Source organism: Lytechinus pictus, chromosome 9 (genome assembly GCF_037042905.1).
Source record: "Lytechinus pictus isolate F3 Inbred chromosome 9, Lp3.0, whole genome shotgun sequence".
NCBI classification, from domain to species: domain Eukaryota; kingdom Metazoa; phylum Echinodermata; class Echinoidea; order Temnopleuroida; family Toxopneustidae; genus Lytechinus; species Lytechinus pictus.
In genome coordinates, this window is record NC_087253.1 from 15118602 (window position 1) to 15190690 (window position 72089).

General features: G+C 36.9%; 1 protein-coding gene across 4 annotated transcripts; it reads left to right on the plus strand.

Annotated features, from left to right (window-relative positions):
- The first annotated feature begins 18538 nt into the window (after positions 1-18538).
- On the plus strand, positions 18539-45120 carry LOC129268223 (peroxisomal membrane protein PEX16-like). Of its 4 annotated transcripts, none has more exons than XR_010294657.1 (12): positions 18539-18849; positions 25945-25980; positions 26545-26624; positions 27232-27365; positions 28568-28800; positions 31430-31570; positions 32459-32531; positions 33279-33404; positions 35059-35123; positions 38449-38523; positions 40317-40468; positions 40925-45120. XR_010294657.1 is itself a non-coding variant. In XM_064104770.1 (11 exons), exons 1-10 carry the CDS (start codon positions 18672-18674, stop codon positions 38508-38510), a joined length of 1128 nt encoding a protein of 375 aa, XP_063960840.1. In that variant the 5' UTR covers positions 18539-18671; the 3' UTR covers positions 38511-38523; positions 40925-45120. The 4 variants fall into 4 exon arrangements, 2 of the variants coding, with proteins under 2 accessions (XP_063960840.1, XP_063960841.1); XR_010294656.1 differs by lacking the exon at positions 40317-40468 and having other exon boundaries at positions 40925-41693; positions 42125-45120; XM_064104770.1 differs by lacking the exon at positions 40317-40468.
- Positions 45121-72089: the final 26969 nt, after the last annotated feature.

Genomic DNA, 72089 nt, shown 5'->3' on the forward strand with positions numbered 1-72089 from the left:
ACATTTTCAGATTTCCCCCTTAATTTTACATATTTCTGACCTTGTATGTACATGTACATGTATGTGGTGCAAATGAAATTTTTTTCCATGACACATGTTGTGATCAGGCCAGGAGGCAAGATGCAATTTCAAAGGTAATGGGAAATTCTGAGCATTTGTGTACAAAATAAATGGAGAATTTCCCACAAAATCAAGACTTTTCAAACTTCTACAACTCTCTTATTTTGTTTATAACTGGAAACCCCCCCCCCCCCCCCCCTTTCCCCAGCCAATTTCATTTGTTTTCCTGCAAATGGGTCCATTATGGCATTCTTTGCAAGATACAGCTTGTGTAATAAAAATTTACTTTACACACAGATATCCAGATTTCAAATCTAGTAGGGTGTTTAAAAAAATTTTTTTTACTGGAATTGCAGATGAGTTCAAAAAGCAATTGTTTTCTAAAATACATTTATAGATCCTGCAACAAGGGTTGTAAAAATGATTGGTCTATTTTGATTGATTGTAAAATTGCAACAGCAGTTTGCAATTGTACATGTATATCAAAACTTGCAACACCACCTTACTTTTAATATGTAGAGTAAGACTGCAAATTTGCTATGTAAGGGATCTCTATGTGATTAACAATACTGTTGAACCCCCCCCCCCCATAAAGGGAAGCGCAAAAATAGTTGCATTCATTCAGCTAACCCCCCTGTTTGGACACAGCTGTTAAATCATCAATCACTTCATATTGAACTTGAGTGTATGTGTAGTCTGCTTCATCCAGACCCTTTCATTGTAGTAACTTTTAAACTGTAATGATGAACCTTGGGCCTTTTTTACCAAACCCAACCTAGATCTAATCTGAAATCATATAGAGGGGATAGTTCCGTCTCTTTGTAGCAAACAACAGGCAGTGCTGCACCAGCCCGAGTTTGCTCAATCTCGAGATTTTAGCCCGATCGGCCCTCTTCGCGATTAATCTCGAGATTCAAGAAACCAAGTCTAAACCATCGCAAGAAGAGCAATTCCTGCTCGAGCGAGGCATCGATGCATTATGGTCTGACGCCGTGAATGAATAATCCAGCGCTATTTGGCAAATAATCTCAAGTTTACTTGGGATTGCAATCTCGAGATTAATCCTACCATGGACCTATTACGAATGGACATTCAACGAGAGCATTTTATGACCACCACCTGTTTCCAGCTGTCAAAATTGCTGTCTAACCCTTAACTTTCTCTTTACGCGGTTTTTACAACGACCGCCCGGGGTGATTGTTTACACAAGCTCCTTTCGCCCGATGATCGTCACCGATCGATCATTGGCCCTCTTTCGACCAAAGACGGTCATGTTGTAGCCCCGATTGCCAATAGGGAAAGTCCTTACATTACCTAGAATGCAATGCGCAATTCATATCCGGTTTTTCAGTACATTATTTTAGGCTCTCTATAATGTGCGATTGTCGTCTGTCCATAAAAAAAAATCCCGTTAAATTTCATCAATCCTGTGGAATTTTATGCCCAAATGAAAATCAACTTCTGACCGAAGGTAAGCGCTACTATCGACATCGATACTGTCCGAAAAAGCTGAGATTTTAATGTTTTTCCGCAGATTTTTTCGTCGAATTTCAACTGCTTTTTTGCCGTAGATATACGGATCTGCAAGGTGATGTCAATGCATTTCATTTCCGGTTGTTAGCGATGTACGTAAAAAATACGTTTATGCACGCCTGTTTTCTTGTTTCTGCTATCATTTTCATAGCGCTAACGTTCGCTGCTGTGCGTTGCTTTTGATAAAGTGAACGAACAACATCGCAATGGGTAGGAGCAGCGTACAATTGATTTCCGCTGTCCATCAGTGAGAGCATGTTTTACGACCGGCTTGATGGGTGTCAGCTGCCAGCGCTCTGTTTATAAAAGGATTAGCGGCGACGGTCTTTGTGTCAAAGGAGGGGATTCGTTGAATGTCCATTCGTAATAGGTCCATGATCCTACGAACTAGCGCGATAATTGCGTCTCCATTACAAATAATCTCGAGATTGTTCAGATCGGGATAATTTGCCGGATCAGAAATAGCGTGCTAATTTGAAAACTCAGGCTGGTGTAGACGGGCCTAATGAGAAAGTCTTCATAAGGGGTGATTATCACCTAACTATATGAAATCATGTACCCAGAACAGTAATCACAATGACGACCACCCACACAGATACAATGTAAGCACACATGGGACAGTGTATCAATATTACTTGGAGAAAACAATATGACATGTATGGCAATAATGCCATGCTTTAGTGAGCGAGTATTTTTTTATAATTTCTTGGCAATTACACATTTTCTACCAGGCCCAAGGCCCAAAACTTCTTTCAAATATTCACTCATTTTTAAACTGATTTCTTGGTTTCATTTTTATTGCAACTGGTTAGGTCACATTTCTGATCCATTTCTGAGACTGTCCCTGTATCATAAAGCTTAGCAATTGATTACGGTAATCATACACAGTAATCAATGCAATCATCATAAAATCAGAAATACTGTCACTCGCTTAAAGGACATGTCCACCCTAACAAAAATATGATTTGAATAGAAAGAGAAAAATCAAACGAGAATAACACTGAAAATTTTCATCGAAATCGGATGTAAAATAAGAAAGATATGACATTTTAAAGTTATGCTTATTTTTCACAAAACAGTGACATGCTAATGAGATGGTCGATTATGATGTCCCACACTCACTATTTCTTTTGTTTTCTATTGTTTAAATTATACAATATTTCATTTTTTACAGATTTGACAATAAGGACCAACTTGACTGAACCATAAAATGTTTAACAATGTTAATTCCACATGTTCAGGGAAAAATGAAACTTTGTTTCACAGGACAATGGGGAGATAATTAGAATATTTCATATTTCATATAATAGTGAGTGAGTGATGTCATCAGTTCCCTCAATTTGCATACCGACCAGGATGTGTATATAACTGTTTTGTGAAATTAAGCGAGACTTTAAAATGCCATAATTTTCTTATTTTACATCCGATTTAGATGAAATTTTCAGTGTTATACATGGACTTCTTGGATATTTCTCTGTTTATTCAAATCAACTTATTGGTGCCCAGATTAACTTGTCCATTAAAGATTTATGCTACAGGGTCCTGCAGCTTGCTGAGAGAGCTCTCCAATGACCATAATTAGTCCTAACCATAAATAATACTACGACACGTAGCTACATTATTTGTGTGAACTTGTGAGCACTCACTTTGAACATCAGCAATTCTGGATCCTGAAAATCATAATACCATGAAACCTAATGGCGTAGAACAACTTGTGCTGCCTTTTAATGTCTGTGTGTGAGTCAATTTGACCTTTCACCTGCAACTGTAATGGCCTTTTGTACTTGAGGGGGGAATTCAGGTCAATATCTGTGTTAATATGTTTTGATAAAACCATGGACGTACATGTACTAGGTCCATGATAAAACCAACCTACTGTTTATTAGTCAAACAATATCAAAGTGCAAGAGGTTCTCTACTGTTTGTTTTGTTCTTCATAATCTATATACATGATGTGCAAATGTGCATGACAAACTGTGCAGGCCCCTACTGAATGTTGTACCAGCACTGAAGTGTACTACTGAGTGATAGCTGCTACTGTGAATGTACGGTATGCAAACAACTTCCTCTACACTCGAGTTTGTAGTGTACATACATATGTACTAACACTGCCATCACAATGATATATTTTAGACATGTATACATCAGGGCTCGATTTTAGCGGGAGCCCGGTGGCAAATGGCTCCCTAAAACCTCTGCGGGCTCCTTAGAAAGTAATTGAAAAAGCCCGGCGGGCTCCCTAACTTTTTCCTAATACCAGCCACAAAAAACGGTTCCATTATTATTACCCCCGTGTGTAATTTCTAATGCACACATTTCCCCTATGGATATCACGATTCTGTGAAAAAGGAGTTCGAATTGCACATGAGATAAATCGTAGAATTCTAATTATAACCTCGCATTGGTGAGTCCGTCGTTGTGTAGACTTCGGCTCTGAGCCCTCGCAAAACGGAGCGTATTATTAACATCCAAAATAATTTACTTCGGTTGTGAATTATAATTGAAAAATCATTTGTTTCATTGTGTTCTAAGGAAGGGGTAAATATCGGACAGTAAATCATCAAACAAGGCACCATCTGATTTTAGGAGGCCGCCGGATTTTACTCACGCACGCACTGACACTTGAGCAAGTCTGAGCTCTCTGTCTCTGCCAGAGCTCTGGGGGACGATTTGGTCAGTAAAGGCCTCAATGATGGTGATTTTCTGTTTCAGATAGTTTACATTTCAGGTCTATATTTTCAAGCAACCGATAAAGTTGGATGATTTCTTCATTGTGATGTATATTTAAGTTATTAATGAATACTTTTTCACCAAATTTAGACTCCCTCATAGAGAAATGCAATTTCCGTGGAGATCTGCATTTTTCAAAGAACTGCAGGAAGAGATAGGGTACACGTACAAACATGTGCCTACACTTATCCTGTGTGGTTTTGTACTGATATAAAAAGGATATTATAGAGTAGAAATTACATAATTAATTAATTTCCTTTACTTATACATGTATATCCAAGTCCACCTCACAGTCACACCCACACAAACACGCACTTACCCACACCCATGATTCTGAGCATGAAAAAAAATAAAATTTAACAAATAAGTTCTAGATCTTTCATAATTTATTATTAGTAGATCAGACTCTCTCCCTATATTTATATTCATCTTGTTTATTTATTTTATTTCAGTTTTGTTTATTTATCTTTTTTTGGGAGGGGGGGGGGTGTCATTAAAAATGAAAATAAAGGCCAGTGTGTTTGTGAAGTTGTATACCAGTGTGTAAGGCTGTTGGGGAGTCAAAATACGCTTAAAATCTGATTTACCCTGAATAAATACACCTGGTGCTAATGAATATAAAAAAAAAAAAACGTATCGTGATAGTGCGTTTTAATTTTTGAAATAGTTAATGACTGGTATTATGCAAAAAAAAATGTGATAAACTTTGGCTCCTTAAAACCCTTGCGGGCTCCCTAAAAAAGTGCTTGAGGAGCCCGGCTGGCTCCCTAAGAAAAAAGTTAAGGTCAGGCCCTGTACATGTCAAATTTGATCTGAATAAGACACTGGATGACATAGAATTTGTGGTATCAAGCCTAAATTTGTAGCAAAGGGTATAAATTACCATATACATTTCTACGATTGTGTTTTATTTCAGATTCATAAAGAACCAGAAATGTTCATCATTATAAATGCGAGTTATTTCAGCATGGACTTCGAGGAAAACGATAGCTTGTGTATGTCGAACTAAGGAAGTGCATGTATGACCTCTGTGTACACATTATCATAAGGACCTGAAACTTATTGTCAATATATAGGCCTCACAAGAAAATATATGACAGCTCTGTATGGGCAGCACCACTGGAAAATACACAGTACAGTGTACTACACATCAAAGGATGTGCAGTATCATTCATACCAGTTTGCTAGTTACTTATGTAAAATATCTGTTCAGACTTTCCTTTGATTTTTTTAAAAATAAAATGTTGTCCTTGCCAAATGCCAATGCAACAGCTTGCCTGGTACAGAACTTTCCCAACATAGCAACAAGTGTATATGTGCAAAGGATGGAAATGACCAAAATGACAATAATGTAATGTTTGACCTCTGCATGGCAGTAGAGAATGAAGTCAAGAAAGAAATGAGGTGCCCATGTAACCAATGAGACTGACTAAGAGTAATGTAAATTTGTGTAGAAGTGTTTCCTTTTTCTTTTTTTTCAAATTCTCAAAAATCAAAAGAAAAAAAAATGCATGTTCATGGACATAGAGCTGTGTGGGAAATTCTCCACGCATTATTTTAATTAAAGATTCCTAAATCTTGCTTTATGCAGAAAGTTATGTCACTGTAATATGTGCAGTTTGGGTCAATGTTACTACAGGCCCAAACTACGAAAGTGATTTAAAGTGTCAAAATTGTGTTACACTACAGTGTATGCTTCTCAATTATTTGAGCACTAATGGTGAAGAGAACTAAAGAATTTATCATTTCCAGACATTTTGTAATGACATGATTAAAATAAAGGTTTGTGTCACATGTAGTTCATTCTATTTAGACCATGGTTTTACATCTAAACTAGAGTTTGGGATATGGGCCAAGGTACAAATAGATGCGAATTGGATTTTTGTCCGTGCAATTTAAATCCACACAATATTTTTGTAATGGCAGTCAAGTTTTTAGTTGCTCCGAAGTTCTTCTTTTGCAAAGAACATTCCATCAAATAAGGAGATCAACATGTCAAAAATGATACTTTCGCTTTGTTTTATATATAATGACATACATGTGCTGAGATAAAAAGAAAGATTTCATACTTCAAGAACCTTCTATGACTAGAAGAAAAAAATGTTATTTTCAAAAATACTATAAAATATCACCATGAAATGTGATATAGCTCGACAGGTTATTTCCCCCAACCAAGAGAGTAAATAAGTCCCAAGAGGTGTGATTGCCGAAGCATGCAGACATAATTGGGTCCTTTTTCCACAGCACAAAAAAAGTTTACTCAAACATCCTTATTAACCATTATGAAGGGATTGAATTGGATTAAGATGGTACTTGGCACTTATGCAGTCCCTTTGAAGACATACTAATCCTTTCATTCTATGTAGTGTGACAAATGGATTTTTACTCACATATATGGACAGTTATAATGTTATCATCTACATGTATTAAATCATCTTGCTGAAATGGATTTTAGAATTGGGAGTTTACTATGTGAAAAAGGGGGCAAATCATTCTTTAGCTCTAAATACACGTAGGTATAAAATGAAAAATCCTTATTTCAATGATCAATACTTTCTGGTGAAGGGGGTTGAGATCTAGATCAATATGTATGATCAGATTTTTTTTATGCTTTAACAAAAATCTAATATCTAATTAAACTGAATTTTCATCCCATACACTCCTGTTTGTGTGCCTTATCATTACACCAAAACTCACATTGCAACAAAAGTTTGTGAAAGAACACATTAATTTTATTATTTACCTAGATAGTAAATGTTAAGTGTACCAGTAAGGCAGTATGTACTCGAGTGTGAATTCCAGTGTCAGTGAGGCTTGTGAATCCAAATATACCACAAAGTTTTTAAATTATTTATTTTTATTACAAATGTTATTAGAATTTAGATTCACTTTGAATGTGTTTCACACATGTACAGTCCTTATACATACAAGTCAATTGCTTTGCCCATGCTAGTGACAACACATTGGTGTGACTCGGTTGTTACTCACCTATTCTGTTCCCAGAGCCTGTGCGATGAGGAAGCATGGCCTGTCCGGCTAATGTCTCTGGAGATCCCGCGGCCGACGAGGATGACCCATCTCCAGTCACTAGATCAAGTCCCCCGGAAAGCACGGGCAATTCCCCCGTCGAGTCCTCCTTCTCTGTGACATTGAGATCAAGCGGTTCTGTTTGACTGTGGTTCGGGAGTAAGGAACCCGCAGAATCCGTAGGCGAATTCATGATCATATCAATGTTTTTAAACTGGGAAGAGTCTATATATAGATCCAAATCCATTTTTGATGATCTTTGACTTTGATCCAGTCACACGTGGAAACGTTGGAAAATCCTTGTTTAATAAAAACTGTCAAAAAACAGTAGAGTCTAGGCCTAGATTGATTCAGACTTCAGAATCAGAGCTTGACTTGTTTTACTTTTAGCCTCAAAAGTTTTTCAAGATTATTGAGTAGGCCTGACATCATATCAGTCATGTTGACACTGTCACTGATGACTGATTAGTGGCAGAGATATTTTATCATTCACTCAGTTTATCAGTAATACTAATAGGTCTACTATTTTCTCGGCACATTCTCAACAAGCCTGTGACATGAAATTCGTTTTTCTATCCGTGCGAATTAGTGGTTGGAACTGGCTATATTCAATTGCATGAAAGTTGAAACACGATTTCACATGTTGACAGATTAGTTTACCGCACAAGCCGAAAATACGGACGATCGTCGTCGCTCTCGAGCTCTCTCGTCACTCCAAACAACCAACAATTCACCGAAAATCCTCCAGATTTTATCACAATATCAACTGCTATATTTAATTCGGCTGCCTTTAATTCAACTTTTCCATACGTAAGGCTGACGGACTTTCAAGAATAACAAGTGAAAAAGTGATCCGAAGTTTGTGAATTATTCCACGTTAAAAAACGTTCGCCAGGCACATACCAGCTCGCTTTTGCACGATAACATGCGTGCAAATGTCATAACAGTTGCATAGCACTAGTGTAGTGCACTGTGTAGAGTTTCTACTTGCTGCTGTTGAGTGTTGACTGTTGGAGTCATATCTCGCGATGAAGGTCAAAATACAGCGCAAATTATGCTCTTGCTCAATACCGTTACGATAAAATCACTGACCTGGGACTCTCATTTCAGAGTCTACTCTAGAGTCTAGTTGACTAAACCTTGTAAATTGTGTTATGATGTTCAACCTGTGCAAAGTGGGCATTCTCAATACTTTGATGACCAAGATTATGCAATCGGAAAACGGAAAACATACTTCGCCGAACTGGGCCGTATGTGAGATGACTGCGCGTGGTGGATCCGGGCCGACGACGGACATTCAAGCACAGTCGAGTCTAGATATTTACGAGAACCCGGACCCAGGCACGTTAATAGGAGCGTGGGGTGGGGGATCTATAAAGAGGGTGACATAAGTGTGTTCTGTGCGTGTTTAGATAATAAATATACTCAAATTTGTTTGGCATTTTACTTTCATAAGTTTTATCAACAAATAATCAAGTAATAATCTCTTTGCTGTGATTGAAATAATCATAAATTTCCATTCCCAACCTCACCATCGCAATTATAACCTAAACCACCCCTCCGTACACAATGGACTCTTCTCACTGAGAACACGTTCGCCGTGTCCCCATTCAGGTCAAGGCTTCACTAATCTTGATTACGTAATGTTACTCGGCTTATTTATAGCACGCTTGGACCTATTTATAGGCGGAATAGAAGGAGGTATTGATGTATTCTACCTGCACTGTATTGTTGGCTTCTCGGCGGTCATCATCAAAGCACTGCAAATTGCAATAATCTTTTACGCAGTCACCTGCACTGAATTCAATCGTTCAAAACACTATAATCAAACTCCAAACAATTCCCCGAGAGTACGTCCATTGGCGAAACAGATGTATTTAAAGTTTGTTTGTTTTCCTGTGGTAGAAGTGCACATAATTTATTGTATAAATACAAAGTTATTTTTTCTTTCATATCGAAATATGATTTGCTCTTTTTTTTATTATTATTGTTATTTCCCCCTCTCCTTTACTCTTTCTTTTGTTTTTCTTTCACTTCTAATTCTTTCTGTCCTCCTTGTCCTTGAATTATGTATCCTTTATATTTCTTTCTTCTCCTTTTGTTTTTTCTCATCGTTCTTCTCTTTCAAGTTCGTTTTCCTTTTCATCTATTACCCCACCCCTTCTGTTCATTTTCTTTTCATCGTTCTCCCCCCCCCCCCCCCCCCTCCTTCCATCATAGGTCAGGTTCCCTCTCTAAAATTAAATTCGATAGCGGTTCATGTGTATTGAAAACAGTGAAGTAGTATAAAGCAACTGTTGTGATATGTCTGAGATATATTCTGTCGTATCGTTGTATTCGGTTCTTCTTTTTTGTCATATCCAATTGTGATAATGCATACAAAGAGTCGATTGGCAAGTTGACCGAATTAGTTTCAGGCGAATTGACCCGTGACCAAAACGCTGTTTATTCGATATTAATATGTATACGCTCATGAAATGAAAATAGATCAAAACACACTCATGAGAAACCGATCTTAGTGTAAAGAAACAATGGCCAATTTTCATTGGCGTCGATCCGTTTTGTAATATGAGAGGGGAGGAGCAGAATTTGAAAAAAGTAGATCAGCAAGCGATATACATATACCCCAATCGCATAATGATTTTTTTTTCATTGATCACATTGTTATCGACAGGGGAGGGGTCTGCGGAACCAGTGGGAGGGGGCCGACGGGTGGGGGTGGCCAGTCAACGTGTAGGCCTACATGGTGCCCCAAAAAACGTAAAAGTGGCTATCAAATTATCTGGGCCTACTGTCGAATTTACCTTCCGATGTAACAGGGTGATCGAGCGGGAAAAGGAGTGCGGCAGAGGTGTCACCAGGGGCGGATCCAGCTTGCCATTAGGAAAGGGGGGATATTCATCCACGATAGCCCGCTCAAAAAACTACATATTGCGGGGGAATGCATGGGTCAAGTATTCCAGCTTTGTTTACAAACAAATTAAACTTAGTCCTTCCTTAAAAGGCATACATGAATAATGTAAAACTACTTAATATTTTATTATTTAGACCTAAAAACATTGCTAAAGTTTTGTATAAACTGAGCTGAAAAGGGGATTTTTTTTGCGGATTGTTTTGCAGGGACTTGTGACGACGATTTATTCCATAATCAAATAATGCGAACGCCCCACCGCTTGCTGAAAATATTTCATATTCAGACCTGAAACACGGGACATTTTAAGCAAGTTTTATGAAAAGAACATGATGTGTATCTCATTAAACAAATTAATTTCGAATGCGAAGGGCGGAGCATAAAGCTAAAGATAAACAATAATGAAGTGCGAAGCGCGAGAAGAAAATTAATTTTTTTTTATACTGATATGAAAAAAGGGAAATTTTAATCACTGTTTGTAGGAATTCTTTAAAAAGATACTTATCCCACAAATCAAAATGCTAGTTTTGACAATCATTCCTGAAATTTGAGGACCTTTATAAGTTAAGAATCATAAGAAGTAATAAAGAATTATTCAGAAAAAAATTATCTGCGCCATGCAATCCAACAAGATAGGGAGACCAATAAGCAGACAACGCGAGCGCAATATATTATTTCCACCAGGACTTAAAATTTGATGAAAATCAATTCAGAATATAAATCGTAATCAATGTTATAAAGAAATACATAATATAGAATATAGTGGCCTGACTACCCCCCCCCCCCCCAAAAAAAAAGAGGGACCATCGGGTCACAGTAATTAAGTTTGCTCTCCTCTTCCCTGGCCACCAACTGATGCACTGGGCAAACTGCTATCAAAATTGCACGTACTTGTATAATTTGTTAATGTCATTTTATGTAATGATTGATATTGCTTTTGCATATCTTGAATATGTTTGAAGTGCCGAATGAATAATAATAAATAAATAAATAAAATAGCTGTTAGCTCTTCAAGCAGCCGATCTGGGAAAAGTGCAACTCCCGTGCCCCCACCCACATTGAACAATGATGGATCTCTTCCTGGTAGTAAAATTATTCTAAGGACCGACATTATGTTTCAGGAACGGACTCTCTCCCCTTTTTTGTGTGTTTTTCACACATCTTTCTCCCACCCTTCTGCTTCCTTTCTTTCGCTCTTTTTTATTTGGTTGCCATCATTTTCGAATTTGCTAAATTTTCAATCTAGAGACGCCCCTACCCATGAGGACACATACAGTGGCGTAGCTATGGGGGCCAGGGGGGCACGTGCCCCCCCCCCCCCCACCCCCGAAAAAAAATTGACGGAGCAAAAAAAAGGGGGAGAAAGAAAAAAAAGAACGGGAAAGGTAGAAGAAAAAATAAAAGGAGGAAGACGAGTGAATAAGATAAGGTGAGGGGAAGACTTTAAAAAAAATCTTTTTATGTCACTGTATAAAATTTTCGCTCGCGCTTCGCGCTCGCATTGCCTGTTCGATGAGATTCATATCTTGCTCAGTATAGGCTGATATAGAGCTTGAAATATCAAGTTTTTAAGTCAATATACAAAATATATTTCAGGTCGGATATCGAGCTTTCATTATTTTTTATTTACAAATTGATTTTTTTCTCAATTGCTCTGTAAAATGTCCACTAAATTATGAATATTAACATTTTCAGCTCACGCTGCGCGGTTGCATTATTTGATTTGCCAAGTTCATATTGTCTTCGTTTATTCCATAAAGTTCTCAAAATATCCGTTTTCAGATGTGATTGTCAAAACGTAGGCCTATCAGCTAGCGATGCGCGCTCGCATTTTGATTGGTGAGTTATGTATACCTCTATATCAATTCGATATCAAGCTACTTAAAATGCAATTTTTATTAGTAAATAACAAAAATAAAAAATTTGGCTCGCGATTGGCGCTCGCATCAATGTTAAAAATGTGTTAACCCATGTGTCCTATTCATAACTACAAGTTGCTTAAAATGTCAATTTTTCAAGAAATTCCACGCTCTCATTAAGCATATTAGATTAATAAATAATACAATAAAATTTTCATGAATTCATAGTAACTTAATTGGCCCTTTTTCAGAATGGAATATCGACAAGTTTCATCTCGCGCTAAGGAATAATAGGAAGATAGCCATCATTTTCATATATGACAAAATGTCCTTAGAATGTCCCGGTTGCTCGCATTATTTAGTGTGATCCACATCAACTTCACACTTTTCATACACAGTGCTTGAAATAGTGCCTAAACTGACTCCTTTTCAGATCGGAATGTGATTTTTTTCAGCTTGCGCTTCGAACTGGCATTATTGATCATGTGGTTGATCTTCATGAGTAAAAAATGTATACAGAATATCCAGATTCTTGGTCTAAATCTAAAACAGACGCATACATTTTTTTTAATACTGTATATAGGCAGCTTGTTAAATTATCCAGTTTCAGATCAGAATATCAATAATTTTCTGCTCGCGCTTCACCCTCGCATTATTAATGTAGGAAGCTATCCAATTACCCATCCTTTTCATGATTCACAAAACATGAGTGTCCCGTTTTTAGGTCTAAAATCTAAATGTTCTTCCGCCCGCGCTTCGCGCTCGCATCAATAAATTGTTTGCATACTTATCCCTTTCACGATTACGAAAAGTGCTTGGTATGACCAAAAAAAAATAGTTCTGAGTGTCAAAAATTTTCAGCTCGCGTTTCGCGCTCGCATTAGTTAATTCTTTAAATATGTATCATCTTCATGGGTAATGCAATTGCAAACCGTCCTCAACATGTCCCTTTTCGATCAGACCAAAACGTTTATTAAAAATTTCTGCTCGCACTAATTGGCGTTCGCGATATCTTGTTCAGGATCACAAACATTGCCCAGAATGTTAAATTTTCAGGACGAAATGCATGAAAGTTCCAAAAAAATTAGCTCGCGCTTCGCACTCGCACTTTTTATATATATATTGGGCTTATACATGTTATATGAGATTATTTCATATTTTTGTAGCTTTATAAGAATAAAGCTAAGGAGTGACTATGAGGACTTCCCCTTCAAACAAAGAAAAATCAACTTTGAGCGGCCGATCGGCCCCACCCCCTATTGGCGAGAGCTAGATTCGCCCCTGTGACACACACACACACACAGAAAAAATTGTTCCCGCCATTAAAAAGCAAGGACCCCTAGTGCCCCTCCCCCCCCCCCTCCCCGGAAAAAAAAATCCTAGCTACACATGTACACCACTGGACGCATGTCGGAAATAGACAAGTTGCACAAATTGTATGCGTAACCTTTCACATTAAAGTGAATCGGTAGTCACTACTACCAGGGCCGGATCCAGCTTTCGCCATTAGGGGGGGGGGGGGGGTGGCGAAAAAAAATAATGAAAATTTTCTCCGATCGGCCGCTAAAAACGTAATTTTGTTAGTTTCTTTGAAGGGGTCGTCCTAACAATCCCTTGAGATTCTTAACTCTATTCTTACAGACAAACAAAATTGTATTTCTTAAATCCTTATTAAATAATGTGAGCGCGAAGTGGGAGCTTTTTTTTTTGGGGGGGGGGTTCCATTTTCCCCCTGAAAATTGCATTCTGTGCATGCTGCAATGATTGTGATCATGGACAAGCTGAGTATGTAACTAAATAATTACTGCGAGGGCGAAGTGCGAGCTGAAATTTTTAGTGCACTGACCTGACATAAGCACTATATAGTTTGTAGGCCTATCATGAACAGGATAGATTAATCTGAGCGCGAAGCGCGAGCTGTTTTTTGTGTGTGAAAAATTGACTTTCTAAGCACTTTTGTAACCACGACGAGTATGAGTATCTGATCAAATAATTGAAGTGAAGCATGGAATTGTATATTTTTTTTCCGACCTGAAATCCGAACATCATGTGTACTTTTTGTAGCCATGAACGTGATCTTCACTAAATAAATAATGCCAGCGCGAAGCTCGAGCCGATTTTGTTTTTATTCCAATCTCAAAACTAAAGATTTTAAGCGCTTTATTAATATAAAAATGTGCACTGTGTAACTCCATAAACAATTTGAACACGAAGCGTGAGCAGAAATTTTTAATATTGATTTAAAAGAGACCTTTTTAATCGCTGATTTTTCATCTACTCATTTTTTTCTTTTCTTTCCCCTTTTCTTTCTTTCTTTTTTTTCTTCCAAATTTCATGTTCTTCCATTTTCGCGCCGCCATAGGGGGGGGGGGGGGTGGTGCAGCCCCTTCGGCCCCTGGATCTGTCAATGGACTACTGATATTTTAATCATTGGTTGAAATCCCCCATGGCTTGGAACGAATGTGAATAAAGTACATGCAGAAAAAAACCGGGGAACCTTATTACATGGTTATGCTAATGTGCATATTTTATTTTATTTTTCCTTTTTTTTTTTACTGCAAACTGTTCAATTTATGTTCTAATCCCCAACCTCCAATTACACAACTATCGTTCAATTAATCCAAGATACATTGATAATTTTTCCTTTTCCTTTTTTTATATTTTTCCCCTATTTAGTATTCAGCTCTCGTTAATGCAAGAAATTATTTTTAGTTCATTCATTATTTTTATCTTAATATGACGTGCGTGGCTTTTTCCAACGCAATTACGCCTATTCACATAATCTCTAATACCGAATTTGTTAGATCTGCTTATTTATTTCACGTAATCCTTTTTTAACATTTCAGGGGATTCGCAGTTGAAAAACTTTTCATTGTAATTTATCAATAAATGCGCTTAAACATATTATGAAGAGGTAACAGGTAAAAGGGACTTAATCCATTTTTCAACATTTGGTATTTTTGGAAGGTTTAGACGGACATTCACCGCTTGTGCATCAAACTGACTAAAGTGCAACTCCCAAAAGATTCAAAAACTTTATTAAGAATGGACATGAAATTTACTTTTTCCACGCAAAACAGACTAAATCTGAAACATTGTTTATGCAAAACGAATTAAATCTACCTTTGCTGAATCTTCATAAACCATTTTTTTCCACCCAAATCTATATTACAATTCAGGAAGTTATCTTCCTACATTTATGAGCCATCAATATATCACTTCGTAATTCCGAAGGTTCATAATTCCGAAGGTTCTTTATTCCGACGGTTCGTAATTCCGAAACACGTAAATTGCCTATACCTCGATGTTCGTTAATCCGAAAACGTAAAAGGGTTCGTTAATCCGAACATTTGTGGCGTTATTCCGAAGGTTCGTTAATCCGAAAACGAAATAAGGTTCGTTGTTCCGAAGGTTTGTTAGTCCGAAAACGAAATAAGGTTCGTTAATCATTAGTTTTCGGACTAACGAACCTTCGGAATTACGAACCTCATTTCGTTTTCGGATTAACGAACCTTCGGAATTACGAACCTTCGGAAATACGAACCTTCGGAATAATGAACCTTCGGAATATCCGAACCTTCGGAATAACGAAGCTTCGGAATTACGAATGTATGCGCAATAGGTTGATGATAAAAATGATAGTTTAAAAATCCTGCAGATGTCTTTTATTTGATATGAATTTGTGTATATATTTTGGATATAATCCCTTTTTGCATGAAAAGTCCATGCAGAGGGGTAACAAATGTACAGAAGGTTTAACATGAACATTATAGTACTTATCTCTTCCCCTACCCTTAGTTTATAGATTGGAAATGGTTGACTGGTCTCTATACTAGTTACAGGTAGAAGATTTGCCTGACATAGCAACAAATTAAAATTAGTTTTCATTCAAAAAGGACTAAATCCATAAAAATTATAAATATAAAAGAATCATATAAAATAAAAGACATCTGCAGCTTTTTTTTTTTCGTTACCAATATTGATGACTCTTAAACATAGTATAGTAATTTCCTGAAGGGAAACATAGATTTGGGTGAAATTAGAAATGTTGATTTATGAAGAATGAGCAAAAGTGGATTTAGTCGCTTTTTCATGCAAATTCTTCATAACTTTGAATGGATCTAAAAACCGACAGTGTAAATATTCAAAACATCAAGCGTAATGAATTTGTTCAGGTTTGTCTCTCGATGACAAATTGGCCGTCCGCAAAATAAGTGAATTAAAAGCAAGATTTGAAAATCAAATAAGAATATAAAACTAAAAAAAAGCCATATATAAAAAGAAATATAAGAATATATAAATAATGATAGATTTATTGATTTGTATGGAATACACTTTCCTATGCATGGCCCTGGGAAGCGGGGGTGCTGAGGCACCTCCAAGATTTTCCCAGGGGGTGCTGCGTGTACACAGCAAAAACTGTGGTGTTAACCGGTGTACATAGAGGACCACACCAGTTGTTTTACACCGGTGTTAAATTAGTGGTGTTAGTTTTACACCCATAGGTGTTATTACAACACCTTTGGCTGTTACATTTACACTCTTTGGTGTTATGTTCATTCTCTAGGGTGTAATTTTAACACCTCAGGGTGTGGTCCTCTATTAACACCAACTGGTGTCAGTTTTAACACCACAGTTTTTACAGTGTATTACTCTCCATAGGCAGCACCCCTAGAAAATCTGGTATGGTAAATTTTGAAAAATATAGGGAAATTACGCACCTTTTGGAGTGAAAACCTTTCTTTATTTATTTTTGTTTGCTTGTCAAATTTCTTGGCACCAAAACGGCTTTTTTTTTGCTATTTAAATTTACTTCAGCACCCCCAGCAAAAAAAAAAATCGTTCTCAGGGCTCTGCATGCTTCTATTCTGTTTTATCAAGGACTCTCGTTGCCCCGAACCATAGGCTTCTTATAACGAGGACCTGTCGAGTGATCGTGTCAGCATATCTATCCCAAAACAAATCTAATACTCGTACTTCAAGAACAAAAAAATATTAAGTAAATTTTATATACATCCGTTTCAAATCCGATTTTGAATGTTTACATGATTTTGTCGATAATTATGCTCAATGTGTACACTCGTATATATATATTTTTTTATAAACATGTGAACATATATATTTTTAAGAATTCATTTCATTGTTTCTCCAACCGTCCTGCTTCAAATTGCCACATTAATATAATTCCTCAGTAACTCATTGCCCCCGAGATCCATACAGTTCATGACAGAATAGTATCATACTCACTTCCTGTAAAGAAAAAAAAACGAAGAAAAAAAAATAATTGGTTACCCATCCAAGCCAAATTTACAGAATGATGGTATTTTCAGAGTATCCGAACAGATTCATTTCTGATACCACCACAACCACCATTATCATCGTTATCATCATATATATATGATGAAGGAATTGAAAAATTAGACATTGATAAGGATCTAAAGAAAAAGGGAAAGTAAGAAATGTATATTTTGCCAGTTATTTTGTAATTGTATTTCAGAGTTTTGTATGTGATATTGATTTTGTATGAAAATAAATGCCCCTGTTATGGGTGAAAAAAACATCATCATCATCATCATCCACCACCACCACCACCACCATCATCATCATCATCCTCCTCCTTCTCCTCTTCCTCCTCCTCATCATCATCATCATCCACCACCACCACCATCACCACCATCATCATCATCATCATCATCATCATCATCATCCTCCTCCTCCTCTTCCTCCTCCTCCTCCTCCTCATCATCATCCTCCTCCTCCTCCTCCTCTTCCTCCTCCTCCTCCTCCTCATCATCATCCTCCTCCTCCTCCTCCTCTTCCTCCTCCTCCTCCTCATCATCATCATCCTCCTCCTCCTCATCATCATCATCATCCTCCTCCTCCTCCTCCTCCTCCTCATCATCATCATCATAATCATCATCATCCTCCTCCTCCTCCTCTTCTTCCTCCTCTTCCTCCTCCTCATCATCATCATCGCCTTGAGTAAAGTGGAAGGTACGCTACGAAAATTGGATTATTATGACCTTTAGCGGCAACAGCATCGTCACCAGTTCCCTATTCAGTCAATCAAACATTATTTTGTAATGTTTTATTTGAATAAATATATAAATCGTTTAATCACATTCCATGAAAATTCGTTTGGAGACACTATTGCTTCAAATAAAAATCCGTTTGCAATTGTTTTGCGTGAATCATATAGAATCAAATTAAAGGTATTATGTGTCACTATATGGTCCGAATGCATACTTTTGTATCTTGGAAAAAAATTGCTATCATTACGGAGGTAGAATAACAAACAACCAAACAAAACAAATAAACAAAGCCAAATCAAGTTGGTCTCAGAATTATTTGTTGGGTTTGTTTGTAGGAGACTAGGAGTAGCATGAGCAAGAGATGGCGCCCCACCATCCGATTTTACTACCCCGGCCAAATATGCAATAAAACCAACAAATTTTACAACCAACGGGACTACAATCTTCTTCGCGTAATTTGCCTGTTGATTAGGTTGATGTCTCGGAAAAACTCTGCTCGTAAAGAGTTATTGATTAAAAATGTCAGCTTCGCCATTGAATACACAGGAGCAAGCATGCATCAGTATGAAATATCTTGGTAAAATGTGTTTAAGATACCAAGAAACATGTGCTTGGTATCGAAAGTGGGTCGTCGAAAATCCTGACGTTGTTTCTCAAGTGGAAAAGACATTTCGTGTGCTTTCATACTGCATAACGGGTGAGTAATTCTCTCTTTATTAACAAAAAAAATCACGGTATTATTTTTCTTCTTAATTTCAACACAGCTCCTAACACTATATTGCATATATATATAAAAAAATGTGGACTTTAGCTATGGTAGCCAGCCTGAACTGTGTCGATTGTCCAACAACAGGCCATTTTCAATAATTCAAAATCATTGTCTTTCCACTCACTTCTCTGTTCTCACTCTCAGTCATCATGCTTCATCGATCATGGACCGTCTAATTTTTTAAATCTATTTTGTAGAAGTTGTTGTTTCAATTTTTAGAATAAATGAAATGGATCTAACTTAGCTAGGATAAAGGTAGACAGGAATAACTGTCGTTTCTGGGGATTTATTCAACAATTTCTGACATTTTACTATAGGGCCTAATCCCCATTCACCTTGACTTGAGTGAGCCAACGCAGTTCAGCGGAACAACCAAAATACAGAGACTGAAGCTTTTGGTCTAGGATAAAGGTACCTCGAGCGATGTTCGTGCAGGCTCCACTCCACTTCACTACCGCTACACTACGCTCCACTTACCGAAGGTAGGTGGAGCGTAGTGTAGCGGAAGTGGAGTGGAGCCTGCACGAACATCGTTCGAGGTAGGATATAGATTAAAGGCACCTATTCTTTATTATAAGCAAATGATTCACTAGACAGGAATAACCATCGTTTCTGGGGATTTATTCAGCAATTTCTGACATTTTACTATCATCCCCTTTCACATGACTATTGGTGAGTGAGCCAACGCAGTTCAGCGGAACAACCAAAATACAGAGACTGAAGCTTTTGGTCTAATGATTCACTCCTTTTCCTTGTTTTTATCAATCTCAGAATCAATAATTTAAAACCAGTGCAGTGTAGGCTGTATTAAGATAAACTAAAACTTAAGTTAAAGTAAACATGTCTGCGCACTTAAGTTATAATTAAAGTTAAGATTTAATAAGAATTCCACAAAACAATTCAGTTTCAGAAGTTCCTTATATTCTATGAGTAAGTGTGCCAAAAATCTCATAAAAATATGGAAAAACCTCGGCCAGTCATTTTCAGATTGAACAAAACAATGCCATGGTGCCCCATGTCTGCGCACCCATAAATTTTGATGAGAAAGGCTGCATTTTGAGGCTGTCACATGAAATGCCAATATTCATTATTTTTCCACCATTTTGAGTCAGATTTTTTAATCAATATCTTTCTATTTATTGCATGTGTAAAGTTTGTGGTTGCGTATCTTCTTTCTTTAGAATCATGCAGTTATGTGTATGCATGTGTGCGCAGACAAGGGCTTATTTTTTTTCTTTCATTCTCTCCCCCTCTCTTAATTTCTTTTTTTCTTCCTCTGGTTATTTTCAGTGATTTCCCCTTTTTGTATTGTGTGTCCTAGTCCCCTCCAAAATATATGAAAAATATATGAGATTAGGAAATTAATTAAAGAGCATATTGACCATATATATTTTGTCATGATGTTCAAGATAAAAATTATTAAAAAAAAGAAATACAACTAAAAGGTACATCTAGTCCGGGTTATAATTGAGCAAGGTGCCACAAGAAAAAGGAGAAATTTTCATATAGTGCTTCTAGACCAGTTTTTTACGCTGAATATGAATATATGAGGTAACCAGGCTGTATCCTGAAAATTAACCAGTGAGGGTGCTTTTTTCAAAATGGCCGCCGAATTTTCAGAACATTTGAATTTTCGTACATAGATTTTGACATAAATATTCCATTGCCACAAAATTAGTGTCATATGAAAGACAAATAAATTTTCTACAATTTGGTACTATTTATAGGGGATAAGTAGGTCATTTGGCTGAGATTTTAAGTAGAAAACTGCATTTTTTGTCATTTTTTCCCAAAAATTGAAAATTTAGCAAATACATGATTTTACATAATTCTGAGAAAAATGAATGAATTACCTTGAAATGTTCCAGAAAACTTTATTGACATACTATTATCATGTGGATGAAATTCCAACTCTGTATCATTCTTCTTAGCAAATTTATAAGGTATCAAACTTGAATACTTCAATTTCAGAAATGTCGCTTTTTGTATGCATTTCCATAGACTAATACGTATAACATGTACTGTACATGTATAATATGTATAATGTATAGTTTAATAAAATTTAAATGCAATTATCTCCGCTTTTTAACCACTTGGAGAGTTAAGAGTAGGCTTTTCTCTATCAGCTACATAAAACAAAATGTTGGCACATCAAGGCCTGACCCTCTCATGGGGTGGGGGTGTCGAAGTCACCCCCCCCCCTTGCCCTTGGCTATATCATGTTGTATATTGCCTATTTGTTGGAAAAATATCTGTTTTTTGGAGTACCCATTGAAGCAAAAACAGGCATTTCTGCTATACAGTACAGTCACTTTGATTGCTTTGAAACCACTTGGAGAGGAAAGAGTATATAGGCTTTGTTCTACCAGCTACATACAAAGTGGCACATCGAAGCCTACCCCTCTCGGGGGGGGGGGGGGTTGCTTAATATTGCCAATTTATTTGAAAATTCACAATTTTGGACCCAACATTGAGGCCAAAAATCGTTTGTGCTTTGTTGTACACCCCATTTTATTGATTTGAAACCACTTAGAGAGGAAAGAGTAGAGTTTGTTCTACCAGCTACATATAAATAAGCACTGGCACATTGAACCCTAGCCCTCTCATGGGCTGTCTAAGTCACCCCCCTCCCCCTCTATATCATGTATATTGCCGATTTATTGGATATTTCACCATTTTGGATCACCCATTCAGGCAAAAGCGCGTTCCTACTATATAGTACAGCCAATTTTATTTTCTTGCAATGACTTGGAGAGGAAAAATTAGGCTTTGCTCTATCAGCTACATATCAAGAACTGTTGGCAAATCAAAGCCTATCCCCTTCAGAATGTTCAGGGGGCTGTAGAATTTACCCCACCAATTTTCGGTAATTGACTATCTATTGGACAGTCACAATTTGCATCACCCATTGAGGCAAAGGGCGTTTCTACTATATAGTACAGCAAATTTCTTTTCTAGCAATGACTTGGAGAGGAAAGAGTAGGCTTTGCTCTATCAGCTACATATAAAGAAGTGTTGGCAAATCAAAGCGTATCTCCTTCAAGCGGCTGTAGAAGTTACCCCACTAATTTTCGGTTTTGGGCTATTTGTTGAAAAGTCACCATTTTGGAGCCCCCATTGAAGCAAAAAGGCGTCTCTGATATATAGTTCTGCCACTTTTATTGCCTTGAAACCACTTAGAGAGGAAAGAATAGGCTTTGCTCTATCAGCCACATAATTTTGTGCTGGCAAATAAAAGCCTACCCCCTTCTGCGGGCTGTCGAAATCACCCCCTCACCCCTTTGCGTTATTACCTATTTATTGGAAATTCACCTTTTTTGAGCCCCCATTGAGGTAAAAAGACATCTCTGATATAAAGTTCTGCCACTTTTATTGCCTTGAAACCAATTAAGGAGGAAAGAATATGCTTTGCTCTACAAAGAAGTGCTGGCACATTGAAGCTTACCTATCTTGGCGGCTGTCAAATCACCCCACCCCTCTTGCATTATTGCCTAATTATTTGAAAATTCACAATTTTTGAGCCCCCATTGAGGCGATATGCACTTCTGCTGTATAAAACACCCAATTTCATTTTCTTGAAACCACTTGGAGAGGAAAGAGTAGGTTCCCATCTTTCAGCTATATATAACGAATTGCTGCCATATCGAAGCCTGACCCACTTCAGGGGACTATATAGATGTTACCCCACCTTTTTTACGATTTTTTCCAATTCATTGGAAAACTCGCCATTTTGGAGCCCCATTGAGGCAAAAAAGTGTTTCTGGTATATAGTAGAGCCACTTCTTTATATGTAGCTGTTAGAGGAAAGCCTACTCTTTCCTCTCCAAGTAGTTTCAAGGCGGTAATAGTGGTAGAACTATATATCAGAACCGCCTTTTTGCCTCAATGGGGGCTCCAAAATCGTGAATTTTCCAATAAATAAGCAATAATGAAAAAGGGTGGGGTGATTTCAACAGCCCTCTGATGGGGATAGGCTTTTATTTGCGAGCATGTCTTCATATGTAGCTGTTAAAGCAAAGCCTATTTTTTCTCTCCAAGAGTTTTCAAGGGTGAAACAAGGCAGAAACATAATCAGAAATGACTTTCTGCCCCAATGGGGGCTCCAAAGTGGTGATTTTTTCAATAAATAGGCAATAATGCAAAAGGGATGGGTGATTTCGACAGCCTCCTGCTGTTTGCCTGCACTTTTTTATATGTGGCTGATAAAGCAAAACTTATTCTTTCCTCCCTAAGTGGTTTCAAGGATTTAAAAGTGGCAGAACTATATATCATAAACGCCTTTTTTCCTCAATGGAGGCTCCAAAATGGTGAATTTCAAGGGGGGGGGGGGTAATTTCGACAGTCCCCTAAAGGGAGTAGGCTTTTATTTGCCAGCACATCTTTTTATGTAGCTGATAAAGCAAAACCTATTCTTTACTCCCTAAGTGGTTTCAAGGCAGTAATAGTGGCAGAACTATATCAGAAATGCCTTTTTGCCTAAATGGGGGCTCCAAAATGGTGAATTTTCCAATAAATAGGCAATAATGCAAAAGGGGTGGGGTGATTTCAACAGCCTCCCGGAGGGGGTAGGCTTTTATTTGCCAGCACTTCTTTATATGTGGCTGATAAAGCAAATCCTATTCTTTCCTCCCTAAGTGGTTTCAAGGCAGTAAAAGTGGCAGAACTATATCAGAAACGCCTTTTTGCCTAAATGGGGGCTCCAAAATGGTGAATTTTTCAATAAATATGCTATAATGCAAAAGGGATGGGGTGATTTCAACAGCATCCCGGAAGGAGTAGGCTTTTCTTTGCCAGCACTTGTTTATATGCAGCTGATAGAGCAAAGCCTACTCTTTCCTCTACAAGTCATTGCAAGAAAATGAAATTGGCTATATAGTAGAAACGCACTTTTGCCTCAATGGGTGATTCAAAATGGTGTAATTTCCAATAAATAGGCAATATACATGATATAGAGGGGGAGGGGTTGACTTAGACAGCGCCTGAGAGGGATATTTTTCGATGTGCCAGCGCTTCTTAATAATTTGTAGCTGATAGAGCAAAGCCTACGCTTTTCTCTCAAAGTAATTGCAAGAAAATAAAATTGGCTGTATGATATAGAAACGCCCTTATGCCTCAATGGGTGATCCAAAATGGTGAAATTTCCAATAAATAGGCAACATACATGATATAGAGGAGGGGGTGACTTAGACAGCCCCTGAGAGGGCTAGGGTTTGATGTGCTAGCGCTTATTTATGTAGCTGGTAGAACAAACTCTACTCTCTCAAATTGATGAAATACTATAAAGCACAAACGCTTTTTTGCCTCAATGTTGGGTCCAAAATGGTGAATTTCCAAATACATTGGCAATAAGCAAAAGGGGGAGGGGTGACTTCCCCAGCGCCCTCCCCCCGAGAGGGGTTGGCTTCGATGTACGTGCCACTTCTTTTGATATAGCTGGTAGAACAAACATGACAAAGCTTACTCTTTTCCTCTCCAAGTGGTTTCAAAGTAATTAAAGTGGCAGTACTGTATAGCAGAAATGCCTTTTGCCTCAATGGGTACTCCAAAAAATAGTGATTTTCTAATAGGCAATATACAACAACATGATATAGCAAAAGGGGGTGGGGGGGGGGCTTCAACACCCCCACCCCATGAGAGTGTTAGGCCTCGATGTGCCAACATTTTGTTTTATGTAGCTGATAGAGAAAAGCCTACTCTTAACTCTCCAAGTGGTTAAAAAGCGGAGATAATTGCCTTTAAATTTTATTAAACTATACATTATACATATTATACATGTACATGTGATACGTATTAGTCTATGGAAATGCATACAAAAAGCGACATTTCTGAAATTGAAGTATTCAAGTTTGATACCTTATAAATTTGCTAAGAAGAATGATACAGAGTTGGAATTTCATCCACATGATAATAGTATGTCAATAAAGTTTTCTGGAACATTTCAAGGTAATTCATTCATTTTTCTCAGAATTATGTAAAATCATGTATTTGCTAAATTTTCAATTTTTGGGAAAAAATGACAAAAAATGCAGTTTTCTACTTAAAATCTCAGCCAAATGACCTACTTATCCCCTATAAATAGTACCAAATTGTAGAAAATTTATTTGTCTTTCATATGACACTAATTTTGTGGCAATGGAATATTTATGTCAAAATCTATGTACGAAAATTCAAATGTTCTGAAAATTTGGCGGCCATTTTGAAAAAAGCGCCCTCACTGGTTAATTTTCAGGATACAGCCTGGTTACCTCATATATTCATATTCAGCGTAAAAAACTGGTCTAGAAGCACTATATGAAAATTTCTCCTTTTTCTTGTGGCACCTTGCTCAATTATAACCCGGACTAATCAGCAGTCATGTTGAAAAATGTATTTTTAAAGCCGTCAATGGTATGGTATGTAAACCACAAGGGTATAACTCGTTTGGAAGCAATAAAACTTTGTTTTGAAGGATTTTTTCGGGCAAGTGAAATCTATATTCGGGCAAGTATTTTCCAACTATTTGAAAATTTACTTGCCCGACTGGGCAAGTGCTTCAAAAAAGTTATGTAGCACCCTGCAAGGGGGACTGCAAAGATTTGTGGGACCTCACCATACCTATTTCTCAACTGGTATTGATTCACCATCACTCACTACAGATTCAAAAACTTCACCTGAATCACAATATGCCTTGCCAGTGGCCACGGCTATGGAAACCTGTGAATGCGATGTTTTAAACAAATTTTATATGAAATAATACTGTAGGCCGATATGAATTTAAATCAAAATTTCATAATTAGGCCTAGATCCTAATTGATTTTCTCTTTTGATCCAATTCCTTTATTTTTTTTTTTTTGGGGGGGAGTGGACTTGGAACCCTAATTAAAGTTAACGTTTTATGAATATTTGTAAATTGTAATTGAAATGTTACATTACGGTACTTTTACTTCTGTGTAATACATGTAATTATAAAATATATATAGGCCCCCTGTAATATTTAATCAAAACGTGACGATAAAAGATAATATTTTCAACATTTTCTTTCAGGTTTTACAGATGATGGTCAAATTCTATCAGAATTTGGTAAGTTATTGCAGTGTGTAGAGTAGGTCCTAGATGGGGTCTGGTATTCGGACACTTTAAAATTTTGAAACCTTCTTTTTTGTCTTTATATTGCACCAAAAATATGAATTAAACAGTGGAAACTTATTTTTCAGTTTTGTTCTCTGTATTATTGCCTAACACAAGGCACTAAAAATGTATGAAACTGTGCTTGTTAAATTTTTCAAATGGCTGTTTAAGATCGATCGTCCGGACACACAACATCTGGTATACTGCATGTGTAGTAGTTGATTGTAAGTTAATACAGACGATAAAGGTTTGTGTGTGCATGTGGATACGTTTGTTCCTTTTGCAGATACACTCCTGTTGCCCCTCTACTTGATTTCCTATAATTTGAATGCCATTTATTATAAACCAAGTACCAAATACTCTGATCCTGGAAAATAAATATAATATGCTTTGAAACCCTGCACCCCCCCCCCAAAAAAAAAACACCTCCACATTTATTACCTGTCTACTGGTCCAGAAGGTACATACAATCCCTTTATTAATGTTCATTATATATATATATTTTTTTTCTTCCAGTATATGCTTTGTCTAATCTCTTGGTATTCTTTAACGATAACATCTTACGGCGAGCCAGTGCTAATCTACAACCAAAGATAGTAAGTACATGTATATGGACAGGTTAGCGTTATTCAACCCTTGGCATGGTAATTAATGTTGCAATTTTGCACATTCGTACAATCGTAATATTTGGTTTTCTCTGTTAGATCTACAATGGAGAAGCTAATAAGACGCTATAGTTCTAATCTTGGGTATCACTATTGTGTCATCTCAGTCATTTGCATCACATGATACCCTGTCTTTTCATATGAAGCCAAATATTCAAATGTCATAACTTATTCTACATATGATTTTGATGAAATTTTCATTATTACGCTTGTTGGATAGTTCTCTTTTTATTCATGCCAAATTAACATATTCCTGGTATTGACTTTGGCTTCAGACATTCTAAAGGAACAATTTTATACCACATTGAGCTTGTATTATTATGTTCTTTCATCTTTTTTTTTAAATTTTACTATGATAGAGTCTGTCACATGATGAATGCTAATGTTTCTTAACTGTGTTGAAGCATTGCTATTTTCTTATTTTCTTTTTATAGCTTTCGTACAGTCTGTCACATGATGAATTAAGATGCTAATGTTTCTTGACCACATTGAAGAATTGTTATTTTCTTTCTCCCTTTTCCCCATACTTTTTTAAAAGAGTTTATCACAGGATCGATTGAGACGCTTGTTAACCATCCTTGACCATGTCTCCGTTTTCTTTGAGCTGGCCTCAAAGCAGTTTTGGGGTGAGTCAGGGAAGTGGACTGTCATCGCTGCTATTCAACTGCTTCGGTAAGCACTCATATGCGGGTTCCATGAAAGTTGCTCCTGCAACAATTGCTCTGCTGTTAATTCTACACAGTAATTGAATGACCAACTTCAACCCCGGATTTAACACTATGCCCCATCCTTAACCAAACCCTAAACCTAACATGAAACCCTATTGCAACCCTAACCCTATATCTTAGACTAAATAAAGTCCGGAGCAATCGTCGTCGTCGGAGCAAATGTTGTGTCACCCATATGCGATATATATCGTATGTACAGGGAATAATTTTTCTTACCGAATCTGATTAGCATTTTTGGTCTTAAGATAAAAGCTCTCAAATAATGTTCTCTTCAGCCCTCTATAATAATCTGATTCTCAAGACTTTTTGTGTAGCAGTCTGTAAAATAAATGTGGAACGAATTGCGATGCATTGCAGGAAAAATTTAAATGTATTTCATTTCTGGTTCCAACCGGTCCAGATCGGTATCCTTATTGAAAATAAAATATTATGCAATTTTGTTTCAATACTGTTAATTTACCCAATTATGTTTTCTTGATTTATCTCTTCAAACTAATGTACACGCTGTGCATGAAAGTATAATTTTTCATGCTTGTTTAGCTGCAACCATCGCAAAATATGGAGCTTTTTAAGTTGTCAGTCAGCCCTCTCTTACTACTGGCCATCTGAAAGGAATAATAATAATAATAGTCAGTTCTTGTATAGCGCATAACACATTATGAATAACGTCTCTATGCACTTCCAAAGGACTTGGATATTATTACCCCGGCTGTAGCTCAAGCAGCCTTCCAGCGCTGGGCATTTCAAGGAATAAATTCCTGCCGGGTACCCATTCACCTCACCTGGGTTGAATAACGTGTCTATGCACTTCCAAAGGACTTGGATATTATTACCCCGGCTGTAGCTCAAGCAGCCTTCCAGCGCTGGGCATTTCAAGGAATAAATTCCTGCCAGGTACCCATTCACCTCACCTGGGTTGAGTGCAGCACAATGTGGATTAATTTCTTGCTGAAGGAAACTACGTCATGGCTGGGGTTTGAACCCACAACCCTCTGTTGTTTTTTGTGTGATAAGGAAGTGTGATAAACATTGTTTAGTGATTGAAATATTCAGGTCAGTGACTAAGCATAGCAATAATTAACTAATTGGTTTATTACAAGCCTTATTGAGAGTGATATTACACTTTGTTCATGTGTTTATTTCCAGAACAATATTCCGGCTTGTACTTCTACGTCGTTTGAAAGCAGGCATGCAATCCTCGCCTCCCATTCCAACATTAAACCGCAAGAACCTCCCTCCTGTCCAGAAAGAATCTTCCACTGATACAGAAGAGGAAGGCAATAACACGAGGGCGCCATTCACTCTCGGAGCTGTCCAGCCCCAGCCTCTGACCTTTGAGGGCCGAAGGTCGAGAAGAGTTGTTCGGTCCTTGCATGCAAGTAAGTATCTAAAGAATAAAGTGTAATAGTTTTTTGTACTGGTAATACAGATTTGTGTGTTTTCTGTCTTTATATACAGAGGTGCTAAAAAGTAAAATGAACTTATTTAAAAGTGTTCAAATTCTGCCATCTTTTAGATATTCAACTGTGAAGTTAGGTCATAAAATATAACATTCAAAGTTAGTTTTTCTAGGCTCGCTGAACATTGTAGTGTTGTTGTCTACATTCAACACTCTGCAAGAAGGAGAGCATTTTCTGGTGGGGGTTCACTAACATTTTAGCACCACTGTAACTATCGTGTTCATATCAAAGTTACGGGTTTGAGCAAAAGTACCAAACTACTGATGTATATTTCTTGTGGTTGTTGATAGTAGGGGCAGGGCAAGTGTATTTTGATGAGGGCTGGGAAGGGAGGGGGGGGGGGGGGGAACAGGCAAGATGACCTAAAAGAGATGCAATTTATTTTTCTCAATTGAAATTCAGGGGTAATATAGTAACATGTACACTACCCGAACCTTTCTTTGTTTTCTTCCTCTCCTTTTTCCTCCTTATTTTCCTTCACATTCTGAAAAATCATAGGGGTAGTTGCATTCCCCCCCCCCATATCCCTATAGCACCAATTCTCTGCTTGATCTACAGGTATGCCAATTCAGGAAATGAAAGATATTTTCACCTCTGAGGATGCAAATTTTTATGTTCATGTAGGGACATGGGGAAGAATTTGAACAAGAAACAAGGGTTTGTATCCACTTGGTCTGCTTGGTTGTGTAGTCTACTCACCAACTTACACGCCAAGATTTGACCAATAAAGGACAAGTCCACCCCAACAAAAAAGATGATTTGAATAAAAAGAGAAAAATCCAACAAGCAGAACACTGAAAATTTCATCAAAATCGGGTGTAAAATAAGAAAGTTATGACAACTTTGGCTTAATTTCACAAAACAGTTATATACAAATGAGGGGACTGATGACGTCACACACTTACTATTTCTTTTATATTTTGTTATGTGAAATATGAAAAACTCGAATTTTCTCATTATTGTCATGTCAAACAAAATTTTACTCCTCCCTGAACATGTGAAATTACCATTAATTTCACAGTTTCTGGTTAATCGAGTTCGTCCTTATTATAAAATGGCAAAAAGAAGCTGCTGAAAACTGCTTATCTAATAAAAGAGAGCCAATGGAGTAAATTAGAAAGTCAAAAAGGGGCCTAAGCTTTCGATCCTAGCAGAATCTTCGTCAGACGTCTTCTTCGTCCGACGAAGATTCTGCTAGGATCGAAAGCTTAGGCCCCTTTTTGACTTTCTTATTATAAAATCTGTAAAAATTGAAATATTGTATAATTCAAACTAAAAAAAACCCAAAAGAAATAGTGAGTGGGTGATGTCATCAGTCTGCTCATTTGCATACCGACCAGGATTTGCATATAACTGTTTTGTGAAAAATAAGCCAAACTTAAAAATTTAATAACTTTCTCAATTTCCGATTTTGATGATATTTTCAGTGTTATGCTTGTTGGATTTTTCTCCTTTTATTCAAATCAACTTTTTGTTGGGGCGGACTTGACCTTTAATGATTAGCAATCTGTCTGCTTTTATTCAGAGAAAGGGCAGAGCGCGCTATATGCGAATGATTGTTCTATTGATGGGAGAGACTCTGTACTCTGTATTTGGATACTGTTTTCTGTTGTATACAATTTTCTTGGTTGTGTCCTTATTCCTTTACTAGCTCCAGATATGGCTCTCGGTACATGGAAGTTACCGCAAACTGAACAACCCTACAGGATCGAAGAGGAACTTGCCGTGACAGAATTTACAAGGATGTCATTGAATGGAGGGATTGATCTGTTTATTATCTGTTTATTCTATGATGGGTGCCTGATTTTAAGACTTATATTTGTCTTCTTTGGCTCCCCCACAATAATGTACATTTCTTTGTATTATTTTTGAATTCGGTTCACTTCCTTTCCTTTACAATTATGTTTGTTTCCTATTTTGTATATATTTGTAATGTTTTATATTATTGTGGAAATAAATGATTTGATTTGGATTCTATACTCACTATTTTGGATAGTATTAAGTTATTTTGATTGTGCTCTTTCTCTTTCCTAGCTCCTGATATGGCTCTTAGAACATGGAAGTTACCGCAAACTGAACAACCCTTCAGGATAGAGGAGGATCTTGGTGTGACGGAATTTACAAGGATGTCATTGAACGGAGGGAATCTATACTCTCTATTTTGGATAGTATTAAGTTATTTTGATTGTACTCTTTCTCTTTCCTAACACCTGATATGGCTCTTAGAACATGGAAGTCACGGCAAATTGAACAACCCTCAGGTTAGAGGAGGATCTTGGCATGACGGAACTTGCAGGGATGTCTTTGTAAGGATAGATTTTGGATACTGTTAACAAGTTCCTCTTAGTCGTGCCCTTATTCTCTTTTCTAGCTCCTGATATAGCTCTCAAATTAATGGAAGTTACTACAAACTGGACAACCCTACTGGGAGAGATGGACTTTGGTGTATCAGAACTTGCAGGGATATCTTTGTGTGGAGAAATCCTCTACTCTGTGTTTTGGATACTGTTAACAATTTTCTTGGTTGTGCCTTTATTTTATTTACTAGCTCCAGATATGGCACTCAGAACATGGAAGTTACCGCAAACTGAGCAACCCTTCAGGATAGAGGAGGATCTTGGCATGACAGAACTCGCAGGGATGTCGTTGATGGGTGAAACTCTCTACATTTCCAGACCTTTGATTCACTGTATCCTTTCATCAGTTCATACTACAAGCACCACACTGTCCTGTGGGTGACATGACATGCTCCTGCGACATTTGCTCTGATCTCAATATCTCACAGGGCATAGAGTTAGATATAGGAATGTAATAGAGTTTTTGGTTCAGAGTGTTGTAAAGATTAGGATTAGAGTGGGGGTTTTGTATTCAAGTGACCCATGTTTGATTCTAGTGCCCTTTGGTAAGGCATTAATCCTCATTACCAGGTCCCTTGGAGAGGACTCTAAGCTGTCGGCCCTCTGGTTGCTTGCTTACAAGCATTCATGCTTTCTTAGCAATCAGGTAAAAAATCACTACCATTTATCATTCAGTTTTGGCTTATGTTTAACATGCAGATTTTCCATCAGAGCAATTGTCGCCAGAGCAAATGTCATGGAACTGTTCTGGGAAGTGTTACATGAAGCATCTTGTCAGTATAGTATTCGTTAGTGTAAGGTAACTATGGAACTGTTAAACCTACAAGGCGCAGCCAAGTGGGTTTAGACTAGTTTCCATAGTTACCGCATGCTTAATAGTCCTACCGATGCACAAACTTACCTGTGTATCACTTGTTTCATAGAATGGTGGAATTTTTGGGCGATAAATCAATTTTTTTACAACCATGCATAAGTAATTACTGACGCATGGCTAGCCATGCATCCGGTAATTATTTATGCATGATTGCCATTTTATAAAGATGATTATTGTACAATGAGTTGGTGCGTAGATCAAGATATAGAAATAATTTATTTATATATTGTTTATGCCTAGTTTCTACTTTGTTTTATTAATGTAACACTGTATTCTGTCATTTTTTGTGTGCTTAGTGAAAAACTTAAACAAACAAATATATTTCTTAACCGGATTACATGCACAGTATCCAGTCTCTTTGTTTGGGGATGGTCGTCATGGAAACCATGGTTGCTGTCGATAACAACGGACATTGTTAGGTAAGATTACCGTGAATAAATTTATATATTTACTGTATAGCTGCCAACTTGTTCCATTTTGTTAGGGTGATTTATGATGATTTTTGAAGATATTGCAAATCCCTTGTGTGGATTATACACAACCTTGTGATAAGATGAAATTATTCTTTGTTTTCCATTCAAAATTTCCTGCCGACTTTACCAATTAGTGAGGTAAAATGGAAGAGTGAAATCAACATGATGCGCAGTCTCGGGATAAGCAAAGCTATACTTTTTTCAGACAGACAGCACGAAAATGTGAAGTACACTATATTAGACAACGATGTGGTTTTGCTTGTGAATTTCTTTTTTGACAAAATATTTGTTGAAGTTTCCTGACAGGATTGTGGAAAAATTAACTTTTTACCAGGAAACCGTAACCCTGTTGTGCACTCGACCCAGGTGAGGTAAATGGGTACTGGCAGTAAATGATTCCTCAAAAAGCTGTGTGCACCTGAATCAGTAGCCTAGCTTAGCCGGGGTAGTAATAATAGCAGGGCCCGCTGGGAGAACAATTTTCAGAACTGAAGTGGCTACCTTGGGTAAATATGCTGTTATTATTATTATTAACAAATGGTTGTTCAGATGAGGGCAACGTAACATTTTTCTTAAAGATCTTTGAGACACACAATTGTGTGTCTGACAAGCTCATGATATGTATTCTTGTCTGCAGGTATTACAATGATGTACTGTCTTTGAAACATGTTTTCCTTTTTGTTTTTATTCCAGCTTAGAGATGATGCAGAGAGATGAGAAGTCAAAGTTCACCTCTAAAGAGAAATCAGAGCTCTACAACCGAAAACTCATGCTATTATTCTACCTCTTAAGATCGCCATGTTACAACACAATTACCAGGTATGTTTTCAAGTTCAAATTAAACCTTGGGATTGTGTATAATTTGTTGTAATTTCTTGCCTTGATTTTACATAAGTTCTGAGAGTATACTGCTTTCTTGTCGTACTCTGTCAGTGAATAATTAGTTTGCTAATTGTTTTATTGGGTTCAAGTTTGATTATTAAACTCTTGTTTGGAAAATTTCTTTGCGTTTCAACTTAGAGCAGCCAGGGCTCTGTAACACAAAGGTTTGCAATGAATTGCAAATATAAAAAAACACTTCTGATTGGTCCCTGGTCAGTATTTTGCGCCAAATTTGCGTGTAAACCTAATCTTGATTGGTCAGTTCATTAGCAATTGATCGCTAATCTTTTTGTGTTACGGAGCCCTGGTCACTCTAACAGTCATTTCTTTTTGTGGGAGTGGTATATGGTACACCATGTGTAAGTCAAGTCCCGGTCGCACAGAAACATTATTAGCCTAACAGTAAGCCCCGGTCACATCTTTAGGATTTTGTGAAAACATTTATTTCAATGTGTAATTGATGCATCATTGTAACATTGGGCATCGCTGCCTCATTTAGGCCCCCATTCCACTGAATAGAGACCATTGAAAGACCACTAAAAGACTTAAAATTGGTGAGGTCTTAAAGCGGTCTTCAAGATCACTGAAGTTTGTCATTTCTGTGGAATGGTTCAGAAAGACCTCTCAAAGAACTCTGAAAGACTGATGGATATTTCTTGTCTTACTGGTCTTAGAGTAGTGCTATAGAGATCTTTCAATTGTCTTTCAGAGATCTTTTATGCAACAAGGAATCTTTCAGAATTCTTTCCATGGACTTTGCCTGGTCTTTCAATGATCTTTGATTGATCTTTCAATGATCTCTCAAGAGTCTTACAGTGATCTCCGCAAAAATCTTGAGAGACTGCTGAAAGATTATTGACAGACTATTAAGACCTTTGAAAGTTCATTGAAAAACCGCTGACAGACTGATGAAAGACCATTTTCCTTTAAAACCGTTGTAAGACTGTTTTGAACCGTTTCAAAAAGTTTTGGAGCCCATGAAGACCACGAAGACCACTGAAAGATTGGTCAGGACTCGTGTAAGACCTCAAAGACCATTGTAGGTTCATTGAGAGACCTCTGAAAGATCTAACCAGAATTCATGGTCTCTCAAAGGTCTTTCAGCGGTCTTGTTCTCTGTGGAATGGGGGTTTAACCGTTGTAAAAGCACATTGTTAGCGCTAACAACGTTTTTGTGCGGTCAGTACTGGAAAGGACTGAGATTAAGTGGATAGAGGTAGAAATGAAATGGAGAGGCGAGAAAGTGAAGGTTAGAAAGTAGAGTATCTTTTGGAAATAAGTGTAGTCCTCAAAGGACTATAAAGCAGAGAAAATAGATAAACTTGAATAATAGGCAAGATGAGAGGCTTGAGTAGAAGGCTGGCTTGAGTTGGAGAGGTGAGAGAGGCTTGGGTAGATAGATGAGACTGGCTTGAGTCAGCGAGAGGAATTGTAGGGCAGGAGCATATAAGAAGACTGAACGTTTCGGGCAGGTCGACTGTCTGTCTTCAGGAGTCCCAGTCATTTCTTTGTTACTACATAATTCAAACTTCATACCTTTGTGTCTGTTCATCTCTGACATTTTTCTTTCTTCTTATTGCTCTGTATCTAGGACAAGGCTTGAAAGTTTGTTGAAGTCTGTCGGAGGAACTGTCCCTTTGGCAAACATGCTAACAAGTAAGGTTGATTTGTTTTTATTGTACCATCTCCTTTCATCTATTCTCACTTGGTCTGATAAACAGTCTGACAAACTCCACTCATAAAAAGTTACATTGATCTATCAGGCCTGCCAAGTCTACCTGCTGGTCAGGGAGACTCTGAAAATTGACTGATTTTCATGTGAAAAACTGCAGATTTTCTTCATTTCCCTAATACATACGTTGATATCTGTCATTGGATTGTGTGTAATCGAGAAAGATCTCCCGAAAAGGTGAATATTCAGGGTTCCCAACCCATCAGGGAAAATTTTACTTTTTCCAGTCGGGGAAAATTAGGGAATTTGATTAAAAAATACCTCAAATCAGGGAAAAATGTCTCAAATGAGGGAAAATACAGGGAATTTTGATCAGCCCAAAAGTCGAAAGCACGGTAGTCAGTCAGACTCTGTTATGTTCTGTTGCATATTAAAACAACATCCATTGAATGATGGGTTATGGTGCTACTAATTAGTTTTACATTATTGTTTTTATACTGAAAATACATGTAAATTCACTGCATCAACTTAGAAAACATGAAAAACTAGGAATGGGTTTAAATAATTATCAGGGAATTTTTAAACTTCATCAGGGAAAAATCAGGGAATTTTGTTTTCTTGAAATGCTGGGAACCCTGATATTAAAGTTTGCTGCTCTGGGCCCCGTCTTACAAATAGTTGCGATTGATCTGATCAACCACAACTTTGGGTGGCCAGGAACCTCAACATCTAATATGCAAATTTATTCAAAATATTTTCTAGATATGATGTATATTCGTACATTCATCATTCTCTTGAAGATTCAGTGTGATTCTCTTTGTTTACTATGGAGATTGAGCAAAATTTCCTGGAGAAATTATTATGATAATATATGGATGGATTTCCATACAGTTGAGATTGATTGGACCAATCGAAACTTTTTGTAAGGTGGGGCCCTGGTCTCTGGTCAACGTTGGGTGATCACATCCAGCTAAAGATACAATCTTCTTAGAGTGGTGCACCGTGATCATACAATTTTCACGATCATCGTACAGCTAGTCAAACTCCACTTATGCCCTGTTTACTTTACATATGGTCTACGATCATTGTAGGGTTATTTTATCCCGGTTAATTACAATCTTCTTAAGGTGGTATGCATCGATTGTATGATTTTCATACCGATTCACGATAATCTTCGGGTCTATGAGTGTCTGTAACGCAGAGTTATACAAATTTTTCAAAATTGTAGGTTCATCGTACAATGTACCTCCATCGTATGATCAGCACAACAGCACGGTATATTTTAGTGACTCCCTGCAATCAGTGCATGGTTATCATTCCATCAGTGTTGGGACATCCTATGATCTCCAGCCTCCGTATGGCTGTGTTGTTGGCCCTCTATCCATCATTTGATGATCATAGCAAAAGAAAAATAATAAGGCATCATTTAGACCAAGTGCTAGTTTGGTGCCATGTTACATTGAACTGGGACACATTTCATAAAACTTGTTATGATATTTTAAATATCACCTTTAATCAAAACAAAACAAACAATGAAAATAAGTCCAGGTTACTCGTTTTTTTAGGACGAAGTACAGGACTAATAAAAGAATTACAGATACACAATATATAACAATCAAGTTTACATAAAACCATTATACATTGGTGATTGCTGAAAAGAAAATTGGAATAGTAGATCAAGCGCACACCCTTACAAATGAAATGGAGAGAGCATAGAGGGGATATAGAAAAAATGAACTTGATGAAGAAATATAGAAGGAAGAAAAAGTGTGACGAGCAAAAAGAAGGAAAAAAAAACAGGAATAAAAAGGAGATGAAGGAGAAAAAAGAAAAGAGGAATAAAAAGAAGTAAGGGAGTGCAATACAAAGTTTTGTGAATGAGATAATATTGCATTATTTGCATATAATTTACTTCTTCACAACAATCATCTACCTACTTATACATCCAAATTTACAATATCAGTTAAAAGCTACTGAAATCATTCAATCTGTAGGCTGATATTACGTTTGTTATAGATAATGTCCATTTGTTATTCTAACAAGTCTTTATGAAAAAGGACCCAAATGGAGATAGCCCAGCTGGAAATTAGACCAAAGGATGTAGACCTAGAAATAGACTAGAATGCAGAAACCATTTCCAGACCTATTTTGCACATTATCCATATTTTGGTTCTACATGCAACTCTCAATTTCATTCCAACTAGTTTTATCCAATTTAGTCCTTCACACAATAACATCATAAATCAAGGGCTAGTGGGTTATAATAATAATTAGTGGTAAAAATGATGGCATATTTACCCAGGGTAGCCACTTCAGTTCCGAAAACTGTTCTCCCAGCGGGCCCTGCTATTGTTATTAGCACGGCTACCTTGATCGGGCGCTCAAGCATTCAAGGAATTTCTTCTTCCGGGTACCCATTCACCTCACCTGGGTCAAGTGCAGCACAATGTGGATACATTTCTTGCCGAAGAAAATTAGGCCATGGCTGGGATTCGAACCCTTTGACCCTCTGTTTCAAAGTCCGGAGACTAATCCACTGGGCCACAATGCTCCACATTATTTGATATCTGTTATCAGATTTCTTACTCGTATGTTTTAAAAACTCTTTAAAATGCATGAATTTCAAGTACCAGTGCTAGTGGGTCATTCGACATGTGTTTACAATCAAATGTCTTATTCTTACATTTTGAAAACTCTTTAGGGCGCCTGGATTTCAAGCACCATGTTCCCTTTCGAGTACCAATTTCCTTTAACTCCTTTTTACCTAGAATTTGGAGTGAGAGTTCCGAAAGGTTGTTGATCGAAGGTTGATGTTGAAACCAATTTTAAAGTTCACTTTCTCCATTAGAGAATGTGAGTGCTTTGCTTGTGAAGTGTGAACTTCCTTTTAAGATCTTGTCACTCTAGGATATACATTTTGACCAGCATATTGTAATGTACATATGGCATTTTGCTATTCAATCCTTTTCTTCATATAATGAGTTAAAAATTGATATAAAGAAATTACATTTTTGGGACAAAAAATAGGATTTGTGGTATCAAGAAAAACATTTGTGATATCAAAATAATAATTTGTTATCTTTCCTGTGAATATGTGTTTTAATCACTGTGCATAGTTTAAGAGTAAACTTCCTATAAAAAATATATGAGCATTGTGTCACCCCTCCCTGCCGCAAGAAATCTATCCATAATAATGCTTATGTGGCAATTTAAGCAATATGTATCATCCCTTATGTCTTGTGTTTGTGTCAAATGCAATTTGAAATATTTGTTTAAAAAACTTCCACATTTCATTTTTTTTTTTTGCAGAGCCCATTTTAGAGTACCTACCCATTTGGCAAAAGATCTACTCTTACAACTGGGGCAACTAAGGCCCTTTTGCAGGTCAGTCTGTACTATTCACTCGCAGAAGGTCTCAACAGGAGCAGCTAGGGTCCTTCTGCATGTTTCTACTGTTCACTTGCAGGAGGTCTCAACTGGGGCTTCTAAGGTCCTTCTGTGCATCTGTTTGTAGGCCTTACCGTTTACTTGCAGAAGGTTTCAACCAGGGCAGCTAAAGTCCTTCAGCGTGCCTGTCTGTACTGTTGACTTGCAGAAGGTCCCAACTTGGGCAGATGAGGTCCTTCTGCAGGTCTGTCTCTGCTGTTCGCTTGCAGAAGGTCTCAACAGGATGGCTAAGCTCCTTCTATGTGATTGTACTGTCCTAAGTGGTACAAAAGTAAAAAGTTGTGGGACAAGCAGCTCTATGTCAAAACAGAAAGGACTTGCTCGACCAAGCTTCAACATAAGGATAATCTTTGTTAACTGCCATGATTTATTGCCTATATTTTAAAATTTCACCCAATTAAATATTAATCAAACAGATGAGCCTATGGAGCATCAATTAGATGGAAGCTGTTACAAATTCAAAAGGGGACAAGAGGTGTTCTGTAATTAGTGCGGATCAGGGATGGTCTGGGAGTGATGGTTATAGGTAGAGGACTGACCAACCAGAAGTAAGCTCTATTTTCACCCTGAACACACAAGTATAATATGGGATGGCTGTTAAGGTTGAACAATCATGAGACCTGCTAATACAGCCTAGGACTTAAGGCGACCGCACACCTTACGATTGGTCTTCGACCCAATTTCAGAGTAAAATGTAGTAGAATTTGATGCTAATATCGAGACTTGGAATATCTTGCTGTGCAATGTTCTAAATCATCGTACGAATACCTATGTTCAAATTTTTGACTATGCTGTCATCCTTCTTAGAATAAAAGCAAAATCCATATCTAGTCGTAATGACGTCATAGCAGTCTTTCGATTGGCTACGATTTGAAACTAATTTGGCCTTTACTTCAAAATAAAAGCTTGCAATCTTTCAAAATGGTTATATTAGTATTCTTTCAATTGATTTCAACCTCAAATAAAATGATATGTTCCATTCACATTTTCAGAAAATGAGCAAAATGCGATTTGTTCCAAAATCGAATCACGAAGAGTCGTAAGGTGTGCGGTGGCCTTTAGGATCGTTGACGAAGGATTTTGACAATCTGAAGTGAATGATGATCCCTAGTTTGATCATATTCGCACTGTCCTAATTCTTATCGCATTGATCGGACAGTATTGTATGATGGACAGATTATAATGTACAAGTAAATGAGCCTTTTGCAAATTCTGTACGATTCAATTTCCTCATGATTTGCGACTTCATGCACCTTTTCCTTAGTTCTGCTCCAACGAATTGCCTTGGGCACAGTACTCTCATCTTATGAAAAGGGCACAACTAGGTCAGCTAAGCAATAATGACCTGCTAATTTTGGTGCTGTTATCGGACAAAAAGTCCCAAGTCATTTTTCTTATCCATCCCAAAGCGATATGTCTGACATGCACAAAAGTTTTTAGTCCGGAGTACCCCTTAAATTCATGCACTTATGAATTAGTTTATGATGTGAAATGGAAACATTATACCAGGTATAATGGGATTCGAACCCTTTGACCCTCTGTTTCAAAGTCCGGAGACTAATCCACTGGGCCACAATGCTCCACATTATTTGATATCTGTTATCAGATTTCTTACTCGTATGTTTTAAAAACTCTTTAAAATGCATGAATTTCAAGTACCAGTGCTAGTGGGTCATTCGACATGTGTTTACAATCAAATGTCTTATTCTTACATTTTGAAAACTCTTTAGGGCGCCTGGATTTCAAGCACCATGTTCCCTTTCGAGTACCAATTTCCTTTAACTCCTTTTTACCTAGAATTTGGAGTGAGAGTTCCGAAAGGTTGTTGATCGAAGGTTGATGTTGAAACCAATTTTAAAGTTCACTTTCTCCATTAGAGAATGTGAGTGCTTTGCTTGTGAAGTGTGAACTTCCTTTTAAGATCTTGTCACTCTAGGATATACATTTTGACCAGCATATTGTAATGTACATATGGCATTTTGCTATTCAATCCTTTTCTTCATATAATGAGTTAAAAATTGATATAAAGAAATTACATTTTTGGGACAAAAAATAGGATTTGTGGTATCAAGAAAAACATTTGTGATATCAAAATAATAATTTGTTATCTTTCCTGTGAATATGTGTTTTAATCACTGTGCATAGTTTAAGAGTAAACTTCCTATAAAAAATATATGAGCATTGTGTCACCCCTCCCTGCCGCAAGAAATCTATCCATAATAATGCTTATGTGGCAATTTAAGCAATATGTATCATCCCTTATGTCTTGTGTTTGTGTCAAATGCAATTTGAAATATTTGTTTAAAAAACTTCCACATTTCATTTTTTTTTTTTGCAGAGCCCATTTTAGAGTACCTACCCATTTGGCAAAAGATCTACTCTTACAACTGGGGCAACTAAGGCCCTTTTGCAGGTCAGTCTGTACTATTCACTCGCAGAAGGTCTCAACAGGAGCAGCTAGGGTCCTTCTGCATGTTTCTACTGTTCACTTGCAGGAGGTCTCAACTGGGGCTTCTAAGGTCCTTCTGTGCATCTGTTTGTAGGCCTTACCGTTTACTTGCAGAAGGTTTCAACCAGGGCAGCTAAAGTCCTTCAGCGTGCCTGTCTGTACTGTTGACTTGCAGAAGGTCCCAACTTGGGCAGATGAGGTCCTTCTGCAGGTCTGTCTCTGCTGTTCGCTTGCAGAAGGTCTCAACAGGATGGCTAAGCTCCTTCTATGTGATTGTACTGTCCTAAGTGGTACAAAAGTAAAAAGTTGTGGGACAAGCAGCTCTATGTCAAAACAGAAAGGACTTGCTCGACCAAGCTTCAACATAAGGATAATCTTTGTTAACTGCCATGATTTATTGCCTATATTTTAAAATTTCACCCAATTAAATATTAATCAAACAGATGAGCCTATGGAGCATCAATTAGATGGAAGCTGTTACAAATTCAAAAGGGGACAAGAGGTGTTCTGTAATTAGTGCGGATCAGGGATGGTCTGGGAGTGATGGTTATAGGTAGAGGACTGACCAACCAGAAGTAAGCTCTATTTTCACCCTGAACACACAAGTATAATATGGGATGGCTGTTAAGGTTGAACAATCATGAGACCTGCTAATACAGCCTAGGACTTAAGGCGACCGCACACCTTACGATTGGTCTTCGACCCAATTTCAGAGTAAAATGTAGTAGAATTTGATGCTAATATCGAGACTTGGAATATCTTGCTGTGCAATGTTCTAAATCATCGTACGAATACCTATGTTCAAATTTTTGACTATGCTGTCATCCTTCTTAGAATAAAAGCAAAATCCATATCTAGTCGTAATGACGTCATAGCAGTCTTTCGATTGGCTACGATTTGAAACTAATTTGGCCTTTACTTCAAAATAAAAGCTTGCAATCTTTCAAAATGGTTATATTAGTATTCTTTCAATTGATTTCAACCTCAAATAAAATGATATGTTCCATTCACATTTTCAGAAAATGAGCAAAATGCGATTTGTTCCAAAATCGAATCACGAAGAGTCGTAAGGTGTGCGGTGGCCTTTAGGATCGTTGACGAAGGATTTTGACAATCTGAAGTGAATGATGATCCCTAGTTTGATCATATTCGCACTGTCCTAATTCTTATCGCATTGATCGGACAGTATTGTATGATGGACAGATTATAATGTACAAGTAAATGAGCCTTTTGCAAATTCTGTACGATTCAATTTCCTCATGATTTGCGACTTCATGCACCTTTTCCTTAGTTCTGCTCCAACGAATTGCCTTGGGCACAGTACTCTCATCTTTATGAAAAGGGCACAACTAGGTCAGCTAAGCAATAATGACCTGCTAATTTTGGTGCTGTTATCGGACAAAAAGTCCCAAGTCATTTTTCTTATCCATCCCAAAGCGATATGTCTGACATGCACAAAAGTTTTTAGTCCGGAGTACCCCTTAAATTCATGCACTTATGAATTAGTTTATGATGTGAAATGGAAACATTATACCAGGTAGACGTGTATGTGTCAAATGATAAATTATTTATTTGTATAGCAATAAGAAAATGGTCTATTGATACTGTATCTGTGTGTCACAACTCGTTTGCAATTCATCAATATGATGTGGACAATAGATTATAGGTACTCTTGTGGATAAATTGCCAATTCATCTACTGCCAACTTGTCCGCTCACCACATGGTCTACCTTAAATAAGTCTACTGCCATTCCGTCCATCAACATTTTGTCTAACAACCATTTGGTCCAATAGTCATTTGATCCAATCATCTCTTCGTCTAAACACCAGTTTGTCAGACCATTTCGTCTCATAACCAGTTGGTCTAATATCCATTTTATTATCATTCATTCATTTCACCCAATTAACACTTAGTCCAATTAGGTCAAATGGTATATGGACTAAATGGCTTTTGGACCTACATGTTATTAGACGAAATGGTGATTAGACCATGTGGATAGTGGACAGTCTAATGGTAGACCAAATAATAGTAGTTGGGTTGGTAATTGGACGAATTGGCATTGGATGAATTGAAAATAAACCCTCTAGTGGAAAATGAATAACAGTGCCCACTTTAGTTAAGATTTATCCAGTTATAATGTGATGAAAAGTTTTTACAAGGGATGTCTTTTTTTTGCCAGTTTATCTTGAGATGTCATAAAAGACAGCTTGTTATCATTTGTCATCAACGATTCTTGTCTAATTTTCAAGTTTCTTCATTTATATAAACTTATATTTTTTAATTGATTGTTCTTTTTATGTTATGTTATGTTATCTTGATCTATGAATAATTCTAGAAGCAACTTTAGCAATTATAATCTAGATCTATGGATAAGTTTTTAAAGCATAAATAATCATAATCATGCCTAAATACTAATATACAAATATACAATGACACTCGAGGATCTGGCTAAAACTATTCGCATCGAAGGAACATCATATAGTACTATTCTCCCGAGGGCCATCGGCCCGAGGGAGAATAGTACTATGTGATGTTCCTGAGTGCAAATAGTTTTAGCCAGTTCCGAGAATGGGTCATTGTATATTTGTTTTATATCCCTTCCACTCATATATATTCTTCATACGATATTCTTCGTTGATACCCGACTTTTACAGCAAAACGATTTTTAATAAGTCGATGATGGAACAATCGTTGAGAAGTTGAGAAAACAATAAGCCTTGCCGTATTGATCGTCTGTTCAACGAGCGCACCTGGTTAGTGCAGCTCGCCGAAAGTTTGCCGTGGCATGCAGTAGAGAGTACCGTTGGGCTAAGCAGCGCTCTGCTCGCATCGCGCCGCACAGCTCGCGAATCGAGTAGGGGGCGGGGTAAAAAAACGTATAGTTCACTTTTTCCCTAGGGAAAAAATGGACTATGCGTGACGTCAGCAAGGAAAATGAACTATTTCATGGCAAACGTTTTTCGTAGTAAAACTATTCTTTTTCTCCTTGTGTACACTCTCAATACAACAATCTTAAGTAAGGGATATAATAGATAGTAATTTTCATGATAATGTGTTTTATTGGATAAATTTACTAATTTTACTTAAAAATTCAATTTAATCATGTGCCCAATGAAAACAGAATATCATTTTATTTTTTACTTGTTTATATTAAACAATGTTTTAGGCATAGCATGGGGTACAATTTTCAGGATATAGTCCTCGTCAGTAGCTTTCTAAGATCTTATTTGTTAATATGTAAAGTAAGTGCTCAAACAGCTATTTTAAATGAAAATGAAAACATTTAAATTAAAATCCCAACGGCTGGAAAAAATGTCATTTAAACTTTAATGGGTAAAAATGCATTCATTGACTACTACGCTTTTATAATATTGTAGTGTTTGATGATACGCGAGTATGGTTCACATTACCGACCCTTTACCAAAACTTAAGACAGGCTTTAGTTTAAACTAAATACCAGGGGCCCGTCTTACAAAGAGTTGCGATTGATCTAATCAATGGCAACTATGGACGGCCAGCAACATCTATTATGCATGTTTGCTCAAAATATTTTCTAACTATGATTTATATTCATGCATTCCATGTTTTTTTGAAAATTCACTGTGCTTCTCTTTGTTTACCAAGGACATTGTGCAAAGTTCTGGTAGAGAAAATTATGACACTGATGGATTTCCATAGAGTTACGATTGATTGGATCAATCGTAAGTCTTTGTAAGACGGGGCCCTAATATATGACTAGTATGAACTCTGCAACTCTTAAATTGTTTTATTTTCACAAATATTTTATAGATTTGAAACAGTTCTAGTAATGAACAGGGAAAAAATATATTAGCGTTATTACCAATAGATGAATGCAACTGGGAAATTAAATGACATTTTATAAACTTTTATTTCATATTTCTAAATTTCACTCATTTCATTGTACCTTTTGATTTTATGTTATTTTATATCTAGAATTTAAGTATTACATTTATACTGAAATCATGTAAATAAGTGTATATTTCTAATTGTATATTTTCCTTGGGATTTTACAGGTTATGATCACATATGTTCTAAAATATAATGGTTTCTAATAGATTTCTAATTGGCATTCCTACGTCTTGTCTCATTCATTATGTGAAAAATGCAGTTGTCAATAGTCAAAGATTGTATGAAGATGAAGTATGTAACAATAAGGGGTGGACATACATAAAAAAAAAGGGAGAAGTGTGGATGGATGGGGGGGGGGGGGGGGGGGGTTGCATGAGAGGTGATGTAACAGAGGTTGAAATAGTGACTGATGGGTGGTAGTATGAAAAGGGGGTGGGGTGAACAATTGAGAGATAAGAGAGGGGGCGGGGATGTTGAGAGAGAGAGAGAGAACTAGAGAAAGGTGAACATGGATGAGGAGAGAGAGAAAAGGAAAAAAACATAGAACAGGAGGAGAAAGGTGAGAACAAGAAACGGGGGGGAAATACTAAGTGCAGTGGCGTATAGATGGGGGGGGGGGGCTTGGGGGTGCCCCCCCACTTTTTTTTCACAACCGAGGAAAAAAGAGAGAAGGGTGAAATATAATATTTTCTGAATATTGTGTCAAAATCTATCGCAAAATTCGATTTTTGTAATAAAACTGTCCAAACTTTTGCTCGCTTGCGCACAACTTTTTATAGATTTCGCCTGATACGCCATATCTGGCCCCCTCAAAAATTTTGGCTTGACTGAAGTGCAGCATTTGTCCCCTCAAATAAAAGACGGGAATATTGAGAGACAGATGAGGAGGAAGAAAGTGAAATTAAAAAAGAAAATGAGGAAAAAAGTGAGAGGAAATGAAAGAAAGAGGGAAAAAGAATGAGGAAGAAGAAGAAACGGGAGAAAAGTGTGAACGGAGGAGGGGGTTGAGTAGGAGGAGACATGATCAAAGAAAAAAACACTAAAGAACAGGGAGATAAGGAGAAAGAGGAGACCAAGAACTAAGCTGAAGAAGGGGAGGAGAAATTTCAGCAAGGAAAAGGTGCAGCATCTCGTAACAAATATTGTCCCCACAATCAATAAAAGGCTAGACCGTAGACAAAACAGTTTTTATTATTCCAACCGATCGATTGTTCCTTGAGTATTGATTGGCCCAGGGTTGAACTTTAAGTTCTTAGAATGAGTGAACGATCCACTCAGGCAGTAGTTCATCCATGTTAAAATGAATGTCTGCAAGTTGCATAATGTCCGAAATGATCTCCTTTATCGATTCGTAATTGCATTTTCCACCAGACTGCATTGGGATATAAAAGTTTGATTGTTACAGGGCCTTGGGGTCGCTAGGTTCTCGTAAAAAAAAAACGAGCTAAACGACACAGACTTCTATCTTCCTTTCCTTTTCTTTTTCTATAATATATATACATATATATATATATATATTTTTTTTTTTTTTGGGGGGGGTTACACACGGGATACCATGGGCCGACCTTTGAGAATTCGATCGGGCCCCTGTATCGCTGCCTATGATTATTGTACAGGTAGTGTGCATTTTGATTTCACTGAAACTAACCCCCCTCCCCCCCCCCCCCCCGACGAAATTCGCATGAAACTATACGCCCCATGTGTAGTCTGCATGCAAGCACAGACTCATATTTAACACTTCAAACAATAGCAGGTCTCGAGCGAGGACTAGACTCCAAAGGCAATGTGTCAAGCCAGCCAGATTGATATACGTCTGACAAAACTCAAATACACACACACACACACATAGTACGTAGTGAGTCTAGTCTCACTACTTCAGTCCAGACTCTGCACCGGGACTCTGCATTATGCAGTACTATATGCGAATTGCGAGGGGTCTGTGTCTGTAGACTACCCCTTGTGTGCACGTGGTAAATAAATAACGATTGCGTAACCTGCGATTACCTGCGCTGCATCACCGAGCAGGGAGCGAGCCGAAGATCTGTTGAAAAGATCATCGCAAAATCTCAGATTTTCTTCAACCATGGAAGGGTCAATGCTTCAATTCTTTGTTTTACTTTTATTTTGATTAAATTGAATCTGACAAAATACCAAAAGGATCGAGAACTCGACTTAAGTTGGGTTTAAATCAAAGTTTCATTTCCAAAGTCGTGAAGCGACCCGCTTCGTGTGTTCTTCGGCGGTGGCTCGATGTGTCGTACCCGTTGGGCCGGGCGAAACTCGTGGTCTGGATCTGGAGGAAACGGCTGAGCTGAGCTTGGCCTTATCTGGTGAAATATTTTGCAATGCAGAAGTAGATGATAGATCTACGTCGAACAAATTGATACAGCTGTGTAAAGACTGCAGGGTAAGAAGTGGTTGGTTATTGATTTTCTTATCCATCCGGTGATCCCAGCCTGTTTTCAAACAACCCCTAGCTTTGCTTAATTTAATTGATGCCAATGCCAAATCAATGTCAATTGCCATGCCATGGCTGTTGAGTTTACATTTAGTGAATTTAAAAAGTAGACACATATTTTACTATAACGCTATTTAACAATATCAATTAAGTTATATTAAACCCAGTTTACATTGGAAAGCAAGTAACCAAAATTTCACTAAATTTGGCTAATCACATTGTACTATTTCCAACAGAGATTTTTTCATCCCTTGATGTCCCAAACTGCCAAAGGCAATCATTTTGATTTCAATTCATTGTATTGATTGTCTTTTGATCATTTATGAAAAACATGAAAATTATCTGACTCTTAATACATAGTCATAACACAAGGGAATTTCATAAGGCAATGAAAATTGTATTAATTTTCTGTACTGGAAGTGGGGACCAAGATATTTGGGTTGCCTTTATATTTAGTTATTCACTTTCACAATTGCCTGTGCGATGGTTTGCGATCATTTGGTCACAACATATGTTGCACAGAATCGCAATGGTTGTAAGTAGTCGCACCACCAATTGTGAAAGGGGCTTTAACTATACATTTTCAGTCTTATTTTTTTTTTTTTCACTTCTCAAAATTCATCACTTCTCCCATGTGATCCAAAGAATTTCATGAACCTGAAAACGTGAGTGTTGCCTGAGTCACCCAGACAGACTGTCAATAGGAAGTAATGCTCTGCGGACTGTCAGCTTGCGTTACGTTGTCGTGAGGACAACAGGTGAATTGAGAGTCACACATGGTGGAATCACATTTTAAAACATCTAACTTCATTTTGATAAAAGAACAACAAACTTTGATGATATACTGTAAAGCCATAGAATTTAATTGATTGAATTTTAGACCTATTAAGCATTCCTTCATTCGTTCATTCATTTGTTCATTCATTCATTCATCTCATTCATTCATTCATTCTTTCATTCATTTGTTCATTCATTTATTCATTTGTTCATGTGTTAATTCGTTCATTCATTTGTTCATTCATTCATTCATCCATCCATCCATCCATCCAATCAATTTTCTATTGATTGATTGTTTTATTCAATTATATATTTTATCATTCATTTTTTTATTTTTTTTATTTTTTATGTTTAAATTGTTATTTCATTTTTGATTGATTCATTAGAATAAGAAATTTGACTAATGTGAGTCACACAGACTGACTGTCAAAAGGAAGTAATGCTCTGTGGACTGTCAGCTTGCGTTACATTGTCGTAAGGACAACAGGTGAATCGATAGTCACACAAGACATTTCAAGACATATACCGGTAACTTCCTCTATTTCACCCCAAACCCTTTGATGATGTAATGTTTTGCCTCAGAGTCAGAGTTTGATTCGTTGGAAGTTTGAATTTGAAAGAATATACAGTATACTTGCATTTAGAAATGATGAAAATAGATTATGATAAGAATGATGTTTCATATCCTAACATAAATTACTGTTGAATACCTCTCACAGCTTGTGAAATGATCTTTCCTCATAATTATGGTTGGAATAGAGTGATACTTCATACATAATTGTTTTTTAAAGTAATTGATAAAATCTGTAGTGATTGTGCAGAGAATTCCTTAGCACTAGAACATGTACATGTAGGTCTTGAATCCTGAAACAGAAGAGAATGACCTGAAAGTATCATATATCACACACTTACTCTCTTCGGATATAGCTCTTTTGTCCTGTACTCACAGATCGCTAATGAAAGCCAGTCATAAAGATGACTAACTCTATCCGAAGTGTCAAAGAAAATTATCCCTCCCCAAACATTTGATTTCTCCTCCAACCTCCCCCTCAATCAGACTAGTCTGCTGCGCAAACCCTTCAGTCGAGTTGAGAAAAACGTTCTTATTTCCACAATCATGAAATTGACCTGTTTTTGGTAAGCTTATGCTTCCTAGGCTGCAAGCTCAGACCTTTGTTGTAGCTGGCGCTGTTGCTGATGCAGCGCGACAGTATGGGATCATGGGGGATCGTACGTCGAGTTTGCCACTCGAGTTGTAAAAGTGGCCTGAATAGGCAGCCTACAATGACATCTGTACAGAAGGCTCCTCTCACTTGGAAGTCTGCAAGTACAGACTCATCTTTGACTCTTCAAACAATAACAGGTCTAGAATGAAGACTTGATGCCCAGTGCTCTGTTTAGTCTGCTGTGCAGACCCTTCACTCGAGTAAAGGGTCTGAATTGCAGCCTACTCAACAGCAAGGTTTGTATGCGCGGAGACACACTTGTTGATCAAAGTTTCAATCAGGGTCTGTGCCTGCAGACTAGGCTCTGTCTGTGTCAAATTGGTAGAGTCAGCCTCAGTACATAGTGAATCTAGTCTCACTATTTCAGACTCTGCATTATGCACTATGTGAAATTGCGAAAACCAAGGGTCTGTGCCTGCAGACTACTCATTTGGTAGCTTTGTTGGTTGATGTTTATTTTAACTGCATTTGCATTCTAAAAGACTATTTATTCTTTTTGTAATTATTATTTTCTCTTTCTGTTATTCTGACCATTTTCCCTTAAATTTCTTTTCGGGGGTCATCTGCAATTTTACATCAATGTCACTTTGAATTGAGTAAAATAAAGAAGCCAAAGAAAAGAAAAGCTTTTTACTTTTTTTTAATCTTCCTCTTGTCTTCACTTTTTCTTGTTCTTGTTTTTTTTTCCTTTTTGTTTAGAATTTTAACTCCTTTCTATCATGTCATGTGTTTGAAATACCCCCCATTCAGAGCTTATGGTAAGGTTATTGATACAAAAGTTTCAATCAGGGTCTGAGCCTGCAGACTACAATAAAAAAAAGTGCCTCTTGCTGCTTTGTAATACCAAAAGGTAGTAAGTTCTTAAAGATAAACAAGAGTTGTGGAAAAAAAAGAAGAAATTATCTTTGTGAGCTATCATGTACAAATGGGGCAAACTATTGTAGAATTTCATTAGACATCAAAGCACAATGTTTTGAAAATGTGTTGAATTGAATTTCATTAATGTTATTTTCAAATGTAATAAATACCGGTATGTTGTCTTGGTAATCTAAAGGCCTCGAGCCTACACTTTAATGTGATTTAAACACTTTATTTTTTTCCACAGATATAAGCGTATTTAATAAACTTATAATTATATTTTGAAGATTTTTAGTGATAGCTTTTGCCTTGGACAGATGATTCGTTTATATGAAAATGTAAGGAATATCACTTACTTCCCTATGCATTTCCGCCCATGTTGTAACATCATTTGACACATCAGGTAATTGTATTATACATTTCACCCCTCTGTCATAATGTAGGAGTCCACTTAAAAGTTTGTGGTCTAGTAAATCTTCATAGCTTTCCTATGTGGACTGTTCCAATCAAAACTCTTACAACTTAGCAGGGGTGTGCAATCTATTTTATTGTGAGGGACTACAAGTGAAGTATTCTTGAAACGACTTTTACACTATATTATTGACAGAGCTTTTCAGTTACTTCATGAAAAATGAAACAGGAGAAGAAACCTGTTCTTTAAGATTATTTTTTCTTGATTTTATTTATTGCTTTCATGATCACATTTACATACCACCAACAATACCATTCAAGTGTTGCACAAAAAGTCTTTCAATGCAATGTTTACACACTAAGGCTGGATGTATAGAAACAGCAAAGAGTCGTGATTCAGAATCTCTGTGTGCAGGCACACACAGCATAATACTGGCAGAATACATCATTGTGTATTACCATGTGTGAGGCTAATGTCTGATACCCTGGATACAGGCCAGGAGATATTGGGTGCTGAATATAGTGGGGTTTAAACCAAGCCATAAGTCATAGCAGACTTCTCTGGTTTCGCAGAAAGGTCAGACCAAATCATCTTCTGCTACGATCACAGCTGATTTGACGGTAGAGCATTCATTGATTTCAGTGACCACTTGTGGAGTGTCGTGATCATTATACAGTCTCTTTCTAAAACCAGGGCCATCCCTTTTTTCCAGCGTGATCTATTGCGATGCAGCGAGGTGGAAAGATTCCATTCATGGTTACCACAAATCGTCACTGACTTCAGAAGTAATCCTAGGTGTGATATCTTCTCCATTTGTTGTGGTGGTGGATTGACTTGTGTATATTGTTACTTGTTAGTAGGAGATTTTTTGATTTGTACCAAGATTTTGGGAACTATATAGCTGTGTTCATGAGCTTCGAGATATATGTGTGATATATTGACCAACTTATATCTATTTGTGGAAAATATTAATTCATCTCTGAAACGGTGTAGGCCTTTATGTATGGAGATATTCTACTTTTAATGGAGTATACCACATGGTGAGTCTCTCTTACTTTTTTGTATCCTACAAATGTCATAATTCTATGATTTTTAGTATGTGTCTGAAATATTGAATTTGATTGAAAAAGATCCATGTTTATAAAACACGTCTTGGGAAGAGTTGCTTTTGCGACAGCCACCCAAAGTGAAAAAAATATATTAGGGTTAGGGCGGCTGTTGCAAATTGAACTCTTCCCATTTTTTTTCTGATCTTGTAACCTTAAAGAGCTACTTGTAATATAGCGTATAAAACAGTTTTCAATTTGTTTTGCACTATGTAAATATATATATATACTTTTATTATTGTCATTATTAATTTTATTTGACTAACATTCTTTTCTTCAACTTTTTCAAAAGTGTGATTTATTTATGTTTTTTTTTCATTGATTGATTCTGCTAGAAATTTGTTTATTTAGTGTCCAACATTGTATTTTGGTAATATTTCTCTTTGAATGCATGCCTTTTGAGAAAAAAAATATGAAGAAATGTTAGAATTTAGATTTCATAACTGGATTTTAATTGCATCTTTGGCTGTTTTTATATCAGGTTTTAGTTCGCAGCTTTCACAGAACTCATTGGAATCTTTCATTTTATCTCATCATTAAAGTAAGGAAATTAATAATCTTCTTAAGATTTACCAAAGTTTCAGTGATTCTAAATAGTGATCACCTCTCCCCCTCCCCACTCTCCCCATCCATCTTTTTCTTCCCCTCTCACTTTCTTTGTCTCTCTATTTACACTTGGACCCATTGCATTATGGTAACTTTGCCATCGAATGGTAAATACACGGACCATGGTAACATGGCCCAACAGCCAATCAAATTCAAGGATTTCATGTAAGATACCATTGGATGGCAAAGTTACCATATTATGGTAACTTTCATGCAACGGGGGCCCTATACCTCCATTATAACTGTTTAGGTGGAGGTTTTTGTGGTGTCACAATGTAATAATGCAGCATCAATAATTAACTAATTAACCATTAGCTAATTTGCTAATCTCTAATACATATGCTGGCCTAACACCATTATCTCCTTTTTATTATGGGAAATACCTGTAGTTCAATCCATACATACAGATTAATGATAGATTGATATTACCAGTGGGTCTTGGTTATCTCAGTGGCCCGTATTCTGAAGTCGAGTTTAACTTAAACTCAGGTTTAAAGTGGTGGTTTAAGTATGGATAGCCAATTGTTACATAAATCACTAACAGTAGAGATATATATTTTAGCTCATTTGGCTCTCAAATCATTCATAATTATCTAGGAAGTATAAAAAGATGATTGTCTTCACCATGGATGAATCAGGAAAGAACACATTAAGAAACATGCAACTGAATAAAAATTTGGACACTTTTGGCTTCCCATAATTTTAGCACAGAGTTAGACCATGGTCTCAGTTAAACCTGACTTCAGAATACGGGCCAGTGGGTATACATATTTTTCTTCCCCCCCCCCACTGTTTCTTGATTCCCACGAAACTTGCATTGAAAAAAAAATCATGTGATTTGTTCAACAGATAATTTTTCATAACGTATTCATACATTGCAAATTTGCAGGACAGATAAATAATACAAGAATAATAGTGACAAAGACGGTATGGAGGGATCTACTGAAAAGCTATACACTGTAAAAATGATGTTTGAAATTGTAAGCACGTTGTTTAAGTCTGTCACTCTAACAACTATTATTCAAACATTTTAAACAACTGTTTAAACTTTTAAACAAGTTGTTTACAAGGTTTCAACAATTACAAAAAAAGATTTAAAAACTTGTTAGAGTGATAGGCTTAAACAATATGCTATTTTTTCTTATGTGTAAAAGCTTGTGGGATGTGATATAGATCCCCTACTATTAGATCAAAATTAAAGTAACATTTTATTAATCAATCATAGTGCCGTAATTATTTAGGGAGAGATGAAAACAAAACACTTGTACATTATATCAGCGAGCTGTCACGTTATGAAAAGAGGGGCAAATTGCACTTTTTGCAGAAATATACAGGTACATGTAATTATTGAATACAATATTGGATAGAGCGAGTAACATACATACATTCTGCAGTAAACTGTGGTATACCTATTTTGTTGCCATTAGGGAAATGATTAATGTCTACCCATTCTGGCAGTAAATTTTATTGATGAATGTTTATGTACTTTCATCTGGGTCCTGTCGATGTCATTTCAGTCTGTCTTTACCTCCATATACATGTACTATGGTGTTTCAGTTAAAGTTAAAGGTACCAGTAAGATTCTTTGTGGTTGAATTAAAAGGTAAATTTTCTTCTAAAGTTCAGTGCTATTGTTCAACTTGGCCTTTATTGTACATAAATATTTTTTGGCAATTCTTGGCTCTAAACTTATTTCTTATTTCATTTTAGTCAAAATTATGAATTTTTGGAACATAAAACATAAAGGTGAAAGCCCTATTCTTAAGTTAAGCATACAAATTATGGGCGTGTCGTGGTCTAGTGGTTCTGACTCTTGCCTTTCAAACAGAGGGTTGTGGGTTCGAATCCTAGCCATGGCCTGTTTTCCTTCAGTAAGAAATTTATCCACACTGCTGCACTTGACCCAGGTGAGGTGAATGGGTACCCGGCAGGGTTAATTCCTATATGAGCGCTGGTGATAGTAGCTCGAGCTAAAGCCGGGGTGATAATAGCAAGCGCTTTGTATCTTTGGGCAAAAAGCACTATAAATCCAGCTATTATTATTATTATTCATATTTCATAATATTTTGTCAGTCTGATTTAAATTACAATGAATAGAAGCTAAATTTTGAAATCCAATGTTGTTAGAATTTTCCATCAGATGTTGATTTTGGGTGTTTTACTTGTTTGATTTTACTCTACCAGCCAGGCCTATTTAATTGAATAGTCAAATTTCAAGAATATTTCAGTCTTGAATACCCATTTGAAAGCCAGTATTGTCTGCATTGTACAATTTCATAATATGAATTTATTCTTGCCTTATTTGGCTTGAACATCTTAAAAAATAACTTTAGAGTGAAAAACATAGTGTATGAATTTTTCTTGTACATCTCTACCTGTGCTATCATCTGAAAAGCACAGATACACTACATGTATGAATGGATTTTCCTTAAAATAAAGAACTATTGTATGATCTTCAATATTCAATTTCCCTTCTTTTGTGAAATAGCTGATGTTATCATTGGTTGGTGAAAAAAAACGAGACCATCTAAACATGTCAGCTAAAGACTTATTGAATAAATACAATTCTCTTCAATCCATGCACGTGCATAAATCGAATGAATTATAGCAAATACCTTCTTTTTTTGCAATGTTCAGTGAAGATATGATTGAGCATTGAACAGATTTATTGATTCTTTGACTGATTCAAAACATTTCGGCGCTTTTGTTACCCCATTGTATAGAATTCCATGCCTCCCGAGGAAGACTTCTATTAAAAGCAAGTGGTTTGACTTTGCTCTGCTTCAGAAGTTCTGAAAGGTGGATTCTAGAACTATCCCTCCCCATTCCAATGTTTTGAAGTGTTTTCTTGGTGAGAGAGAGAGAGAGAGCTGGAGAGGGAGAAGGATTTTTTTTTTTTGGGGGGGGGATATAAAGGTAGATAGAGAAAATTAAATAGTTTGAGAGAGAGAGAGAGAGACAGAGAGGTTTAGGAAAAATAAATATTACTAGCTCAGTCTATTACAATTGAAGATTTTGTGACATCTGAATGCACAATGATAATACATAAACATGTCTAGGCCACATAGTGAGCACTGCACTTTTTCATTTGTCATTTTTTTTTATCAGCTTGTATTTAAGTTTTCTCAAAACAGTAAATACATCATGCAGTAATACATACATTAGTACAGAATTGCCAAGTAGTACTGATTTTCAGTATTTCGTACTGAAAAATGAGAATACTATACTGATGGTTTTCATGCAAAATACCAGGGGGCTTGAGGGCAATTTCGCCCACAAATTGCTCAAAAGAGCCCTGGAAACATGAAAATGAACCCTGGAAAACTCCTTTCATCGTAATATTTAAAGCTTATCCAATGTTGGAGAATATAAGTTGTGAAAAGTAGCTCCTGAAAATAAAAAAGAAAACGTCTGTCTAATAAAGTTTCACTTTCATTTATTGACTTGTGGTATTTTTCAAAAATACTGATTTCCTCGTCAAAATACAGATTTTTAGCTCTGCATGTATGTCCATGGGATAAATATAAGAGTATTATGAAATAGCCCCCCCCCAATATATTCAGACCTCCCAAACTGGGCTCCAACACACATTGCACAATGCGTAGATTTAATTTTTTATCATGGTTCATGATGACTATAATTTTTCATTCAAGATCGGGTGTGAAATGATTAGACGGTTGATTTACTGTAGATACGATAAAAACAATTTTCAATTATATTTTTTGGAGAAAATGATATTTCATTGATTTTTTACTCTATGGTACTCCATGGTATATGGAGGAGCTGCTTGCATCAATATTACGTCACATTTAAAAACTTAACGTTTGAATAACTTTCTTAATCTGTGATGAATTTTCCTCAAACCTTTGCCAGTATTTTTAAAATAATTTTTCTGATATTTTTACCGTAACTTTTTTTTTGTCAGGGTAAACGTCCCCTTTAAAAAACATCAAAAGGCATATGTGAGCGCACATCGCACCTGTGATTTATGGTGTATGGTCCCTGTGTTAATTTTTTATATGTTTTGTTGGTATTCATGACATTCTTTTGTCCAGTTATGGAACCTGTTATGCACTGGCTGAATATATATATTTGATTTGTACCTTTTTAAAGGTATACTGCCTAGTTTTGATTTTTTTCATTCTTCGCTATCCCCCCCTCTATTTCACATTTGTCCACTTTCCCTCTCATTCTTTACCCCGCGATTTTACGCTAATCTTTGGCTTTTCCTTTGTAGTCTGATTTTTTTTTTTTAGTGTCCGATCTCCTTGATTACTAATTTCATAATTACTTTAAGGAACCTGCAGACATTACAAACTCTGCTTTATTTACTGCCATTATACATGTTATATTTTGTATGTAATCAAATGTATTTCTCAATTGTATTATGTTATTATTTTGCTATCTTGTGAAGTATGAAAATAAATTCAATGACAAGTATTGACAGCTTCAAGATATATTGGCATAATTCTGATGTAAATTACATGAAAGCATCCATATGAGACATTGGACATTCCACCCAAAACTGATTTTTAAAGAGAAATGCCAGTAGTTGCAGTAAACACTGATTTCATGAGAAAGTCTGTAAACCAGGCTTAATTGTCAGTATATCATCGAGGATCTAGATCTGGTACAGTTACATAAACTGAACTTTGTGAAATCTTGAAATCTACGCTGAAAAATGTTCACACTGAAGATCACCAACACAGATAAGCGCACATGGGACAGTGTATTATTATTGCCTTGAATGTCGGCCCGACGCTTGACCAAAATCCTGTGCTTATTTGCTGATTTCTCAGCAATTACACAATTTCTTCCAGAATTCTTTGGCACATATGTTTTATTTATACAAACAGACACTTTGGTGGTCATTTCATTGGATTCTGTACAAACTCATTTTGATATAGTTACCACAACTGGCATTTACCTTTAAGTGAAATGATTGAAATATTATCAACCGTAAAAGTTTCCGGTCATTCCATGGGTAGCCCCAATATATATACAGATTACATAGGTTATGATCGCATGAACGGAAATCTCGATAGCTCTTTGCATGTGTGACTTTTGACAAGGCTAATTCACAAGACTCTTGCACTCTGCAATTGCATTTTAGCCATTTCTAAAATTCATTTCATCAGCACCCATGAATGTTTTGGCGTAGACTTCAACTTTCAATCCATGATGAGAAAAGAACTAATTGCATACAAGGGAAGGTCAGATAATAGCCACTTGGAGGCAATTTGCCCTTTGGGACTTCTAAATCAATAATAAATAATTCACTAAAATAATTATTAATACTTTAATAGCATACAATTACAATTATTGGTGGCTACATTTCTGCTTCTCGAAATCACCATTATTGACAGGTTTGACATACATATTTATTATGATATTTATTTGCAAATGGAGTAATCTTGCAACAACAATTGTGAAAAAAGGTCTCTTGCTGTGTGATAACTTATACTCTCCATAAGGAATATCTATTTGAACCTTTAAAAGTGTCAGAACCCCCGAAAACAAATCAATATTTCGCTGTTGGTGGTGGAGTAGTCATTGATGCAATGAACTCAAGGTCGCTATAATCAATATCATCTTTGTTACGAGTAGCGATTTCACCTGTACTTGCAGATAAACACGCTTTTTATTGCCATTGACCTGTAGTTCATAATAATACTGTACAATCTGTATGATAATGATGTACATGTACGGATGTACCCATATGCTAGCTTGTTATGGGGCGTTTTACAATCATGGTAATCAAACTGTCTCATTTGACTAAAAAAAGTTTTGCTTTTCCTAAATTTTTGTGTATGTGTTGTATAAAAAACAAGTGAAAACAAATTTTGAATTTATGATGCATAAGATCACTCATTTTTTTTCTTATAGGAGCTATCTTTTAACTGTCAATTACTTATTTTTCTTTTTTGGATGACACTTTGGATAGAACTGGATTTCACAATGTTTTGGAACGTGAACTATTTGAAATATTAGTGGTTGTGGGCAAAACGAATATTTTCATTTTTTTGCGTAATATGCAAGTGTTGTTATAGACAAACACTTATTAATCAAGTAATGTCTAATCGTGCGTAAATGTACTGAATTCGGAGAGGAAATTTTTGGACAGACTTGGCATCGTATTGTAAGGTTGATAAAATTATAAGATTAGTAGTAGAAAATTTTAAGCAGCAAACTCAATCATCAATCATCATCAAACCAAATGGGAAATAAGTGAAACTGAAGAAGAGACGCAAAATTGAATTGAACAGAACCCGAAGAAGTCTGTTAGTGCACTGCTTTAATCTCTGGGCTACTTTGCCTCAGTAAAATTTGGGATCACATAATAGTTTACATATATTCAAATCAAGTAGAGTCAACCAATCAAAATGAAATGAATGGAAGGATCGAACTTAAATGTAAGAACCCCCGGGGGGGGGGGGGGGGCACTCAGTATATAATGCATAGTGGGTATGTGCCGCGGAGGGGACCCCCATTTTTACACTCAAATTTCCGTTCCAAGGCATAGCATTTTTGTCTTATTGAGAAAAAGAAGAAAGAAAGCCGCTCCAAGGCATAGCATTTCCTTCTTATCGAGAAAAAAGAAAGAAATCCGCTCCAAAGCTTCGCATATTTTTCGTTACGCCGTTCCGGTCGCATTGATCTTCTACAATTTTGGCGAAAAGCGGCCATTCGACCATCGCCTAAGCGCGAGCGCACCCGGCGGAGGCTGCGCTAGCTGCGTCATGTACAATTGCCCGTTCCATATGGATGCATACGCACTCACAGAGATACGGAGATCCGTTCCGAGGACCCCCGTTTTCACAAACATTTGTAGTTCCGAAGCCCGTTCCGAGGACCCTCCTTTTTACAATAAGCCCGCTCCAAGGCCCCTGTTTTTTGCCTCGCCCGCGGCACACCCCTACCACTTTTTTGGTCGAGTGCCCCCCCCCCCCCCGGGTAAGAACCCAATTCATAAGATAAACCAATAAGGAATGAGATGAAGATGATAAAGTATGTCTGGGTGATTATGTAATAATGCCATTAGAAACTAAGGAGTCAGGTGAGGGATGGAATGAGTGGAACACCTGAAGAAAAAAATAGAGAAGGAATGAAGATGAGAAAAGAGAATCAGAGGAAAGGCATTCAGAGTAAAATGAATGAATGAATGACGACTGAATATCATTAAACTCATAACCTAAGTTCAGACTGCAAGGGCAGTGCTGAAAAGAAATGCAAATGAACAAACGTCTAGACGGAAAAGAAATGTAAAACAGCTGAAGAAAACACAAGTTAAAGGAAATAGACAAAATGGGAAAATGACAAAATAACCATCTTACACTATTTTTTGTTAATAGTCACAAAAATCAAATCTGTAGCTTTTTTGATTTTCAGTTCTAAAACAAATAACATTCAAATAATTAACTCTGATTGGTAAAAAAACAACAAAAACAAGAAAACATAAAAACAATGTCCAATGATTGCTAGCAATAAGATGCAAGGGTTCGAAATTGGGGAAAACAAAATGAAACAGTAATTTTTGCCCTAAAATACCAGACATACTATTTTTTTTAATCTAAATATTTTTGTGTTCTCTCTTACAGGTTTTCTTTACTGTATTGTATATTTTGCATGTAAGGGAGGTAGCACTGTTTTTGCAAGCCATAGGCTTTTATTGTAATTCCCCATCCACATTTTATTGTATTATATCTGCTTTGCATTTTATGAAATTAATAAATGAATTGAATTGTCCTAACAGGGACACTATAGCTTGCCTTTGATATTACAGTACCGGTACACATATTTGTTTTTATGTTGCACAGAAGATGTTTTTTTTTATTGTATACTCTGATTTTTTTATTGTATACTCTGATTGTAAAACGACCATTGTAAATCACTGCCAAATGTGTCTTCATGTGCTTATTTTAAGGAATAAAGTTAAGAAAAAAGGGAGATTTGCTGGCAATCGTAGCGACAGACCTGCTGATTATGTTACTAGGATGTAGGCATTATTTTCATTATGCAGTTCATTATGCAGGTACACTGCAAAAACATCGGTGTTAATTTAGCACCAGCCCGGATTCTATATATGTCCACACCAGAGAAGTGTTAAACAACACCAGTTTGGTTTTGGTCTAACACCAGATAGGTGTTTATACAACACCAATTAGTATTAAAGCAGCATCGGTTTGATTCCAAACTGGTGTTGTTTCAATACTTCTCTGGTGTGGACATATATAGATTCCGGGCTGGTGTTAAATCAACACCAGAGTTTTTGCAGTGTAACAGTATGCACAATGCGCATCCCTTTCTTTTTTATTCCAGGGCCTTATTGTGTTAACCAACATTCTAACAAACAGTGATAATTATAGCTACAGTGGTCGGCAGTGGTCGGCCCAACCGGCTCATAAGATTTCTGACCACCACTCATGAAAAACACTATTTCCGACCAGCGACCACCACTAATTTCAAATGAAAAGTGTTTCAAATACATGTACAACTTGCAAAGAAGAATTGCACTTGCGTTAATTTCCATATTTAATCTTGTTTTATTTGCATAATTTACAATAGACATTCTAATTTATTTTCAAAGATTAGCTCATGTCATTACTATGATGTTCATTTTTTTCGGCTTTAACTCGGCCTAAAAACTTTTTACTGCTGTGAAATTGTGACCACCACTACTCTAGCTAGAACACTGAGCACTAACAAATACAGTACATGTGTATACATGTATGTGGATTGAGGGAGGGTCATGGTGTATGAAGTGTTCTAGAAGTTATTGAGATTTTAACTTATTTGAAAGTGAGATTGATTATTGTATTTTCAGATTGAAATTTGAACCGTTGCGTTGCTTTTTTCATTTGTTGTTTCCCATGGTTTAAGTAATATATATAGCCACCATGGTTACACTTCGTAATTCCGAAGGTTCTTTATTCCGAAGGTTCGTAATTCCGAAACACGTAAATTGCCTTTACCTTGATGTTCGTTAATCCGAAAACGTAAAAGGGTTCGTTAATCCGAACATTTGTGGCGTTATTCCGAAGGTTCGGTAATCAGAAAACGAAATAAGGTTCGATGTTCCGAAGGTTCGTTAATCCGAAAACGAATTAAGGTTCGTTGTTCCGAAGGTTCGTTAATCCGAAAATGAAATAAGGTTCGTTGTTCCGAAGGTTCGTTAGTCCAAAAACGAAATAAGGTTCGTTAATCATTTCGTTTTCGGACTAACGAACCTTCGGAACTACGAACCTCATTTCGTTTTCGGATTAACGAACCTTCGGAATTACGAACCTCACTTCATTTTCGGACTAACGAACCTTCGGAATTACGAACCTCATTTCGTTTTCGGACTAACGAACCTTCGGAATTACGAACCTTCGGAAATACGAACCTTCGGAATAACGAACCTTCGGAATATCCGAACCTTTGGAATAACGAAGCTTCGGAATTACGAAAGTATGCGAGCCACCATCATGGTGGTTTAGTGGTTGGAGCACCCACCATGCGATCAGAAGGTTGTCGGTTCAGTATTCGGGAGAGTTGTACATCCCAAAGACTTGTAATAATGGGACTCAATGTCTTCTTGGAGAATGAATGAAAAAATAATATGTTCTGCAGAGCTCATAGGAAGAACAGCTACAGTATAAGCTGAAGTGGTTTCCTTTATCAAAATAGGAATTGTGATATATCATTCATCATTATTTATTATTCTCAAAAGATGCCTCATTTCATTTTCCTGAACTGTCAACAAACAATACTTATGATATGACTTTCCTGTTGGAGTTCCTTGCCTATCAAAACTGTCAAAAGTTTTTTTTCCTGACACCTCATTTATGATGTGTGATATCGCTTTACGACCCCTTTATGGTGAAGACAGTATCCGAGTTGAGAGGCATCACTCATATTTGAGGATAGACATCAATGTAATCATTGCTTAACAGGAATTTTTGGCAAGTTTAGATGTTTGTATGCTGTTTTCCAACCTGCGTCTCATTTACTCTGTCGAAACTCAGGAACTTACGACCTCGATTAGTCTCCCGTCATGCCTGGCAAGCGTTTCATTTTAGCATCTTGTCTGTGATTTCCACTGACAAACTTGCTCTTAGCCAATCAGATGCAAGGATTTTAGTAGCTTATAACAGTCATCAGTGAAAAATCACTGAATGACTGTTTCATGAAAGGCTCCCCCAGATGTTTCATGAACTGCTGCTCCTTCGGCAGCAAGAAAGTAAAGAAACGAAGCCAAAGACAAAAGGGAGTGAAAGAAGGTGCCATGGAAGGGAGACGGAAGATGCGTGAGTCATGTTGGCAGGGCCTCCGTCGCCGTGACTTTTCTCCTTTTCATCGCCGTTTCCCCGATTCACAAGTCAAAATTCCAGAATCAGACAAAATTTACTTGGGTTGCTTTTGTATTTGCACTTGCGTGTTTCGATATTTATAAAGGGTATTTGAGTATTGTGTCGACAGAGTCGTTTTTTGGTTGGAGATTACTTTTTTTGCCCGTCTTTGGTTACCCAAGGTTGGCAGCTGTGGTAATAAAGTATAATAATCCTTATTTGCTTATCACCTTTATGAATAAATCGTTTTAGTGATTGAACAATCCATAGAACTTGCGCACAATAACCCTCGCATTCCATTTCATATTGCAAATATGGATTTGTGATCCTATTCCCTTTTCATGTCAAAGATCTATACAATTTGGTAAATTGGTAATGTTTTTTTTTATTTTGAGAACATGAATATCAGGTATTTCTTTGTTCCGCCAGTGCTATAGGAGTATCAACTAACTGACTTGCGATTATTTTTCCGTATTAAGGAATGAAGTCCATCTTTGATGAGAATTATATTTGTAAATTACTGCAATGTATTCATGTGTGTACTGGGGATTATTTCAGAAAACATTTAACAACAGCTTCTTCTGAGATTCTTGCATTTGAGTGGCTGAGAGCAAAATTTGTCAGTCAAGATCACTGGCTCTTTGTTTTCATGAAAGACTTCCCAGGATTTCAGTCAAATGTGTCAATTTATGATTTGAGAGCAGACATACAATATGACCCTTCTTACTGTACATTTACTTCTTTTCAATAAACACCCGTTAAATTTCTAATAAAATAATCATCTGTTCTCTAAAGTATTTATATACATGTAGGTTATAAATTTGTTACCCTACCATTCATCCATGATTCTATTCTTGCTATTCATTATCAATAATCCTTTAATGCAACTGAATTTTGTGCCTACACGTTACTTAACAAAAGATAAAATACATCTTTAGACCTGTTTTGACAGGCAGTTTTCACCCATGACAGCTGCCATTATGTTCTTTATTGATTCGTTTAAATTAAATTTGAACAGAAATCAGAAAATATACTATACAAAATCAGTCAGATAGCCGAGTAAATATAAAAAGCTATCCATTTTCCATATGCCATTGGTTTCTTTTATAAAAATTTGCCGCTACTGTGCATCCCATTTGTGATATAATTGAGTAAAATATTCTTTGGTAATGTTGACTTTTCTGTTTTTCTTACAGGTTATTCATAACCGGGTGCTGGTCTTACTGAGATGAAGCATGGATCGACGAGATTTGGAGTTTGTAAGATTGACGGACTTGACAAGTTACCAGTGATTTGGAGAGATTTTGATCACTTGCACGTCGAGAGATTATGCTTGCACATCATATAAAATCAGGATAAAAGTTGAAACCTTTCCAAGGAAATTTGTTCTACTTGTCAAGCTGTGGAATTTTAGGAGAAAAGGGATAAAGACTGGTAATCAGGAGGACTGGTCAGTCAAGTCTAGAGTGGTGACCAATTTTTGGAAGTACTACAATCATCCAAACCTATGCAGTGTCTGTAAAGTGTAACAAGAAAAGGGATAAAGACTGGTAACATCCAGAAGAAAACTGGCCAGACTGGTGACTATTTCTTAGAAGTACTACTCCCATTCAAACCTATGCTGTGTGTGTTCTGCAACTGTGCAAAGAAGGGACTTGGCTGGTGCCGAAAGAAGAGGAAAATGCCCGCGATGGAGGAGGAGAAAAAGACGCGACCGCTTCTTGGGGGTCTTTCGTGGTTGCCGATCAGTACTGGAATATTGACCATCTTGACGTGTGTCGTAACGTAAGTTTGAAGTAATTTTTTTGAATGATTATATTCCAAATCATCCATTATATTACTTGATGATTACATGCATGAAATGATTTGAAATAATTCATTTCATTACATCATTTTGGTTATATCTGTTTGAAAATACACTCTTACAAATTCTAGTAAATTTTGTTGGGCAGCACATTGTTGATAAGAATGTTCATCCAAACCGCAAATTAAATATGCATGGTAAAGATCAATCAATAATTTTGTGTATAAAAGAAAATGCTATTATCAGAAGAACAACTTGATGTTAACTTGAAGACAAAAATAGTAAAATTTCATAAACGGAACATGTTTCAATCTTTGATCTTCCAAACCGGTTCAGAAAACCACCTTGCGATATAATTTTCAAGATCGCTTTGCCGCGTTAAACTGGTTTTAGCGTAAGTGAGGACACAACCATTTTTCGGGAAGTGATCTTTGCACATTTTGAGCGCGCTACTCCACGCGACAGGTGTAGAATGTCTACGCTCAAATTTCGCACAAAACGTGTCACCCCATTGAGAGCATTTCCATAGCAACAAGATCTCTTTACGTGAAGTGATTTTGAAAACCACTTTCAGGTGATCAAATGGGAACGCTAGCAAAGCGATCTTCCAAACTGCTTCCCTGAACTGGTTTCTAGTAAACTAGTTTTAGAAAGGGTAATGAGAACGGCCTCTAATAGTAGAAAACAGTTTTGTTCAATCCACCTGAAAATTTCCTCATATTGGGAGCGGGATAAACAGTGGTCAAAATGAACTTTTTCATCATTTTATACTTTTTATAGGGATCAGTTTTTGTGTGTTCCATTACCTCCAGCATGAAATGACAAATGGCCTTGAGGGTAAATGGAACACATCAAAACTGTTCCCGATAAAAATGAATACAAATCAGCTATTTATAACCCACTCCGACTCCTATTCATGTTTGATTATTAATGCAAATATGGAGAGTCCGAAACATGCTTTGAAATAGGATTATTTCATTAGGACATTTCTCTGTCTTGGAGTGGCAGGCTTTCATTGAAGTAAGAACGTGTGTACCGTAGAAGAAATTTGACTTACATGCCTGAAATTAGGTCAAACTGAACAGCAGTAAATAGTACAAAGATAGTATGTGGACAGAACATGAGGAAGAGGAACGCTCTTTCTCAGAAAAAAGTACAAACCAGAAATTGGAAAATTATGATAAATATTTTTTTTCCTTGTGTAGAAATTTGTATTCTTTCACTTTCTCGGAGTAGAACTTGGTTTTAAAAAGTTTTATATACCGTATCTACAATGTAATATTGAGGCAGACTTCCCTTTTAACTACATTCATTAACCCTAACTCTTAACTATCTTTTGAATTCTTGAATTATTATTTGATTAACTTTCAATTCTAAATTAATTTAACACTCTCATCTTAGATTGTGTTTCCCTTCTTCGCTTTATAGGTTTTAGATGGTTTTTGTCTCACCTGCATAGCAGAGTGAGACTATAGGCGCCGCTTTTCCGACGGCGGCGGCGACGGCGGCGGCGGCGGCGGCGGCGGCGTCAACACCAAATCTTAACCTGAGGTTAAGTTTTTGAAATGACAGCATAACTTAGAAAGTATATGGACCTAGTTCATGAAACTTGGCCATAAGGTTAATCAAGTATTACTGAACATCCTGCCTGAGTTTCATGTCACATGACCAAGGTCAAAGGTCATTTAGGGTCAATGAACTTTGGCCGAATTGGGGGTATCTGTTGAATTACCATCATAACTTTGAAAGTTTATGGATCTGATTCATGAAACTTGGACATAATAGTAATCAAGTATTACTGAACATCCTGTGCAAGTTTCAGGTCACATGATCAAGGTCAAAGGTCATTTAGGGTCAATGAACTTTGGCCAAATTGGGGTATTTGTTGAATTACAGCCATAAATTTGAAAGTGTGTTGGTCTAGTTCATAAAACTTGGACATAATAGTAATCAAGTATCACTGAACATCCTGTGCGAGTTTCAGTTCACATGATCAAGGTCAAAGGTCATGTAAGGTCAAAGAACTTTGGCCACGTTGGGGGTATTTGTTGAATTGCCATCATATCTCTATAAGTGTATTGGTCTAGTTCATAAAACGTGGAAATAAGAGTAACCAAGTATCACTGAACATCTTGTGCGAGTTATAGTAGTTTTCAAAATCAGCACTGCTGCTATATTGAATCGCGTGATGCAGGTGAGACGGCCAGAGGCATTCCACTTGTTTTTATGTAGGAGAGTATTTGAGATTGATTTTATTTGAACAGGAGTGTATAGGAGACTGGAAAGAGTTATTTTATTGTTAGAGTGTTACAACATTAAAACTTTAACTCTAAAGTAATATTGAATGATCTTTTTCACTTGATTAACATTAAAACTTTTAAATTACAAGTAACATTAACTTGTACCTCAAAGTTAACATCAAACTTTTCTTAAGCCTAATACCATTGTCTAATTCATACATGTAGACTAGATTTACACGTCTGACCTCCAAGAGCTAGGCCAATGACAGACCGATTTCAGGGTATTATAGAATCAGATTTCCCATTTCTCTGTCTGGCTTGCCGATGATGAATTTGGCTGTCATCAGACCCAAAGCCAGACGTGGCTGCCCTCATTTTGAGGCGATTTGTCCTCAAATTTTTCATCACTGTCACCTTGAGTACCTCGGTGATACTTACCCTATTGTCATATTTCTGGGGGCCCCCATTTCATAAAGACTATACGACCATGGTAACTTATTCACATGATTGCAATTGGCTGCTGAGCACTATTACATGTACTACCAGCACTGGCGGATCCAGATCCAAGTGGGGGGGGGGGGGGGAACATCCAGCCCGTGCCCCCCCCTTTTGAGATTCATAATGAAAATTTGTAATGTAAATGCTGTTTTTACCCAAGTGTGCCCCCTCCTTTGAAAGTGAGGACTTTCTTCTCTTTTTTGGGGGGCTTGTCAAATCTTCATCGGGGAAATGTGCTCCCCCTTTTTAAAATCATGGATCTTCCCCTGCATGTACAGTGGTAGTTATTATAAAGGCTAATAGTTGCCACGGTTGTTTTACTTCCCTCCATGATCTGCTCGTATCCACCCCTCCCCCATTCATCTCCCAAACCCCCTTCGATCTTCCCCCACGATCTTCGATCTTCGATCTTCGATCTTCCCCCACCCTAGCCCTCTTTCCATCCCTACCCACCCTCCTATCCTCCAATCATCCGGCCCTTACCCCTCCCTCAGATAGACTCTTGGTAAATAGGTCGTAGAGGAAGATGAAGATCAATGGATAAGGGTGTAACATTACAAGATGGGCGCTCGAGATAACCTCGTTTCCCAAACTATTCCTCTTCTCTCCTTGGAAAGTTTAGTCAGGTTTTCGGAGAAGAAGAAAGTCACCGCGTCCAAGTTTAGATTGTAGAAGAAAAGAAATGTGTCAAGTTCATGTATATCTAGATCAATCACAATTTCAAGAGCGATAGTGGTGTTGGTGGGGGAGGGGGGCTTTGAAGTTTTATATTCACCTGCCCCCCCCCCCATAACGCAAAGTTAAGTTCTGATTGGCTCCTATTTAGCCTACGTAGCAAAATGCGCAGGCAATGATGATCTTGATAGGCCATTTCATTTAGCGATTAAGCGCTATCTTTTGTGTTACGGGGCCCTGGTCTACTTCTCGTAGTAAACTCATTAAATAGTCTACTTTCCAGTTCATCCACTTATTATTTTGCCTTTTTTTTTTAAAGAAAAATAAAAGTTTGATTTATAAGCAATTGTCCTAATAAAACAAAGTAAATGATGTAAAGACCAAGAGGATATTGAATGATTGAATGAAATGGTAAAACCTAACTGGAAAATAAACAAAATGGTGCCAATAGAATACCTATGGTTGACTTAAAACAAAACAACTAAATTTTGTTATATATACAAAAGTGATTATTACCACAACATGATCTGGGTCCCGTAACACAAAGCTTATTTAGCGATGAATAGCGAATATAGAACAAGACTTCTGATTGGTTCCTGGTCGGTATTTAGAGCCAAATGCGTGTGTAACATTGATCTTGATTGGTCAGTCTATTTTGCTAATCTTTGTGTTATGTAGCCCTGAAGTCATTTATTGTGAATCTGGTTATTAATATCTACCATCACACTTTCAGAGCGGGACCCATGCAAGTAAACACTTGTCCAAGATGTGATATATTGTTTGCTATAAACCGGGCTGAAAACCTCCTGTCCTTGAGTGCTGGGTAAAAGTTACATCCCATAGAAACTGCATAATATCAATATTTTCTGTCTCATTGGAAAGGTCATAATGTACTTTCATTGTTTTTATTGAGTTTTGTACTAGGTAGACTAGGTATTTATATAATTTGGAAGGGATTTGTGTGTATTAGGGACTCCCACAAACGATTATTGTTTCAAATTTTGTGTCAGTGTTTAATCCACTCTTTGGGAGAGCATTTCACGTAACAAAAAGTGATTGTCACTGATACTTGTTATTGTTCACAGCCAATCAGATGCAAGGATTTACAGTAGCTTATAACATCTGTCGGTGAAATCACTGACAAATTTTTTTGTGAAATGCTGGTTCTCATAGCAAAGATCCAGTTTGCTAGCCCTTCGAATGTGGACAGAAGTCACAAACTAGAATGAAGCATACTGTATCTTTATAGGACTAGGGGGCCGTTTCAGAAAGCTGTTTGTGACTATAAGAAAGACTGGTGAACCTTTCTTATAAGTGCACTAAACCATCGCCAATGGTGTGTACCATTTACCAAAAGAAAGGAACACCAGTCGTTCTTAAAGTCGCTCTTGTCTTACAAGTAGCTTTTTAAAACACCCACCTGCTCAGTTGATAGGTGTAGCCTGGATTGGTCTATTTTTCACTTTCTCTCTAAAAGTTCCCTTTTCCCCCTTCTCTCGAATCTCACTTTCTTTTTTCTCCTTGTCTCTTCCTTTCTCTTTATTTTTTCCTCTTTCTTTCTCTTTGCTTTTTCTCCCCCTCTCTTTCTTCCCCCACTTCTCTCTTTTTCATATTCTCCATTGCTTCCACTATTCACTTTTCTCTTGTTTCTGCATCCAAAGTTTACAAATAAAAAAGGAAAAAGTTTTAGATTTTTTTTTTGATAAGGGGGCACTGACTTCTAAACTTGACCAGTAAGTATAGAGGTCAGAGGGAAAAGATTTATAGAGGCTTGCTTTCTTCCTCTGCTTTCTAAAATCAAACTTTCTTTTCCAATTACTCCGTCAACCATCCCCGTATGTCGTTTGCCTCAAGACTTACGAGCCGGGAGAGTGTTAAATCCATGTGAAATGATATATTTCTCCTCTCTGTATAATCTTGGGAGAGATTTAAAGGTCAAGGCCACCCAAGAGAAATGTTTACTTAAATAAATAGAGAAAAATCAAACAAGCATAATGCTGAAAATTTGATCAAAATCGGATGTAAAATTAGAAAGTTATGACATTTTAAAGTTTCGCTTATTTTTCACAAAACAGTTATATGCACAACTTGGCATGCAAATGAGTGAGTCGATGACATCCATCACTCACTATTTCTTTTGTTTTTTATTGTTTGATTTATACAACATTTTAATTTTTACCAATTTGACATCAAGGACCAACTTATCGAACCATAAAATGTTATATTAATGGTAATGTCACAAGTTCAGGGAGGAATAAAACTTTGTTTCACAGGACAATGAGGATAAAATTAGAATATTTCATATTTCACACAATGAAATACAAAAGGAATAGTGAGTGAGTGATGTCATCAGTCCCCTCGTTTGCATACAGACCAGAATGTGCAAATAACTGTTTTGTGAAATTAAGCGAAACTTTAAAATGTCATAACTTTCTTATTTTACATCCGATTTGGATGAAATTTTCAGTGTTATGCTTGCTGGATTTTTCTCTTTTTATTCAAATCAACTTTTTGCTGGGGTGGACTTGTCCTTTAACTTCTGCCACAGTTTGGGTCAGAAATTGGCCCATGTCTATTCAGCACTGTCCTTGGATTTGATCTCCATGTAGCCTAGTTTTGGTTGAACTTGGGAAAGGGGGCTGCCTCACCTGATACCCCTTTCATAAACCTATCCTCCAATTAGCCGCCTAATAGTCATGCGGATAATTCAATAAAAATTGCGTTCACAAACTCCGAAAATTATCCGCATTATTTTCACGAGCGCCCGTCCTGAAAAAGGCGGATAATCATCATGACAACTGGACACGCCCCCTCCGATGCGGTTGTGTTGGAAAAGGGTGACCTTGTGACCGCACCATGGCAATTATCCGCATTATTTGGAAATACGTTCATAAACTCAAAATCTTGTCCCGATGCTGCTATTATGCGGATAATTGCAGCATCAAAATAATGCGGATAACTCTGGTCCTCCTCCGATTTTACGACCAAATTATGCTGCTATTAGCCGCATAATTGGGTTTATGAAAGGGGTATGAGGATGTAACATGAAAATATATGATTGATACTTAAAATCAATTCTAATTTTTTGTACATTGGTTGCCATGGATTGGTTGATTGCATCATCATTTTACATCCCTTAGGGGTCTGTTTCACAAAGAGTTTACAACTATGGTAACGCTGCCATTAGTGTAACCACATGGAATATCTGTCTAAAAAAAATATCTGAGATTATTTAGAAAATCAATATTTTAACTACAATTGCTTGTTACCCCTAAAAAGTAGCCCTTAGAATGAAATTAATAGCCCCTAAATTCTGTAATCATCCCCAATGTGGAAAAAATATAGCCCCTAAAGAATAAAAACAATTTCCTTCCCTGATTATTGATAATTGCCATTTGTTAACAAAAAATGATTTCAAACTGAATTTTCAATATCAAGAAATAAATATCAAAATCATAAAATGGCTTGCCATTGGTGTACCGGTAGTCTGCTGTGCAAACCCTTCACTCGAAGGGTCTGAATGTGCAGCCTATAATGCCTTGTGAACTGAAGGCCCTCTCGCTCTGCAAGTTTTGTATGTGCTAGTCTTTGTGTTGAGATGCACTTGTTGATCAAACTTTCAATCAGGGTCTGTGCCTGCAGACTAGCCCCAGAGCGTACTAAGCAAAGACACCTGTGGCTCTTGTCAATAATATTTAGAGTTGCCATATTATGTACAAAATCTACAAATCTACAAAAATGTAGAGACTAGAGAACAGTATATATTTTACCTCAGATTCTCAATGGAACTGATAGAGACTCGTTCATACATTCACAATGTATGGTGTGACAAAACTCAGCAATATTTTTCAATGTTCAGGGTCCCATTTCATAAAGATTTGATATAACAAATGGACAATTTCATTAACAATTTTACCATCAGCCAATAAGATAGAAGGATTTCATTAGCTTTAAACTGTTTATGCAAATTTGATACAATTAAAGTCTTATGAAACTGGCTCATGATTATAGTGAGACAAATCGCCTCTGAACGGTTATTATTCATTTGGTCTACAAGCAGCTGGTATACTTCTCAGATAGTGTAGTGTATGTAATTCCACATAGGCTGAAATTAAATCCATTTGGTCTACTACTATATAGGTCTAATTACCATTTGGTCTATCCTATGCTTGGTCTAATCCCCACTAAGTCT

What these genes read in the sequence shown, in the direction of transcription:
- LOC129268223 (XM_064104770.1), top strand. Translation starts at nt 18,672, where the DNA reads ATGTCAGCTTCGCCATTGAATACACAGGAGCAAGCATGCATCAGTATG. An exon ending in CTAATCTACAACCAAAGATA is followed by an intron (nt 26,625 to 27,231) that starts GTAAGTACATGT and finishes CTTTTTTAAAAG; the next exon opens with AGTTTATCACAGGATCGATT. An exon ending in TGTTACAACACAATTACCAG is followed by an intron (nt 33,405 to 35,058) that starts GTATGTTTTCAA and finishes CTCTGTATCTAG; the next exon opens with GACAAGGCTTGAAAGTTTGT.